This window comes from Schistocerca piceifrons, chromosome 11 (genome assembly GCF_021461385.2).
Source record: "Schistocerca piceifrons isolate TAMUIC-IGC-003096 chromosome 11, iqSchPice1.1, whole genome shotgun sequence".
Classification (NCBI taxonomy): Eukaryota; Metazoa; Arthropoda; class Insecta; order Orthoptera; family Acrididae; genus Schistocerca; species Schistocerca piceifrons.
Genome location: NC_060148.1, coordinates 24,555,097 through 24,627,185, shown reverse-complemented (window position 1 = coordinate 24,627,185; position 72,089 = coordinate 24,555,097).

Below are 72,089 nucleotides of genomic sequence, written 5' to 3'. Positions count from 1 at the left end.
GGGCTGGACAGCGATGCTAGAGGGTGGCAGCAGCTGCTGCACAATTGTAGTACGCAGCGTCGAATACAGAGGGCAGGGAGAGCTGCAGAGCAGACTGCATGCAGACTCCTGAGAGTACAAAAGTTATGAGAGTGCATTATATTTTGTTTCTATCCTTTCAAGTACACAAAATAAAAAAAAGAAAATGTTCACATTGAAGGCTAGTATCATCTGAATCAAAAGCATGGCTATATTGGAAAAAATTTCTCTGATACTAGTATATGCAGGCCCTACGTTGGTTAAATCTGGGATTGTATGAATGTATAGTGTGCTTTCTGACATGTCCCAAAGAGCAGAAACCTTGCTTACCAAAAAATGTTTTTGTTGGAGTGAAGACACTGAAGTGAGGGGTCAGTGATGCTGTTATTGCTTTTAATGATGGCAACACTGGTAGCGTGAGAGTGCTACAGCAGATGGGAATTAATCCTGGAGCAAACCGCATCAAAGAACTTAAACATAAGGTCAAGGTCCGCATTGATAAAGCAGAGTATGCAGTACAGTTGGCAACTAAGAAGTCCAGAAAGGAGAAAAGAAGAAAACACTTGGATAAAGATCAAGAGGATGATATACAGTATGGTGCAGGCTGCTACTGAGTGACTAAAAATAAAAAATTAAGCATATATTAAGTGAGTCCAGTCTTTTAAAACTCCAGAAGCTGAGCCTGAAAACTTCCATTTTCTGTTGCATTTTTCTCTAAATCTCAGAAACCACTTTGAGTAGAGTACTCAAATTTTCAGTGAGTAATATCATACATATCCTGAGTCTACTGAACTGAAAGGAGAACATAATGTTAAGTATAATTAAAATTATTTTTATCTACTAAACAGTACACAAAATTTTAATTGTGTAATTAAAAAATCGTATTTCCAAAAGCAGTGGCTGAAATGCAATTATTTTAGTTCAGTAGACTCAGAACATACAGTGTAATGTACTGTAAAACTTTCATGTCAATGTCTACAGTGCTTCCTGAAATAACAGGGAAGCCGAGTCTCTAAATTTAGCGTTGTTGGGATAGTGCGTTCCAACTCCCATTAACGTTCTAAGTATCAAATAAAGGAACAGAGTAAAAAAAATTGCAGTATTAACTTCTGTTTTGTTTCAAAGTGTAGCCACTCACCCAGGCTTACTAAATGGCTATATCGATGTCACCCTTTATTTGTTCAACTATTGTAATACTTGCAGAATTACAATTGGTCATACTCTCATAACAGCTACAGTTGCCACAATGCCTGTTGCTTTGGACATGCACGGATGTCCAGAGAAACCCTACATCATAATTTGGAATAACGTAGGCACTACAATATCGTGTTAATCCACCAACAACAGCAAGTTACATACAAGCCAAATGTCTCGCCTGTACGGGAATATATATAAAGGATGTACAAGTACATGTTGTAGACACACTGTTGACAGAACATATGAAAGTTTGGGTCAGGCTGTGATGAATGCTCTGATAGCCTAATGGTTAGGCGACCGCTCACGGTAGATGGGAAATCTGCGTTTGAGTCCCAGTCTGGCACAAATTTTAATAGTTGTCATTCCATTATACATTTGATTTTTGTCCACATTCACAGCTCTAAATTTATTTTATATATTGACTACCACCAAGTTATTAGTTAGGATGAATGATTATGGATGAAAGGTGCATATAGGCAACACAGAACATCATGTTGCAGAGTGTGTTCTACGACATGACAGTCGTGACCTAGGTGCCTGTTTCACCACACGTACCATTTGGAATCTTACCCCAAACACCAGTTTCTTGGAACCTCACAGGTAGGAACTGGCATAACAACATGGCCTTGACTCTTGTCACCCACCTGGCCTCAATTTACGTTAATTTCTTTGGCCTCAGGATTTTTTTCACAGTATCTATTACTTTCTTCACTCCCTTTTGGTTTCCAACATCTTTCATTTTCTGACCCGTATATTTTTTGAAATCCCCCTCCCACCTCTTCCACAAATGCACTTAGCATGTTTCCCTTATTAACTCATGCACAATGTTTTAGCAGTAATCTCTGTCTTGTATATTACCCTATCTTTCACCTTTAAACTCTCGGGTTTTAAAATCTCGCCTGCTACTGTCCCCAACAATCAATCTTTTGTTCTCACCAAGTCTGGCAAACCTGCCCTGACCCGGGGACCTGTGTGACTTTTCCAAATTCTACCCTTTCCCATAAACCTCACCAGTACTTTTCCCTCACCCTTCTTCCTTCACCTTCAACCCTTTTACGAGAAGAAGGAGCTACTGGCCCCAAAAGCTAGAAAATTGTAATACCTTTTATAAGTGTGTTCTCTGGCTGCATCCTGTTGAGTGGATTTTTTTTATCTATCCAGTTAGCTTTTATGAATAAAGTTATATGACAAGCATTCCATTTTATTGATGACAAATACTGAAAGAAAAAATTATTTTTCATTCTGCATTATAGTGCTTTTAAATCTTTTTATTTGTGTTTGTGTCATTCTCTTACTTGTTCAGTAATATGTTGACAGAACAGCATACAATATGCTTGTACAAAAAGCTTATATAATTGTTTACATTTCATTTGACACGGTCTACAGGCGGTGCTGCTCCAGGATGCTTCTTTCATTACCTTTATTGTTACAGAAAAGGAATGAGTGTGAGCTACACATTCAGCATCAGTGGGAGAATAACGTTAGTCACCCAGTCAGTGGCACCTATAAATTTGCATTTAGCTCTCTTGATATAATTAAATGCACTGTAACCACTGATCCAATGAAACAGATGCCACAAAGTTTCAATAGTTTTTTCATTCACATCTACTTTGAAGCTTGTGGATACTTCATTTCACGAGTTTAGAGAAAGTAACAGCATCGTTCAGTCATCCAGGAAATGTTAAATTCTTTATTCCAGTTATGGACCACAATATCTTACTTCAAATAATTAATTTATATTTTTTTGACCATCTACAAGACCCAGAAATGATAAGACAGGGGAATCTTGCTATACAAAGTGCACCAAACTTATAAAGTACTGCAATCAGCAATCAGATTGTGGATAAATAGCACATTCTCATATCAAAGTACAAACGAGTTCAGTCACATTGGGCCATTATACTTAGTTATGGTATAGCCTGTTGCAAGTAGTGTTTCTGAACACTGTAAGTGTCACATCTTGTGCCCATGTTGGCAATTTCTTAAATACCAATAATTGTAACCCAAGTGTTTGTAACTGGCTTGGATTTTTTGAAGTCTGGCAGCTGGGATGTCAGTCTGCCATTGTAGGTGTATCATATTGGTGAATAGACTGTCACAGTTTATGGTTGTGTTGGTTTTCATTTGTGTGCATTGACCAATTTAGAATAACAACAACAATAATAATAATAGTAATAATAATAATAATATACCCCGTGGAGACTCGGGAAAAGAATAGGCCTCCGGTATGTTCTGCCAGTCGTAAAAGGTGACGAAAAGAACAAACCACTAATAGGGCTAACACCCCTTTTAGTGTGATTAGTTGGTTCAGGACAGAACTAATGAAGCCTCGGACAAGCGCTGTCATGGTCGGGGACGACGCTTGAACCCTATGCCCGTCAACAATGGTAACGACACTGCTAGCCACACGGAAAATGATTTAAATCTAAATAGAGGTCTTTTGCAGGACACGCTTCCTGCAACCACTCTAGAAGGAAAACAAAGACAGAGGATGAGATGACCAGATGAAGTTAACCGACACCTCACGTTCTGTTATTACCAAGTAACAAACTTAGGAACCAACACAACTGGATACAGATCACAAGTATACACAACATTTATTACCAGACACCCAGAATTAAAATTTTTAACAGAACAACGACTAGCTGATCAGATTCGTGTAATAATCAAAAATAACAGGATGCCCCAGTCAGAATTAGAAAACATCAAACAACATGTACAAAAAATACTGGAACAAAATAATGTGCAATCAGAAGAAGAAGAAAATATAGTAATGGACTCAAACATCCCAGAGCAAACAAACAAAGAACAACACGCATCAATTAAACAATCAGAGGAAAATGAAATCTTAAGACAGCCACCAGAACAAGCACAAATAGAACATGAAGTGACACACATGTTAGATTTAGAAGAAAAATTTCAGTTGACATATATAGAATACAAAGACACAAATACAGACATTAGACCATTCTTGCATAGACCACCAAATAACCCACAAGTCGAAACAACAATAACAACCATCAACACAATCATACACAACAAAGTAAATGAAAATACAACTATGGAAGAGTTACAACTACTGGTTTATGTAGGAGCACTCACTACACTAAACATTCACACCAGGCAGAGATCAGAAACAAACCAACACACAGAAGAAACCCACAAAACCAGCATGGCAACACAGGCTACAGATCAGAATAGAAAAACTGAGAAAAGACATCGGACAGCTAACAACATTTATAAGAAATGAAATATCAGGGAAAAAAAATGAAAATGGTTAGGTAAAATCTCACAACAAGAAGCGATAGAGCAATTAGATGAAAAGAAGCAGAAATTACAAGCATTGACCAAACGACTTAGAAGATACAAAAAAAGTGAAAATAGAAAGAAACAAAACCAAACATTCAACACAAACCAAAATAAATTTTACCAGACAATAGATAACACACACATTAAAATAGACAATCCACCAAACATAACAGACATGGAACACTTCTGGAGCAACATATGGTCAAACCCGGTACAACATAACAGACACGCACGATGGATACAAGCAGAAACAGACTCATACAAGATGATACCACAAATGTCTGTAGTGATAATTTTGCAACATGAAGTCACCCGAGCAATTAATTATACACACAATTGGAAAGCCCCTGGAAATGATAAAATAGCAAATTTCTGGTTAAAGAAGTTCACCTCAACACATTCACATCTAACTAAATTATTTAACAATTACATTGCAGATCCATACACAGTCTCTGATACACTTACACAAGGAGTAACTTATCTGAAACCTAAAGATCAAGCAGACACAGCAAACCCAGCTAAATATCACCCCATAACAAGCCTACCAACAATATACAAAATATTAACTTCAGTCATTGCACAAAAATTAATGACACATACAACACAGAACAAAATTATAAATGAAAAACAAAAATGCTGCAGCAAAGGAGCATGAAGATGTAAAGAGCAACTGATAATAGATGCAGAGGTGACATATCAAGCTAAAACTAAACAAAGGTCGCTACACTACGCATACATTGATTACCAAAAACTTTTCATAGTGTACTCCACTCACAGTTACTACCGATATTGTAAATATACAAAGTAGATCCTAAATTAATACAGTTCCTAAACATAGTAATGAAAAATGGGAAAACCACACTTCATATCCAAACAAATTCAAATAATATCACATCACAGCCAATACAGATTAAGTGTGGAATATACCAAGGAGACTCATTAAGTCCTTTCTGGTTCTGCCTTGCTCTGAACCCACTATCCAACATGCTAAATAATACAAATTATGGATATAATATTACTGGAACATACCCACACAAAATAACACATTTGCTATACATAGATGATCTAAAACTACTGGCAGAAACAAATCAACAACTCAACCAATTACTAAAGATAACAGAAGTATTCAGCAATGATATAAATATGGCTTCTGGAACAGACAAATGTAAGAAAACTAGCATAGTCAAGGGAAAACACACTAAACAAGAAGATTACATATTGGATAACCACAGCGACTGCATAGAAGCGATGGAAAAAACAGATGCCTATAAATATCTAGGATACAGACAAAAAATAGGAATAGATAATACAAATATTAAAGAAGAAGTAAAAGAAAAATATAGACAAAGACTAACAAAAATACTGAGAACAGAATTGACAGCAAGAAACAAGACAAAAGCTATAAATACTTATGCTATACCAATATTGACCTACTCATTTGGAGTAGTGAAATGGAGTAACACAGACCTAGAAGCACTCAATACACTTACACGATCACAATGCCACAAATATAGAATACATCACATACATCCAGCTACAGAAAGATTCACATTAATCAGAAAGGAAGGAGAAGAGGATTTATTGACATAAAAAACCTACAATATGAACAGGTAGACAATTTAAGAAAATTCTTTCCAGAACGAGCAGAAACTAAAAAAAGTACACAAAGCAATCACTCATATAAATACATCGGCTACACCATTGCAATTTCATAACCACTTCTACAACCCTTTAGATAGCATAACATCAACAGATACGAAGAAAGTAAATTGGAAAAAGATAACATTACATGGCAAGCACCCATATCACTTAACACAGCCACACATCGATCAAGACGCATCCAACACATGGCTAAGAAAAGGCAATATATACAGTGAGACGGAAGGATTCATGATTGCAATACAGCATCAAACAATAAACACCAGATATTACAGCAAGCATATTATTAAAGATCCCAATACCACAACAGATAAATGCAGACTTTGCAAACAACAAATAGACACAGTAGATCACATCACAAGCAGATGTACAATACTACCAAATACAGAATACCCCAGAAGACATGACAATGTAGCAAAAAGAGTACATCAACAACTTGTCATACAACACAAACTAATGAAACAATATGTTCTCACATACAAGTACGCACCACAAAATGTACTGGAGAACGATGAATGCAAATTATACTCTAACTGAACCATTATAACACACAAAACAACACCACATAACAAACCTGACATCATACTCACCAATAAAAAGAAGAAATTAACCCAACTAATTCCAATATCTGTACCCAATACAACAAATATACAGAAGAAAACAGGAGAAAAAATTGAAAAATACATCCAACTGGCTGAGGACGTCAAAGACATGTGGCATCAGGATAAAGTTGACATTATGCCAATTGTAGTATCAACTACAGGAGTCATACCACACAATATCCACCAGTAGATCAACGCAATACAGCTACATGCAAATGTATATATACAACTACAGAAATCTGTAATTATTGATACATGTTCAATTACCCGAAAGTTCCTAAATGCAATGTTATATATACCGTTCAGTTAAAAGGAAGTCACGCATGATCAAGGTCCATGTCACTTTCCATTTTAACCAGACATAAAGTCTGAGGAAGGAAAGAAATAATAATAATAATAATAATAATATATAAAAACAAAGATGAGGTGACTTACCGAACAAAAGCGCTGGCAGGTCGATAGATACACAAACAAACACAAACACACACACAAAATTCAAGCTTTCGCAACAAACTGTTGCCTCATCAGGAAAGAGGGAAGGAGAGGGGAAGATGAAAGGAAGTGGGTTTTAAGGGAGAGGGTAAGGAGTCATTCCAATCCCAGGAGCGGAAAGACTTACCTTAGGGGGAAAAAGGACAGGTATACACTAGCACACACGCACATATCCATCCACACGTACAGACACAAGCAGACATATGGATATGTGCGTGTGTGCTAGTGTATACCTGTCCTTTTTCCCCCTAAGGTAAGTCTTTCCGCTCCTGGGATTGGAATGACTCCTTACCCTCTCCCTTAAAACCCACTTCCTTTCGTCTTCCCCTCTCCTTCCCTCTTTCCTGATGAGGCAACAGTTTGTTGCGAAAGCTTGAATTTTGTGTGTATGTTTGTGTTTGTTTGTGTATCTATCGACCTGCCAGCGCTTTTGTTCGGTAAGTCACCTCATCTTTGTTTTTATATATAATTTTTCCCACGTGGAATGTTTCCTTCCATTATATTAATAATAATAATACATCTACATATACATGATTACTCTGCTATTCACAATAAACTGCCTGGCAGAGTGTTCAATGAACCACCTTCAAGTTGTCTCTCTATCGTTCCACTCTCGAACAGTGTGCGGGAAAAACAAGCACTTAAATTTTTCTGTGCGAGCCCTGATTTCTGTTATTTTATCATGATGATCATATCTCCGTATGTAGGTGGGTGTCAGCAGAATGTTTTCGCAATTGGAGGAGAAAACTGGTGATTGAAATTTCATGAGATGATCCCATTGCAGAGAAAAACACCTTTGTTTTAATGACTGCCACTCCAGTTCACGTATCATGTCTGTGGCACTCTCTCCCCTACTTTGCAACAATACAAAACGAGCTGCCCTTCTTTGTACTTTTTCGATGTCATCCATCAGTCCCACTTATGTGGATCCCACACCACACAGCAGTACTCCAGAATAGGGTGGACAAGCATGGTGTAAGCAGTCTCTTTATAAGACCTGTTGCACCTTCTAAGTGTTCTGCCAATGAATCACAGTCTTTATGTATGTGATTGTTCCAACTTAGGGTATTTGTAATTGTAATCCCTAAGTATTTTGTTTAATTTGCAGCCTTCAGATTTGTGTGACTTATCGCATAATCTGATCTGACCTGGTTTGTGTACCAAGAGGGATCAGTACCATCACTTATTAATTTATGTGGTATATATCTCTCAATTGCTGTTGATACTATCTCTTTGAAATCATTCCTCAACTTTCGGAATCTTACATGATCAGATCGGAAGGAGTGCAGAATGTCTTTAATAGGCATGAAGATCATTTTTGTCAGGTTTTTTAAATAGACGGTTGTAGGAGTTACAGTATTCAGCCTAGCAAATACTGTCTTGTGGTCGCTAATCCGTGTATTCGTCACGATACTCGCTGTTTGTCCTGTGTTATTTGTTGCTAAGAGGTCAAGTATGCTTTTGCAACCATTTAAACTTCGAGTGGGCTCATGAACTAATTGTTTAAAATAATTTTCTGAGAAAGCATTCAGTACAATTTCAGATGATGTTATATGCCTGCTGCCGGCTTTAGACGTATAATTTTTCCAGCATATCGAGGGTAGATTAAAGTCACCAACAACTATAACTTTCTGAATGGGGTACCTGTTTGAAATGAGACTCAAATTTTCTTTGAACTGTCAAGCAACTACTTTCGAATCTCTGGAACAGTTCTGTAGCAAATGTCATGAAGTGGTTCCTTCATCTTTGGAATCAAATCAAAGTCACAAGGACTTAACTCTGGGGAGTACGGTGGATGGTACAGTACTTCCCAGTCCCATCGACCAAACAGAGCAGCCACAGCATGCGCAGTATGTGCCCGCGCATTGTCTTGGAAAATAATGGGTGGGTTGCACAGAAAGTGATGCTGCTTCTTGTGCAGAGCTGGTTGCAGGTGATGCTCCAAAAATGAATGGTAATACTGTGCGTGGAATGCGTTGAAGGTCTGCCATGGAGGAATGTAATGCATTAGGATACCACCATCACAGTCATACACAAGAATCTCCATAACTTTAGACCGCTCCATTCGCACCATCACTGAACAGGCTCAGCCAATGGTATACTACGCCTTCCACTTTGCAGGCAATGGGTTCTACACAACACTGGTGACTACTTTGAAGGACAGTAACAGGTGCAAACGTGAAACTCTTTTGTACCGGTTGTAAATAAATAATTACCACTATTTAAGTTCCAACCCTTGTCTTTGAGCTCCAGTGCTTTCCATTAGGGCTTACAGCTCTGGTTCTTTCCCAACACAGCTACGACAATTTACAACAAAAATAATGACCATTTCTACAAGTATATTTTATTCAACATCGAATGATTCATTGCAGGTTACAGTTTTTGATACAATCTCAGTAGCCGTCTTAGATTGTTTGCAGATGATTCATCTTGTAAAGTATTCAGATGACCAAAACGAATTGCAAAATGATTTAGATAAGCTATCTGTATGGTGCAAAAAGTGGCAATTGACCCTGAATAAAGAAACGTTTGAAGTTATTCACATGAGTACTAAAAGAAATCCGCTAAATTTCGATTATGCGATAAATCACACAAATCTGAAGGCTGCAAATTAAACAAAATACTTAGGGATTACAATTACAAGTACCCTAAGTTGGAACGATCACATAGATAAAGACTGTGATTCATTGGCAGAACACTTAGACACTGCTTACACCATGCTTGTCCACCCTATACTGGAGTACTGCTGTGTGGTGTGGGATCCACATAAGGTGGGACTGATGGATGACATCGAAAAAGTACAAAGAAGGGCAGCTTGTTTTGTATTATCGCAAAGTAGGGGAGAGAGTGCCACAGACATGATACATGAAATGGAGTGGCAGTCATTAAAACAAAGGTGTTTTTCTTTGCAACAGGATCATCTCATGAAATTTCAATCACCAGTTTTCTCCTCCAATTGCGAAAACATTCTGCTGACACCCACCTACATATGCCTACACCCTATATGATCATCATGATAAAATAACAGAAATCAGGGCTTGCACAGAAAAATTTAAGTGCTTGTTTTTCCCGCACACTGTTCAAGAGTGGAACGATAGAGAGACAGCTTGAAGGTGGTCCATTGAACACTCTGCCAGCCACTTTATTAAGAATAGCAGAGTAATCATGTATATGTAGATGTATTATTATTATTATTATTTCTTTCCTTCCTCAGACATTATGTCTGGTTAAAAATGGAAAGTGACATGGACCTTGATCATGCGTGACTTCCTTTTAACTGAACGGTATATGTTACATTGCATTTAGGAACTTTCGGGTAATTGAACATGTATCAATAATTACAGATTTCTGTAGTTGTATATATACATTTGCATGTAGCTGTATTGCGTTGATCTACTGGTGGATATTGTGTGGTATGACTCCTGTAGTTGATACTACAATTGGCATAATGTCAACTTTATCCTGATGCCACATGTCTTTGACGTCCTCAGCCAGTTGGATGTATTTTTCAATTTTTTCTCCTGTTTTCTTCTGTATATTTGTTGTATTGGGTACAGATATTGGAATTAGTTGGGTTAATTTCTTCTTTTTATTGGTGAGTATGATGTCAGGTTTGTTATGTGGTGTTGTTTTGTGTGTTATAATGGTTCAGTTAGAGTATAATTTGCATTCATCGTTCTCCAGTACATTTTGTGGTGCGTACTTGTATGTGAGAACATATTGTTTCATTAGTTTGTGTTGTATGACAAGTTGTTGATGTACTCTTTTTGCTACATTGTCATGTCTTCTGGGGTATTCTGTATTTGGTAGTATTGTACATCTGCTTGTGATGTGATCTACTGTGTCTATTTGTTGTTTGCAAAGTCTGCATTTATCTGTTGTGGTATTGGGATCTTTAATAATATGCTTGCTGTAATATCTGGTGTTTATTGTTTGATGCTGTATTGCAATCATGAATCCTTCCGTCTCACTGTATATATTGCCTTTTCTTAGCCATGTGTTGGATGCGTCTTGATCGATGTGTGGCTGTGTTAAGTGATATGGGTGCTTGCCATGTAATGTTATCTTTTTCCAATTTACTTTCTTCGTATCTGTTGATGTTATGCTATCTAAAGGGTTGTAGAAGTGGTTATGAAATTGCAATGGTGTAGCCGATGTATTTATATGAGTGATTGCTTTGTGTACTTTTTTTAGTTTCTGCTCGTTCTGGAAAGAATTTTCTTAAATTGTCTACCTGTTCATATTGTAGGTTTTTTATGTCAATAAATCCTCTTCTCCTTCCTTTCTGATTAATGTGAATCTTTCTGTAGCTGGATGTATGTGATGTATTCTATATTTGTGGCATTGTGATCGTGTAAGTGTATTGAGTGCTTCTAGGTCTGTGTTACTCCATTTCACTACTCCAAATGAGTAGGTCAATATTGGTATAGCATAAGTATTTATAGCTTTTGTCTTGTTTCTTGCTGTCAATTCTGTTCTCAGTATTTTTGTTAGTCTTTGTCTATATTTTTCTTTTACTTCTTCTTTAATATTTGTATTATCTATTCCTATTTTTTGTCTGTATCCTAGATATTTATAGGCATCTGTTTTTTCCATCGCTTCTATGCAGTCGCTGTGGTTATCCAATATGTAATCTTCTTGTTTAGTGTGTTTTCCCTTGACTATGCTATTTTTCTTACATTTGTCTGTTCCAGAAGCCATATTTATATCATTGCTGAATACTTCTGTTATCTTTAGTAATTGGTTGAGTTGTTGATTTGTTTCTGCCAGTAGTTTTAGATCATCTATGTATAGCAAATGTGTTATTTTGTGTGGGTATGTTCCAGTAATATTATATCCATAATTTGTATTATTTAGCATGTTGGATAGTGGGTTCAGAGCAAGGCAGAACCAGAAAGGACTTAATGAGTCTCCTTGGTATATTCCACACTTAATCTGTATTGGCTGTGATGTGATATTATTTGAATTTGTTTGGATATGAAGTGTGGTTTTCCCATTTTTCATTACTATGTTTAGGAACTGTATTAATTTAGGATCTACTTTGTATATTTACAATATCGGTAGTAACTGTGAGTGGAGTACACTATGAAAAGTTTTTGGTAATCAATGTATGCGTAGTGTAGCGACCTTTGTTTAGTTTTAGCTTGATATGTCACCTCTGCATCTATTATCAGTTGCTCTTTACATCTTCATGCTCCTTTGCTGCAGCATTTTTGTTTTTCATTTATAATTTTGTTCTGTGTTGTATGTGTCATTAATTTTTGTGCAATGACTGAAGTTAATATTTTGTATATTGTTGGTAGGCTTGTTATGGGGTGATATTTAGCTGGGTTTGCTGTGTCTGCTTGATCTTTAGGTTTCAGATAAGTTACTCCTTGTGTAAGTGTATCAGAGACTGTGTATGGATCTGCAATGTAATTGTTAAATAATTTAGTTAGATGTGAATGTGTTGAGGTGAACTTCTTTAACCAGAAATTTGCTATTTTATCATTTCCAGGGGCTTTCCAATTGTGTGTATAATTAATTGCTCGGGTGACTTCATGTTGCAAAATTATCACTACAGACATTTGTGGTATCATCTTGTATGAGTCTGTTTCTGCTTGTATCCATCGTGCGTGTCTGTTATGTTGTACCGGGTTTGACCATATGTTGCTCCAGAAGTGTTCCATGTCTGTTATGTTTGGTGGATTGTCTATTTTAATGTGTGTGTTATCTATTGTCTGGTAAAATTTATTTTGGTTTGTGTTGAATGTTTGGTTTTGTTTCTTTCTATTTTCACTTTTTTTGTATCTTCTAAGTCGTTTGGTCAATGCTTGTAATTTCTGCTTCTTTTCATCTAATTGCTCTATCGCTTCTTGTTGTGAGATTTTACCTAACCATTTTCATTTTTTTTCCCTGATATTTCATTTCTTATAAATGTTGTTAGCTGTCCGATGTCTTTTCTCAGTTTTTCTATTCTGATCTGTAGCCTGTGTTGCCATGCTGGTTTTGTGGGTTTCTTCTGTGTGTTGGTTTGTTTCTGATCTCTGCCTGGTGTGAATGTTTAGTGTAGTGAGTGCTCCTACATAAACCAGTAGTTGTAACTCTTCCATAGTTGTATTTTCATTTACTTTGTTGTGTATGATTGTGTTGATGGTTGTTATTGTTGTTTCGACTTGTGGGTTATTTGGTGGTCTATGCAAGAATGGTCTAATGTCTGTATTTGTGTCTTTGTATTCTATATATGTCAACTGAAATTTTTCTTCTAAATCTAACATGTGTGTCACTTCATGTTCTATTTGTGCTTGTTCTGGTGGCTGTCTTAAGATTTCATTTTCCTCTGATTGTTTAATTGATGCGTGTTGTTCTTTGTTTGTTTGCTCTGGGATGTTTGAGTCCATTACTATATTTTCTTCTTCTTCTGATTGCACATTATTTTGTTCCAGTATTTTTTGTACATGTTGTTTGATGTTTTCTAATTCTGACTGGGGCATCCTGTTATTTTTGATTATTACACGAATCTGATCAGCTAGTCGTTGTTCTGTTAAAAATTTTAATTCTGGGTGTCTGGTAATAAATGTTGTGTATACTTGTGATCTGTATCCAGTTGTGTTGGTTCCTAAGTTTGTTACTTGGTAATAACAGAACGTGAGGTGTCGGTTAACTTCATCTGGTCATCTCATCCTCTGTCTTTGTTTTCCTTCTAGAGTGGTTGCAGGAAGCGTGTCCTGCAAAAGACCTCTATTTAGATTTAAATCATTTTCCGTGTGGCTAGCAGTGTCGTTACCATTGTTGACGGGCATAGGGTTCAAGCGTCGTCCCCGACCATGACAGCGCTTGTCCGAGGCTTCATTAGTTCTGTCCTGAACCAACTAATCACACTAAAAGGGGTGTTAGCCCTATTAGTGGTTTGTTCTTTTCGTCACCTTTTACGACTGGCAGAACATACCGGAGGCCTATTCTTTTCCCGAGTCTCCACGGGGTATATTATTATTATTATTACTATTATTATTATTGTTGTTGTTATTCTAAATTGGTCAATGCACACAAATGAAAACCAACACAACCATAAACTGTGACAGTCTATTCACCAATATGATACACCTACAATGGCAGACTGACATCCCAGCTGCCAGACTTCAAAAAATCCAAGCCAGTTACAAACACTTGGGTTACAATTATTGGTATTTAAGAAATTGCCAACATGGGCACAAGATGTGACACTTACAGTGTTCAGAAACACTACTTGCAACAGGCTATACCATAACTAAGTATAATGGCCCAATGTGACTGAACTCGTTTGTACTTTGATATGAGAATGTGCTATTTATCCACAATCTGATTGCTGATTGCAGTACTTTATAAGTTTGGTGCACTTTGTATAGCAAGATTCCCCTGTCTTATCATTTCTGGGTCTTGTAGATGGTCAAAAAAATATAAATTAATTATTTGAAGTAAGATATTGTGGTCCATAACTGGAATAAAGAATTTAACATTTCCTGGATGACTGAACGATGCTGTTACTTTCTCTAAACTCGTGAAATGAAGTATCCACAAGCTTCAAAGTAGATGTGAATGAAAAAACTATTGAAACTTTGTGGCATCTGTTTCATTGGATCAGTGGTTACAGTGCATTTAATTATATCAAGAGAGCTAAATGCAAATTTATAGGTGCCACTGACTGGGTGACTAACGTTATTCTCCCACTGATGCTGAATGTGTAGCTCACACTCATTCCTTTTCTGTAACAATAAAGGTAATGAAAGAAGCATCCTGGAGCAGCACCGCCTGTAGACCGTGTCAAATGAAATGTAAACAATTATATAAGCTTTTTGTACAAGCATATTGTATGCTGTTCTGTCAACATATTACTGAACAAGTAAGAGAATGACACAAACACAAATAAAAAGATTTAAAAGCACTATAATGCAGAATGAAAAATAATTTTTTCTTTCAGTATTTGTCATCAATAAAATGGAATGCTTGTCATATAACTTTATTCATAAAAGCTAACTGGATAGATAAAAAAAATCCACTCAACAGGATGCAGCCAGAGAACACACTTATAAAAGGTATTACAATTTTCTAGCTTTTGGGGCCAGTAGCTCCTTCTTCTCGTAAAAGGGTTGAAGGTGAAGGAAGAAGGGTGAGGGAAAAGTACTGGTGAGGTTTATGGGAAAGGGTAGAATTTGGAAAAGTCACACAGGTCCCCGGGTCAGGGCAGGTTTGCCAGACTTGGTGAGAACAAAAGATTGATTGTTGGGGACAGTAGCAGGCGAGATTTTAAAACCCGAGAGTTTAAAGGTGAAAGATAGGGTAATATACAAGACAGAGATTACTGCTAAAACATTGTGCATGAGTTAATAAGGGAAACATGCTAAGTGCATTTGTGGAAGAGGTGGGAGGGGGATTTCAAAAAATATACGGGTCAGAAAATGAAAGATGTTGGAAACCAAAAGGGAGTGAAGAAAGTAATAGATACTGTGAAAAAAATCCTGAGGCCAAAGAAATTAACGTAAATTGAGGCCAGGTGGGTGACAAGAGTCAAGGCCATGTTGTTATGCCAGTTCCTACCTGTGAGGTTCCAAGAAACTGGTGTTTGGGGTAAGATTCCAAATGGTACGTGTGGTGAAACAGGCACCTAGGTCACGACTGTCATGTCGTAGAACACACTCTGCAACATGATGTTCTGTGTTGCCTATATGCACCTTTCATCCATAATCATTCATCCTAACTAATAACTTGGTGGTAGTCAATATATAAAATAAATTTAGAGCTGTGAATGTGGACAAAAATCAAATGTATAATGGAATGACAACTATTAAAATTTGTGCCAGACTGGGACTCAAACGCAGATTTCCCATCTACCGTGAGCGGTCGCCTAACCATTAGGCTATCAGAGCATTCATCACAGCCTGACCCAAACTTTCATATGTTCTGTCAACAGTGTGTCTACAACATGTACTTGTACATCCTTTATATATATTCCCGTACAGGCGAGACATTTGGCTTGTATGTAACTTGCTGTTGTTGGTGGATAAACACGATATTGTAGTGCCTGCGTTATTCCAAATTATGATGTAGGGTTTCTCTGGACATCCGTGCATGTCCAAAGCAACAGGCACTGTGGCAACTGTAGCTGTTATGAGAGTATGACCAATTGTAATTGTGCAAGTATTACAATAGCTGAACAAATAATGGGTGACATCGATATAGCCATTTAGTAAGCCTGGGTGAGTGGCTACACTTTGAAACAAAACAGAAGTTAATACTGCAATTTTTTTTACTCTGTTCCTTTATTTGATACTTAGAACGTTAATGGGAGATGGAACGCACTATCCCAACAACGCTAAATTTAGAGACTCAGCTTCCCTGTTATTTCAGGAAGCACTGTAGACATTGACATGAAAGTTTTACAGTACATTACACTGTATGTTCTGAGTCTACTGAACTAAAATAATTGCATTTCAGCCACTGCTTTTGGAAATACAATTTTTTTATTACACAATTAAAATTTTGTGTACTGTTTAGTAGATAAAAATAAATTTAATTATACTTAACATTATGTTCTCCTTTCAGTTCAGTAGACTCAGGATATGTATGATATTACTCACTGAAAATTTGAGTACTCTACTCAAAGTGGTTTCTGAGATTTAGAGAAAAATGCAACAGAAAATGGAAGTTTTCAGGCTCAGCTTCTGAAGTTTTAAAAGACTGGACTCACTTAATATATGCTTAATTTTTTATTTTTAGTCACTCAGTAGCAGCCTGCACCATACTGTATATCATCCTCTTGATCTTTATCCAAGTGTTTTCTTCTTTTCTCCTTTCTGGACTTCTTAGTGGCCAACTGTACTGCATACTCTGCTTTATCAATGCGAACCTTGACCTTCTGTTTAAGTTCTTTGATGCAGTTTGCTCCAGGATTAATTCCCATCTGCTGTAGCACTCTCACGCTACCAGTGTTGCCATCATTAAAAGCAATAACAGCATCACTGACCCCTCACTTCAGTGTCTTCACTCCAACAAAAATATTTTTTTTATTTTGTGTACTTGAAAGGATAGAAACAAAATATAATGCACTCTTATAACTTTCGTACTCCCAGGAGTCTGCATGCAGTCTGCTCTGTAGCTCTCCCTGCCCTCTGTATTCGACGCTGCGTACTACAATTGTGCAGCAGCTGCTGCCACTCTCTAGCATCGCTGTCCAGCCCTATGTTTCTCCTGTTTATCAAATATGAAGAATGTTTTGGATATTTCACTCTGGCTTTATCGCTGGTGCAATATGATCACAAATGAGAGTGCTAAATTTTCTCAAGATTGATGCCAGATAGGCCTTCACCCAAGTCTAATGAAAAATTCAGTATCTTCGATAAATTTCATATGCAGTAACATATAATGTAATATGTCCCAAACACAAAATTATGTCAACCCCTGTTTGTCATTGCAAACTATTTGGAATTTTGTGCCATGTCTTACTTCCGTGTAAATATCACAATAACTATGACCATTAAAGAAATGGTGTGCACATCATCATGAGCCTGACTAAGTAATGCAGAAATCAATTTTTTTTTACGAAATAGTTTCTGTAAAATCGTCTTAAGAAATACTGCAGCACGTACGTCTTGATGGTATCATCGCCCGCCAGCCAGAAGGTGAAAAACTGGTCACTGCACATTGGACACTTTATCCTGCACAGACTCTACCTCAGTTACTAATATAATGGACTTCATCATTCTCCACAAGGAGATTTTGCCAATTCATGGAGATATGAAATACCATGAAAAATTAAGTCTGAAACTAGGCATAAGTTTCAATATACAACAAGACTAAAGAAATTCACAAGCAACAAATTGATAAATATCATAGAAGCTATAATGAGTTTTTATATTTATGGACATTGAAGTCAATATTTGGGTGGTCAGGGAAGTAAATAAACAGAAGAGTAAAAATAGCCTAGGCTGCTTTTCTGTAAACTCAGTAGGGTTTGTAACATTGAACTTCCTAACTGTCCAAATGGGGAAGTTTGGAAATATGAGGTTTACCAGCTTTGACTTTTAGTAACGAGGTTTCCCGTGAACTTCATTTCAGAATGAAAACTATTCAAAAGCTGAGGTATGTTCCGACAGCAATGCTGAAAATGTGTGTTGGAAGTTTCTGTGGGTATACAGGAAAATACACATAGGATTAGGGTGCAAACTGGAGTTGCAGATACAATTGCGGCTATAGTTGGAATTTATTGTATTCAGGCATGACACAAAGCCAAGGAGATCGTATGGTCATTCGACGAGAGGAAAATCCTCACTGCCACTATTCGGAAATGTAGTAAGAGCATTTAAAAATGAATCCACAGAGAGTACAAAAAATTTAAAATAAATACACAGAGATAGCACACTTAGTCTCTTGGTATTTGTTAGTGATATACATGAACAGTTAGATTCAGCTACCAATTAAATATTTATTGGGGGTGGGCAAGATTGTGTATCAATTATAAATCACAGTGATTGAGAAGTTAGACATGTCACAATAACAACTTTATACAATCTGGCTGCAATTTGAGCCACAACTAGGAGTTGCAAGTAGCCTTTAACATTCAAGCTATGTGCCATCTTGCTGAATTTTGTACTTCTTCCTGTGAACCTCTTCTTTTTTTTCATGTTCTTCTTCTTCTACTTCTTCATCTTCTGCTTCTTCTTCTTCTTGTTCTTCTTCAAAGGGCTCTTAGTAGCTTAGTGCACCACTCTTCAGGCTACAGAAGTTTTTAAAACATAGTAAGAAGATAATAAACAATAAAAGAAGTCATTAAAAATGGTGACTCTTAAATTGTAAAATGGCAGGAAATTGTGAAATTTAAAATATAAAACAAGAGTTGGCAATGCAAAGTAAAACATTCAGTAAACAGACAGGTGCAATAGTAGACAGACAATTAAGAAATACGGCAACAGTATGGTCTCTGTTCACAACAGATAAAAACTTAGACCTAGCAACGGTATGGTTTCTGTTCACTACACTTCAGAAAAGACACAGAACACTTTAACACTCACTTAAAACACTGCACTAAAAAGTTGGCATGGAGATGACACACCACAGCCTAGGACAGAATGGTGAAGGTGAGGGGGGTGGGGGGACATGAACAGATGATGGGAAAAAAGGGAGGAGTTGAGGAATAAACTAACGTGTGGGGGGGGGGGGGGGGAGCCGATGTAGGGTGAGGACTCATAAGGGAGGGCAGGGTGGACATGAGAGGGAGTGGGTAAAGGCAGAGGAGGGGGATGCAAAAGTACTCAGGGGAGAAAGGAGTCAAAGACAGAGTATGCAGGAAGAAGGAAAACATGAAGAGGGTGGGGCCAGAGGAAGCCTAGGAAAAAGACAGACGTAGGAAGGGGGAGGTGAGGATCAAAGTTGATAGGAGGAATAAATGGAGGGGGAAATGGCATCTTCAGAGAGGGGGAGTTGACAGAAGGCTCCTTGGGAAAGGAGATAAAGGGTGTTGAGGTAGAGGGTGGGAGTGTGGGGGGGGGGGGGGCACAATGGTGAAGGTGCAGCAGGGGCGGGGGTTGAGAGGAGAGGAGCAACCAGGGGATGGGGGCATCAAGTCTGCAGATGGTGTATAGGACTCTGATATATTCAAGGAAAAGGAGCAGATGGGGAAAAAGAATCAGGTCATAGAATTTCCACATGGGGGATGGGAGGCGTATACAGAAGGGAGGGTGAAGTGCAAGGTGCTAGAGGATCTGGAGGGATTTATAGAATTTGGTGGCGGCGGAGATCCAGGCGAGACTGGCATAGCAGAGGATGGGATGGGTCAAGGATATATAGGTGTGGAGGATGGTAGAGAGGTTCAACCCTTATGTCCGGCCAGAGAGGAGTTTTAGGAGACGGAGGTGGTTGTGGGCTTTGGGTTTGATAGGGCGGAGATGAGGGGTCCAGGTAAGGTGACAGTCAATGTTAAGTCTAAGGCAGGTGAGGATGGGGGAGAGGCAGACAGGATGGGCACAGATGCTAAGGGAAAAATCAAGGTGTCGGAAGGAGGGTGTGGTACGACTTACGATGGTTGCCTGGGTCGTGGAAGGATTGAATTTGAGGAGCCACTGGTTACACCATGTGGCAAACAGGTCAAGGTGATTCTGGAGAAGGCATTAGTTCCGTCGAAGGGTAGGAGCGAGGGCAAGGGAGGCGTTGTTATCAGCATACTGCAGGAAGTGGACTGGAGGGAGGGGTTTGGGGCATATCTGCTGTGTACAGGAGGCAGAGGAGAGGGTAGGGGACAGAGTCCGGGGCAAACCCACAGAGCGCTAGAAGATGCAGGAATCGGTGTAACGAACGGTGACATAGGAGGGGTGGTGGAGAGGAAGGAGGCAATCAGACGGACATAGGTGATAGGAAGGGCGTAAATCTGGAGTTTCAACAGGAGACTGGGATGCCATATGCGGTCGTACGCCTTTTCCATGTCAAGGGAGACAAAAATGGTGGAGCGGTTGGAGTTAAGTTGGAGGGAGAGGAGATGGGTGAGGTATAGGAGTTGATTGTTGGCAGAGAAGGAAGGTCGAAAGCCACATTGGGTGTTGGGGAGGTGGTGGTGTCAGTGGAGGTGGTGATGGATGTGCCAGGTAAGGATGTATTCGAAGAGCTTGCTGAACACTGGAGTGAGACATATAGGGCAATAGGAAGAGGGATCAGACAGAGGCTTGTTAGGTTTGGGGAACATCGGGATATGGCAGGTTTTCCACAGGACAAAGTAGAAGCTGGTGGCAAGGATTACATTGGCAAAGACTACGTTATAGAGGGTGGTAAGGGCTGCAAGAAAGGAGGGAGGGCAGTGTTTGAGGTGGCGGTAGGTAATGTGGTCACGGGTGGGAGCAGTGTTGCGTTTAGTGCAGAGTGTGAGGCTGATGTCCTGTGTACTGATGGGAGTCTTAAGTTCTCATGGTGGTGTGTGGCCCAAGTACTGGAAGTTAGGAGCAAGGGGAGGAGCGGTGGTATCCAGACATTTGACAACGTCGGGGAAGAGGGAATAATGAAATTGTGGATCATCTGGAATGGAAAAGACTTTGGATAGGTTGGCCTTACTGAAGTTGTCTGGGAAGGGATGGTCATCGAGCAGGAGAGGGTTTCCAGGGTAGGATGGTTTCCAGAAAAGGCTTTGGAAAGCAGACCAATAACTTGGAAGAGTTTATTGGGAGCGTGGCGTTGAGTTGTGTGCGTGTCTATCACCAGGCAAAGCATTCCTTCACAGTAACCATGTCCTGTGAACCTCTTCTCTAGTTGCGATTCCAGAGACAAGTAGCAAGCATAAGTCGCAAGTAGCGAGATAAACGGTGCAGTTAACTGAGCCGTGTGTGGCTCGTGGTCCTGCCATCATGTATTTTTCACCCTGTTTTTAATGTACTTCCACCTCACTACATTAATTTAAATTACTACTGTCACTAAGTTGCTGCTTTGCCTGACCGTGACTGGCACTAGCAGCACATTTTGATATATCCCATCTCGTAGTATCTTTGCTCGACTGCTATTAGTTCCCGGGCGTTGTCTGTCGTAAGTGAGTTCCGGTCGTGAGTTCAGGCCGCCAGTCAGTTGGACCGTGTCTGGAGCGCAGTCCGGACCTGCCAGTCGAGAAATGCGATGCGGCACTGGTGCAGTAGGGTACAGTAGGGTGAGGTCGGCGTCGACACGGCTCGCCCGACCATTGCTGCCTCGCATCACTTGAGCCGGGCCACGGTCTCGATGGAGCGTCGGTCAGTTGTCCTAACAGACTACGCGTTTTGGCTCGCCGATTGTTCCCGGGTCAGCTGTGTGTGTGTGTGCATCGACTCCCGATTTGTCACTGTGTGTGCTTACATACTGTTGGGTATCATTCAGGTCTCCGTGCAAGTGTTTGTCAGGTTGTGTGTGTAGTTGGCGTTATTTCCACTGAAGACTATTTTAGATGTTGTTGGCATTCTGAGAGGAGTCGGTCGGTTGCTGAGGACAAGGGAAGTTATCTCCGAGCGGTGCAATCGGTTGGATCTGCTGCGCATCCCTGAGCAGTGTCGAAGCATGTGTGGAGCTGTCCCATCGCTACAAGCTTCGTGGTTCCCTGACCGAGGGTGTTAAAGTTGAGTAGGGGTTTCAACTATCCAAGCCACATCCATTCATGTTGTGTGGTTCATTTTGGTGGTTCGCTGTTGGGGAGGTTTCCCTGTGAGCAACACCGAGTGTTTCTATTGGTGAAATTTAGTCACCATGTGGTCCAATTAACTATATTGGTTGACTACAATTCCAGATTACCATCGGAATTTTCTGCCTTGTGGCCGTTAGTATTCTGGTTACTTGCCCTGTCCACTGACGTAAATTCACACAGTGTTCCTTTTGGGTGAAGTTAACTACATTACTGTATTTCAAATTCAAGTGTACCAGCAGAATTTTCTGCCTTGTGGCCGTTAGTGGTCCGGTTACCTGTCCTGGCCAGTAACATAATTTCAGGCAGCGTCCTTTCCTCATCTGTTGTTGCTGTCCAACATGGTGTGTAGTTTTGACAGCTAATACATATTTCATTGTGGATAATCACGTTCATAACCTTTTGTGTTTGAGTTCTCATGTACTGATTGGTGGCAAGGGATTCTTTGTGTCGGTCAGTCCGAGGCTGTTCCCTGGTTGAGTTCCGTCGGATCAAGTGTAGTTGGGCTCACCACCTGTCTCACCTAAGTGAACAAGGGCAGACCGACCTCCCTGGAGGCTTCTCAGTGCCGTTTTCTTCATTGTCCTTCTCACCGGTGTTTAATTGTCCATTTACAATCTTTCATAGCCAATTATTTAAAAATTCTTGTTTTTACTGGACTTTATGTATTTTTGAATTTTGAAAACCAATTGTGGGATTTAAGCCATTTAAAACCTTATTCTTGAGACTACCCTTTAAGCAAAAACATTGTGGCCTTTTCTGCCTTAAAGGATTATGGTAATATATTTGAAAAATTTCAAATTTAATTGTGGCTCTTACCCACTTGTATTGCACCTTGCATATGTTTGTTCTGTCTGCTTTTGCCTTGAGGCTTTCCAGCTTAACTGTGATACCATATATATTTTAATTATTTAATTTGCTATTTTAAATGCATTTTCAATTTATTGACTTGTAAGATTTCTTGTTTGGAGGCCCTCAGCCATAAAATAATTGCCCTTTTGAAACTCATAGTTCTAAAGATTCGGCTATGTGCTGTTTTGGTTTAATGGTGCTATTAAATTACAATAAATTACAATATTTAGTGAACCCTACGGACACCTTATTTGGCCCTCTCCACAATCCTAATCACCTGTTCTGCCCTGCAGGTGTAGTGGGCGTCTCATTAACATTCAGCGCCGTGTGGCATCTGTTGGCCGACTCTCGTACATCTTCGTCTCAAACTCTCTCTCTCTCTCTCTCTCTCTCTCTCTCTATCTCTCTCTCTGTCTTTTTTTTCCTTTATTGAGTTTCAATTCCACATGAAGTAGGCAGGCTGACAGTAGTTTAGTATTCCGCTGTTCAGCCTACAGAATTTTTAAAAGATAATAATAAGATAATAAGTAATAAAAGCAGGTGATAAGAATAATGACTTCTAAAGTGTAAAATGGTGGAAATTTGTGGAAGTTAAAATATGAAACAAGAGTTGGTGATGCTAAGTATAACACACCTAAGCAGACAGGTACAATAGTAGACAGACAATTAAGAAACACGGCGACAGTCTGGTTTCTGTTCGCAAGAGATAAAAAAATCACACACAGCGACAGTATGGTTTCTGTAAAACGTTGGCATGGAGATGACACACCACAGCATAAAACAAATGTGTGTGTGGGGGGGAGGGGGGAGGGACCCAGATATATAATGGGAATAAAGAGTGTGGGAGAGGAAAAACCAAAGGGAGGGAAAGAACCAACGGAGCGAGAGGAGCCATAACAGAGGCCAGGGCAGACGCGAGACTGAGTGGGTAAAAGCAGAGAAGGGGAATGCAAAAGTATTCTGCGGAGGGAAGGGTGTCAAAGAGAGGGTAGGTGGGGAAGTGGGAAAAACAGGATGGGAGGAGGGGCAAGAGGGAGCCTGGGGAAAGAACAAAAGTAGGGACGGGGAGGTGAGGATCGTAGTTGATAAGAGGGATAAATGGAGGGAGAGAGGGCATTATCTGGGAGAGGGAGCTGTTGAAAGCCACCTTGTGAAAGGAGATGAATGGTGTGGAGGTGGGACAGAATGGTGAAGGCACGGCAGTGGGTGCGGGTTGGAGAGGAGAGGTGCAACCAGGGAATGGGGGGAGGTGTAGAGGACATGGATATGTTTGAGGAAAAGGAACAGATGAAGGAATAGAATCAGGTCATAGAGGATCTGTGTGTGGCATTGGAGGTCTATGTGGAAGGTGAGGTGGAGTGTGTGGCTCTCAAGGAATTTCGGGTGGGGGGGATGGTGGAAATCCAGGCGTGACTAGTGAAGCAGATGATGGAAAGGATCAGGGGTTTGTAGTTGTGGAGGATGGTCGGAGACGAGTTTAAGAAGACGGAGGCAGTTGTGGACTTCGGACTGGATGGAACAGAGATGAATGGTCCAGGTAAGGTGACGGAAAATGGTGAGTCCGAGGTAGGTGAGCGTGGGGGAAGAGATGAACAGGACGGGAGCAGATGGTAAGGGAAAAATCATGGAGATGGAAGGAGTGGATGGTACAAGCTACGATGATTGCCTTGTCCTTGGAAGGATTGCTTTTCAGGAGCCACTGGTTGCACCATGTGGCAAAAAGATCAAGGTGATTCTCGAGAAGGCATTTGGATCGTTGAACAGTAGGAGCGAGGGATGCCATACGTGGTTGTAGGCCTTTTCCATGTCTAGGGAGCCATAAATGGTAGAGCGGCAGGAGTTAATCTGGAGGGAGAGGAGATGGGTGAGGCGTAGGAGATGGTTGTTGGCAGAGAAGGAAGGTCGAAAGCCACACAAGGACTGCAAGAAAGGAGGGAGGGCAGTGTTTGAGGTGACAGTAGGTAATTCAGTCATGGCTAGGAACAGTGTTGCGTTTAGTGCAGAGTGTGAGGATGATGTCCTGTGCACTGAGGGGAGTGTTGAGCTCCAATGGCGGTCTGTGGCCTAAGTACTGGAAGCCAGGAGCAAGGGGAGGAGTATCCATACATTTGATGACGTTAGGGAGGAGGGAATAAGCAAATTGGGGATCATCTGGAAGTCTTTGGATAGGTGGGAGGCAAAGTTGTTGGCCTTACTGAGGTTACCAGGAAAGCGACGGTCTTCATGGAGGAGAGGGTATTGTGGGGTAGGATAGTTTCCAGTAAGGCAGTGGAAAGCAGACCAGTGCTTTGAAGAGATTATTGGGAGAGTAGCATGTCTGTCTCCAGGCTCTGCATTCCTTTGGACTAAGCTCTTTCCGGATGTGTCATTGTGGTGCCGGTGGTGAGTGAGTGTGTCTCAGTGATGGGTGTGGAGGACGGATTGGTATAGTTGACAGGATTCACAAATGAGAAGGACGGTATGCGGGCGAGGGCTGGGTGGTGATGGTGTACGGCTTTTGTATTGATATGGGCAGCTACGGCATTCGTCAAGGTCTGGTGGAGGAAGGTAGCAGTTTGGGAGATGTTGTTCGGATATTGGAGGGTAGGGTTGTGGCATTTGGCCTGGGTGTATATCGAGTCTCGTTAGGCATTCCGGTTGGCGTGGGAGTAATCGTGGACAAGTTTAGGAGGAACATCAGGATGAAGGGGCGGGGGTAGCGACCGTCAACGATGCTGAGAAGGATGGGGGTGTGGTCGCTAGCAATGATGTCAAGGCTTTCGGCGGTGATTGTCCGAGGAGGTTGGGAGACGCCAAAATCGTGTGAGGAGTGGTATTTGATTCAGGTCAGGTGTGTTGTGTGGGGGAAACCTGGTCTCCCTGGAGGCTGGTGATAAACCAATGCCACCACTGGAGGTCAGCAGGAGGACAGCTGTGGATACTGACGTCTGCAGAAATCTCATATGTGAAGAAGGTGCGTTAGATGTGGGCCAGGAAATCGTACGGGAAGGGGGTGCAAGGGCAGATGTAGGTGGTGGCACATGTGATGGTAAGGGTAGGGAGAAGAGGCTGAGGGTGAGATTCTCAGAGAGATTGTTGAGAAGAGGTTGAGCCAAAGAGGGAGGTGTTTAAGGTGGCAACCCTACTACACATTAGTCTGTGGAGATGGAAAGACGAGGCTGGAGGAAGGTTCTATTGAGTGTGAAGGCATCCACACGGTGTTGATTTAGGGTGTGCAGGAGTATTCTGGTAAATGATACTGTAATGTTGTTGTGCCATTGTGGGGGAGATTTAGAAGAGGGTGGTGAGGGAGGTGAAGGAGAAGTGGGCCTGCTTGTGGGAGTAGGTGGCATAGGTGGTGAGGTGAAAGATAGAACAGGCAGCGAGGGCAGCTTGGGAAATGGTGTGGGGGCATTGGAAAGGGTGGATTTTTTGTAGGACTATGGTGATAAAGTGGATGATGTCCTCTGCAGTAGGAGGACGGCAGAGGGAGTTGTTGGGATGGATGTGATCATCTAGTGGATGGACGGGGATGGTGAGCTCTGGGGTGATGGGAGGATGCTCTGCTTTACATTTATATGAGTAGGTAGAATGTGATTTGTTACAGGTACTCGTATTACAGAAGGGGGAAGCGGCAAGGTGGGGGCAGTTCTTGAGGAAGTGTGAATCTTTGCAATGGGGACAGGTTGGAGGCTCTTACAATCGGCAATGACATGCAAATTATATTTAAGACATCATTGGCAGTGGTAAGATTAAAGGGGGAAACGGGAGGGGTCAACTTTAAGGCATCTATTAAAGATGAGGGCTCCCTCTGTAAGGAGACGGTCAATGGAAAAGAAGGATTCAGTGAAGATTATTATAAGGCATGTCGCCTCGGCATCATTAAAGGTGTGACAGGCCAAGCATATTTCAAAGTCAGTGTGGGAATTGAGTTCCACCAACACCTCAGCCTCCATGACCACGGGGCTAAGCTTCATGATCACAGAGGTGAAGGTCGGCAGATATCGGGGAGGCTGAAGATGTTGGGGAGAGGAGAGGGTGTGGTAGCGGGTAAGGGTGGCTCGTGGGCCAAAGTGGACGCATAGGATTTTTGAGAGGAGATCAATGTGGAAGGATGCATGGGGGCGGAGTCCTTGCGAGGAATGGGAAGGGAGATAGGGGCATTGGGGAGGTATTAACAGATGACAAGGGTGAGGCTGCAGGTGTCAGGGAGTTGAGGGTCAGGATTTGAGAGGATGAAGGAGTGGGGCGAAGGAGGTGTAGGAGTGAGGGATGGAGTTGTGTCCATGGGGATGGGTGGGTCACGAGGATCAGTGGTTTTCTTTGTGGATAGGGTGGGGGCAAGGTCAACATTAGGGCATTTGGTAGGTTTCTTGGATAGGACAGGTTGAGAAGTATGCTGTGGGGTGGGTTCGAGGGTTAGGTGTCGGTGGAAAGTTCCTCCCTAAGCGTCAGGTGATGGAGGGGGTGGGGACGTGGGTGTGGCAGAGATTGTGGCACGGCATACTGAGATTTGTGCTGGCTGGGAGCCTGATGTAGGTGGCGCAGAGAGTGGTGGGAAGTCCGGAGATGACGATGGGGTGGCAGCTACAAGTGCGGGAGAGTCGGGGAAGTGATGGGTGTAAACAGCACAGGAGTAGGATGAACAGGGAGGGAAGGGATAATGGTGATGGGATCTGCTGAATAACTCCATGTGATGGTGGTCAGAGCAGTGGAAGAGGAGGTGAAAATGATGGAGGTGGTAGGGTGGGCCATGGTGGTGGTGAGCAAATGGGGGATGAAGACGGTGACAGTGGTAGCGGCGACAGCAGTGGTCACAGCAGAAGCGACGAGAAACGGTGGCGTCGGCGAAAAACTCGGCAATAGTGGCATCAGCAGCAGTGACGAGATAGCCCTCGACGACGTGGGGGGCAGCAGCAACTCCACCAGGGTGGGGCAGCAGCCCTCTGCTGGCAGTGCCGTTGGTCCAATGACTTACTCTGGGCAGCAGTTGAATGATGAGGGCAACAAGGACAGCGGCGAGGGCAGGAACTGGTGTGGGGCAGAGCCGCACCAGGGCGGTGGTGGTGAGCACCGGGCAGCAACGGCGAGCAGTGGGCGGCAGTGGCTGTGGCGTAATCCTGGGGTGTGGAAATGAGGGAGTCCGACCCTCAAGATTTCTCTCAACCTCTTGTCTAGTTGCGATTTCAGTGACAAGTTGCAAGTAGAAGTCGCAAATAGCAACTAAAAATCACCAGTTAACATTAGATGCTGTATGCGATCTGTTATCCTCTATCCGTACTTTGTTTGTTATTGTGTCTCACAATATGGGTGGATTACGTGCTTATGGTCGAAAAAATGAAAGAAGAAGCTGATTTTCTCTGAGAAAAATTTTATACTCAGTTGAGAATTGGGGCAGCTGAGTAATGTGAAGGTCGAATAAAGGTTGTGGTAGCCTTCCGTATACACGTCCCACACCCCATGCGGATCCTATATGACCTGATTCCTTTCCATCTGCTCTTCTTCCTCGAACATATCTGCATTCTGTTCACCTCCCACAGACTTGATCCCCCCATTCCCTGGATGGTCCTCTCCTTTTGAACCAACACCCACAGCCGTGCCTTCATCATTGTGCCCCACCTACCCTGCACCTCTACACCCTTCATCTGCTTTCCCAAGGTGGCTTCCATCAACCCTCACTCCCAGATGATGCCCTCTCTCCCTCCATTTATCCCTCCTTTCAACTTTGATCCTCACCTCCCCTCCCTACTGCTGCCTATTTCCCAGGCTCCCCTTCCCTCTCCCAGACCATCCTGTTTTTCCCTATTCCTCGGCTACACTCTTTTCAGTCCCTTCTCTACCCTGAGTACTTTTGCTTTTCGACTTATGCCTTTTCCCACACCCTCTCTTGTCCACCCTCCCCCCCATCCTTATGAGTGCTCTTCATCCATTGGCTCCTCTCCCTTACTTTGCTTTTTCCTCGCCTCCCCTCTTCCCCCCCTCGGACCAAGGCTGTGGTGTGTCATTTCCATGCCAACCTTTTAGCGCAGTGTTTGAAATGAGTGTTAAGTGTTGTGCGTCTTTTCCGAAGTGTACAGAAACCAGACTGTCACCGTGTTTCTTAATTGTCTGTCTACTGTTGTACTTGTCTGCTTCCAGTGTACTTAATTAGCATCACCAACTCTTTGTTTTATATTTTAACTTCCACAACTTTCCTCCATTTTACAGTTTAAAAGCCATCATTTTTTATGCCTGCTTTTATTACTTATGCCTTTCCCCACACCCTCTCTTGTCCACCCTCCCCCCCACCCTTATGAGTCCTCTTCATCCATTGGCCTCTCCCTTACTTTGCTTTTTCCTCGCCTCCCCTCTTCACCCCCCCCCCCCACCACCCTCCTCTGACCTATGCTGTGGTGTGTCATTTCCATGACAACTTTTTAGCGCAGTGTTTGAAATGAGTGTTAAGTGTTGTGCGTCTTTTCCGAAGTGTTGTGAGTAGAAACTATACTGTCACTGAGTGATTTTTTTATCTCTTGCGTACAGAAACCAGACTGTCACCGTGTTTCTTAATTGTCTGTCTACTGTTGTACTTGTCTGCTTCCCGTGTACTTAATTAGCATCACCAACTCTTTGTTTTATATTTTAACTTCCACAACTTTCCTCCATTTTACAATTTAAAAGCCACCATTTTTTATGCCTGCTTTTATTACTTATTATTATGTTTTAAAAATTCTGTAGGCTGAAGAGCAGCATACTGCTCACGCCATGTAAGTAAAGTCCTCTGCCACATTTTTGACGTGTCACTTAAGCAAGGAATAGTTCCTATGAGGCTTAAGTATGCAGTTGTATGGCCGCTGTATAAGAAGGGGGATAAGATGGATACTGCTAACTGTAGGCCAGTATCACTACTGACAAGCTTTTCAAAGGTTTTAGAGAAACTAATACATGCCACGATAGCTAAGCATCTCAGTGAACACAATAGCTTCAGCAAACAGTTTGGATTTCAGAAAGGTTTGTCACTGGTAGATGCAATATTTGCATTTACTGGCAGACTCTGGTAATCTATCAACAAAAAACAAAGTGATTGGCATAGTTTGTGACCTAACAAAAGCATTTGACTGTGTAAATCACCAAATTCTTTTACAAAAAGCTGCACATCTCGGTATAAGTGGTGCAGCAGGGAAATGGCTCAACTCATATCTGTCAAACAGGAAACAAAAAGTTGTAGTAGATAGTCAAGATGGTGTCCCAAATGATCTTCCTCTCTTTACGGAATATTGTAGATTCACCATTTTCGCAGATGACACTAACTACTTATTGATAATTCAGTAGATAAACTTGAGGTAACGGCAAATAAGGTTTTAAATGAAACAGTGAACTGGATCACATTAATGGTCTTATTTTAAATTACTGTAAAACAAACTACATTCAGTTCCACAAAACATCCAAAGATGAGGAAATATTTGTAAAGATAGGTGAGCAGACAATAACCAGGGTAGATTCCTCAAAATACCTAGGCTTGCATATTGATAGCAAACTGAATTGGTCAAACCACATGGTGGATCTGTGCAAAAGACTAAGTTCAGTAACATACGCATTGTTTCTTCTTATAGAAATATGGAAACCATGAAGTCAGCGTATTATGGTTACTTTCATGCAATTACGGCATATGGAATTAAATTTTGGGGAAATCAGCCACTGGCTAAAAAAGTACTTTGTGTACAAAAAAGAGCCATTAGCATGATGTGTGGAGTCCATCCTAGAGCCACATGCAGGAATCTTTTTAAGAAGCTTGAAATACTTACATCCACTGCGCAATATATATTCTCGTTGATGTGCTTCATAAGGAAAGAAAAATCCATCTTTAAGCTGAATAGTGCATATCACAGTCACAATACTAGAAGGAAACATGATATCCACTATGAACAGCCAAATCTAAGTATGGTACAGAAAGGAGTCCATTTCAGTGGCTGTAAGATTTTTAATGCCCTCCCTTCAAGAATTAAGTGTTTGGTAGATGATGATCTCCTATTTAAAAAAACCTGAAGGCAGTTCCTATTGCAAGCATCATTTTATACATTAGAAGAGTTCCTTAACTACAGTGTTTAACATTTCTTGTATTGTAAATTGCAAATGTATGCCCAAATTTGTATTTGTAAAATGGAATATTTTTACTGTAAACATATAATTTGCACTGTTTATTTCTCTGTAACACTTATTATTTTGTGATCTTTATCTTTCTCTAAAATGTAAATTTTTTATTGGGACCTAAGTTACTGTTTACTGCTTTTTGTTTTGTAATCTCTATCTATCTCTAAAATGTATTTTTTTTTTTTTTTTTTTTTTTTTTTTGTAGTGGGACCTAAGTTACTTTTTACTGTTTTTTGTTTTATTTTATGTATTACCATACATTCTGGCCAAAAGCTTGTTAAATTGACACGTTCCATATCCTGTGATAGTGTCACAACATCGATCACCAGAACAAGAAATAAATAAATAAAAATACTAAGTTGCTGCCAGCCCAACCCCTTCCAGAGGGAATCGAAACTCAATAAAAAGGAAAAAGATGTTAAAATTGCACGGTGATTTTAAAACCAGATAATGTCTAGGTCTCTGATGAATATTTTGATGCATATCACACACATATATTGTACATAAACTACAAAAAATTCAATCTGGTGTCTACTAGGTAACTTTTACCAAACATTAAACAGCTGTATTCACAAGACTGATATTGTTTCCAACAGTACAATACACAGCTATACCTTTGTCTGTATTTTAAAATATTGCATTACTAATATTCCCAATTTCAACTTGTATCTGTAAGATCAGTGCTTTCCAATGTTTGACGTGCACATCATCAATCTTAAAACACGCAACCTTCTGTCCTAACCTAGAGATTGGGCTACGCTACAGGTCAGTCCATCATCACAATCAAAATTCAAGGATAAACGGATCAGTGTCACACTCTAGCAAGTCGTTATCATTAAATACGTGGCAGAAAATGTGGGGGAATGGAATGTGAATGCAATTGTCGTTATTCAGTCTCAGTATGGTTCACATCTATTTATCATTCCTTTCTAATCACATAATAGCTTCAGTTACGCACTGTACCAATACTCATTTTGCACACTTTATTATCAACCATGGCTCCTTTACGGTGCGAATTCGTCAAGAGTCATTTTGAATCTTCATGACTATCTCTTCTAAATGTTGATGGGTACATAGAGCATCCAGTAATCGCGTCTGACAAAATCACGAGGATTATTAAAATTTTATATTGCTACTAATTACTAGCAATATAATTCACATTATACAACTGCTAATACTTCTGGTAATGAAAGCACTTGAGTGGGGGGAGGTTTCACACTTTGCACAAACGATGCCCCCAGATTCATTTACAAACATAGAAACTAACCTTACTTCTGACAAAGACGATGTGGTAACTTTTCCAGTTTTGCTGTCACTGATATTTTGAATTATCGATAAATCAAGTGATTTACAATGAATGTAGATCAGATACTTGTGAAGGCGCAACAACGTGGTTAGAACCCTTATTCAAAATATGAGCTCCAATGGTACTGTGTGGTAATTTGCGATATGATTCTCAATATCGCACTATCAATACTTTCACAGTTGTTCCATTACTTTAAACTAAAGCCAAATGAAGAACATAGGTAAACAAAACTTAATGCTGATTGCGTCGTTCAAACGAAATTTAGTCTGTGAGCTAGCATATGTTACGTAACAACTGAGCATCAAGTGTTGAAAATATTAACATAACAATTATAACGATATTTATATAGAATGTATTACGTTCACTTAACTTGGGGGCATGATCAATAACAACCACGCCTTTCAAAAATAGATTTATAATAAGCTTGCCTAAGGTTCGCGACTGATTTTTTTTTTTTTTCTTTCTTTATTGTAATTTTAAGCACCTCATACAAGGCGGGCTGGCAGCAGCATAATACGCTGCTCTTCAGCCTTAAGGGGTACAATAATACGATATATAGGTGACACAGACAATACAAAAAATGGCGGGCAGAGAATGTAGATACAAAAACAATAAACATGAAGCCGTTCACGCTGGACGAAAAAACACTAACACTTGTTGACATGGTGCACAGAAGACGGACGACGGCGATGGCACACGTGAACAGATGAGGCGTGACGACGAAAGAAGTCTAAACGCAGACTAAGGCACACACACGAGACACTGATGGCGATGATCTCCGGCGCGCGAATGTTCACTCAGCGTGTGCGAGTCCGGGGACCTGCCAAGGGAGGAGGAGGAGGAAGGGGAGTGGGAGAGAGAGAGGGAGAGGGGAGAGCAGAGATGCCAGGGGCACGGGAGATAGGAGGAGGGGGGGAAGGGGGAGGGGAAGCCTGGGGGAAGAGGGGTGGAGGGAGGGGTCAGAGGAAAAGGAAAGAGAAGGGAGGGAGGGTGCCTAAAGGAAAGGACATCGGAAGTGGGGGGGTAGGGTCAAAGTTGATAGGAGGGGTAGATGGAGGGGAGGAGGACATCATCAGGGAGGGGGAGCTGGCGGAAGCCACCTTGGGAGAGGGTAAGGAGGGTGGAGAGATGGAGACCGGGTGGGACGTGGGAATACAGGCGCGGCAGCGGGCGGGGATGGGAGAGGATCGGGGAGACGAGCGGGTGAGGAGGATCGAGTTTACGGGAGGTGTACAGGATCCGTATCCTTTCAAGGAGAAGGAGGAGGTGGGGGAAGGGGATGTGATCATACAGGATCCGTGTAGGGGAGGGGAGACGGATGCGATAGGCGAGGCGGAGAGCATGGCGTTCAAGGATTTGGAGGGATTTATAAAAGGTAGGGGAGGCGGAGATCCAAGCCAGATGGGCATAACAAAGGGTAGGGCGGATGAGGGATTTATAGGTGTGGAGGATGGTGGAGGGGTCCAGACCCCACGTATGGCCTGAGAGGAGCTTGAGGAGACTGAGTCGGGAGCGTGCCTTGGCTTGGATTGTCCGGAGGTGGGGAGTCCAGGAGAGACGACGGTCGAGGGTGACGCCAAGGTACTTAAGGGTGGGAGTGAGGGCGATAGGACGGCCATAGAAGGTGATGTAGAAATCAAGAAGGCGGAAGGAAGGAGTGGTTTTGCCTACAATGATCGCCTGGGTTTTGGAGGGATTGACCTTGAGCAACCACTGGTTGCACCAAGCGGTGAACCGGTCAAGATGGGATTGGAGAAGGTGTTGGGAGCGCTGCAGGGTGGGGGCAAGGGCAAGGAAGGCGATGTCATCAGCAAACTGGAGGAGGTGGACGGGGGGTGACGGCAGCGGCATGTCCGCCTTGTACAAAAGGTACAGAAGGGGGGAGAGGACAGAGGGGCCTTGGGGCACATTGGCAGAGGGGAAAATGGTGTAGGAATCGGTGTTATGGATGGTGACATAGGAAGGACGGCGGGAGAGATAGGAGCCGATCAGACGGACGTAGTTAATGGGAAGGGCGAAGGTTTGGAGCTTGAAGAGGAGACCGGAATGCCATACGTGGTCATATGCACGTTCGAGGTCCAGGGAGAGGAAGATTGCGGAGCGACAGGAATTAAGCTGTTCAGAAAGGAGATGAGTGAGGTGAAGGAGAAGGTCGTCGGAAGAGAATGACGGCCGAAAGCCACACTGGGTAACAGGAAGGAGGCGGTGCTGGCGGAGATGCTGGTGGATGCGTCGGGTGAGGATAGATTCCAGGACCTTGTTGAAGACCAAGGTAAGGCTGATGGGACGGTAGGAGGAGACGGCGGACGGCGGTTTGCCAGGTTTAAGGAACATGAGGATACGGGAGGTTTTCCACAGGTCGGAGTAGTAACCGGTGGACAGGACTACATTGTAGAGCCTGGCCAGGGTGGAGAGGAAAGAGACAGGAGCTTCACGAAGGTGACGGCAGGTGACACGATCGTGACCAGGAGCGATGTTGCGTTTTGTGCGGAGTGTAGCAATGAGATCCTGTGTATTGATAGGGGCATTGAGTTCCGTGTGTGGAATGTTGTCCAAGGACTGGAAACCAGGAGCGAGGGGAGGGACAGAGGTGTCAGTTCGATCGCGGATATCCGGGAAGAGGGAGTAATCGAACCGGGGATCATCGGGGATGGAAAATACATCAGAGAGGTAGGAGGCAAAGTGATTGGCCTTACTAAGGGTGTCAGGGAAAGGGTGATCATCATGGAGAAGAGGATAATAGGGGGAGGGTTTAGTTCCAGTAAGGTGATGGAAGGCCGACCAGTACTTGGACGAGTTGATTGGTAGGGTAGCATTTAAACGGGTGCATGTCTGTCACCAGTCCCGGCGTTTCTTAGCCGCAAGCAAATTACGAATGTGTCGCTGGAGTTGCCGGTGGCGTCGTAGTGTGTCCGGGTCACGCGTGCGGAGGAAAGCACGGTAGAGACGACGGGATTCATGGAGGAGGAGGATGGCCTATGGGGGTAAGGTAGGACGGTGGGGGTGGATGGCGACAGTAGGGACGTGGGACTCCACGGCCTCAGACAAGGTCTGCTGGAGAAAGGAGGCGGCATGGGTGACATCTTCAGGGTGGTGGTAGGTGAAGGGGTGGCATTCCAGTTGGCATTCCAGGTGGCATTCCAGTTGGCATGGGAATAGTCATGGACGTACTTAGGGGGAGGGTCATTACGAGGGTCGGGGCGGGGGTGACGACCGTCTGAAATGGTGAGGAGGACAGGTGGATGGTCGCTACCAATAGGCTCCAGGACATCCACCGTTATGCGGCCAAGGAGGTTGGTGGAGGAGAGGATAACATCAGGAGTGGAGTTGGATTCGGGACGGGTGTTCTGGGGGATGGGGACGAGGTCGCCTGGAAGGGAGGAGAGGAACCGAAGCCACCGCCGTAACTGGGCGGCGGAACGACTATGGATGTTGAGGTCGGCGGCGATCACGTAGGAGGAGAAGGTACGGTCAATGTGGGAGAGGAAGTCAAAGGGAATAGGGGCGTTAGGGCGGACATAGATGGTGGCGCAGGTAACGGTAAGGCCGGGGAAGAAGAGACTAAGGATCAGGTGTTTGATGGGGTCGGGAAGGAGAGGTTGGAGCCGAATGGGGATCTGGCGATGGTGCCCAATGGCAACTCCGCCACGCGCAATTGGGAGGGGATTATCGGAGCGGTGGAGGAGGTAGGGCAAAGATTGGACGGTGTGGTGGGGTTGGAGGAAGGTTTCATTAAGGAGGAAGGCGTCCACGCGGTGGGTGGCAAGGGTGTGTAGGAAGAAGTTCTTGTTGGCGGGAAGGGAGTGGATGTTGTTGAAAAGGATACGGTGCTGCCGTGCCATGACAGGGATTTAAACGAGGGTGTCAAGACGGGAGAAGGTGAAATGGGCCTGGTTGTTCGAGTAGGTGGCGTACATTTTGAGGTGGAAAACGGAACGGGCGGCGAGGGAGATCTGTTGGAGGGTGTGTGGGCGCTGAAAAGGATGAACATTCTGCAGGACAATGGTGAGGAATCTGACGATGTCCTCAGTGGTAGGGGGTGGGCAAAGGGAGTTGCTGGGAGGGGTGGGGGCGTCCAGAGGGCAGACAGGAACGGTGAGTTCAGGAGTGGTAGGAGGGGGTCGGGCCTTACACTTCTGGGAGTAGGTGGGATGAGGGAGGTTACAGGTATTACAGGAGGGGGGGGGGACTGGAGATTGGGGCACTGCTGTAAAAAGTGGGCTTGCCTACAGTGCGGGCAGGTGGGGGCCTCGCGGCACTCAGATGTTGGGTGCGCATTACATCGCAAGCACCTTTGGCAGCGGAGGGATTGAGGAGGGGAACAGGAGGGGTCAACTTTATAACGCTGGTTACAAAGGAGGGCACCCTCCTTCAGGAGTGGGTCTATGGAGGGGACGTGCTCAGAAAAAACCCACATAAGGCGGGTGGGGCCGGCAGCGTTATGGATGCGGCGAACCGCACGCACCTCCAGATGGGGATGGGCCTGAAGCTCCGCCAACACCTCCTCCTCCGTGATCACTTGACTGAGCCAAGTGATCACGCCGGTGAGGGTCGGCGGGCGATGCGGGGGTTGGGGTTGGCGGGAGGGAGGTGGTGAAGGAGCAGGGGTGAGAGAGGCATGAGGGCCAAAGTGGGTGACAGGGATGCGGGAAAGGAGGTCTGTGTGGAGGGTAGGGCTGGGGGAGGAGATGAGTACCGAATCATGGCGAGGAGTGAGGAGGGAGATGGGGGCACCAGGACAATTCTGGCGAAGGAAGAGGGTAAGGTTCCGGGCTTCAAGGAGGGAGGGATCCGGACGGGAGAGGAGGTAGTGGTAGGAGGAGGGGGTAGAGGAGAAGGAGTAGGGGGCAGGGACGGGCGGGGAGACATCCATGGCATCAGGGGTGGGGGAAGGGGGACGAGGCGGAGCCTTTTTGGGAACAGAGGATTCAGGGGTGCCACTGGGGCGCTTGACGGCGGTGGAGGAGGTGTGGGGGATGGGAACAATTGGAATGTGGCGGGGAGTGGCAGGTCCCGGGGCTGGAGTCGGCGCCAGAGACGGTGAGGGCGATGGTGAAGCCGCCGACGAAGATGATGAAGGTGAAGGGGAGAGTGGAGCGTGGGCAGTAGCCCAACGGGCAACCACCCTGGCGGGGGCCGCAGAAACGGAAGGAGCAGAGGGAGGGAGTGGAGGGAGGGGATCAGAGGAGGCGCGGGAGGGAGGAGCCAGGGACGGGGCAACAAATAGGGAGGGAGATGAGAGAGTGTGGAGAGGGGGATAGACTGAGGGGGGAGTGAAGCGGCACACCACGTGATAGTGGTGGCAGCAGCAGAGGGGGAGGTGTAGATAATGGCAGTGGTGGTGGCTGTAGAAGAGGTGGTGGAGGTGGACATGATGATAAGGGGGAATAAACACAGTACTAGACAAAGGAGCAAACGAGAGACACAGAGGAGAGAGGGACGGAGAATGACGAAGGAGAAGGAGATTGGGGCCGAAGCCCCACTCTGCTGCCGTTGGGGGTGGGGCGACCCGGCCGGCTGGCTGGTGGGGACGCCTCTGCTGCTGCTGCTACTGCTGCTGCTGGGGGCAGCTAGGACCACCGATGGCCGCTGGCTGCAACCGCTGGTGGCGGGACCGCTGCTGGCCGCTGGATGCTGGATGCTGGGTGGTGGCCGCGGGCTGGTGGCCGCTGGCTGCTGGCTGGGGCCGGCGTAGAATGTGTTGAGCTGCCGGCGCCCCCCTGCGGCCAGGTGGGCTGCACCCGGCACCTGCCTCCCTCGTGGCGCTGCGGCCTCTGGTTCCACTGCGTCCAGCACGAAAATCGCGGTTAACACTGCGGGTGCCTGCTAAGTGCGCGATGATGGCTGTACTTTCACAATTCACGAAAATCACTCCACGTAGTACTATTTATCACAGGATTTTCAGTTGGGCTGGATACTAAATTCACACAGACACTCCTTCACTTTGCTCACTCAGGTTTTATTTGAACGATTGGGAGATCGTCTATTGATTACGAATCACAACAATTTCGGCGTACTGTGTGCTTCTAGTGAAGCTACTATGGCACATGTTTTCCAGGACTCACAGTACTGGCACAAATTTATCCTTCCACAGTACTGTTCCTGTAAATACGCCTTTAAGTAATGTTCTTCCTTGCTCAAGAGTGGCACATGGAACATTAACTTTTAACATCTGCCATAGTACCCTTACAAACCTCTAGCTTAACAAATCACCATCTTGCCTCACAAACCCAATAATGCTAATCTCATATAACTCTGTCATTCGACATTTTGCGTTCACTTCAAGCCACATTTCACACAACAAGTCATCTGTTACTTTATTACTATACCTGTTTGAACCACTCTGTGTAATCGAACCACTAATAAGCTCAACAAACCCATTTACACTTTCACGCACACACCACTTCAGTCATTGGCTCCTCTCTTTTGATTTTATAAGTATCTGAATGTCTCTTGTCATGGTACTTGAATTACAAATCATGTAAAAGTACATCTTTGACACACACATAGAAAATTTCTTTCTTTCAGACATAATATGATATATACTAATATCATACATTAATAAAATCGACAAACTGCAAAGACAGATCCTCGAAGGAAAACGGAGAAAAAACGTCCTACGAACATGTGTCCAGAAATGCACCATCGCCACGGTAGATGACACTGACGAACGGGAATTCCTCCGACAACGTGCTGCGTTTTCCTTGTATATAACAGGCTGTGTGATTGACGCAGCCTATTGTATACACAAAGCATTTCCCAACAATTTTAGTAAGTAGTCTCAGTGCATTAGAATAGGTAGACAGAGGCTACCACTCACAAATAAGCACACAGTTATAAATGAAGGAGACGTTAGGAAAGAGAAGTACTGGCTGTACGATATGAGATTTAATGACATTTAATATTGTCATACCAGGTAGAGTCCATTTTTATTGCTGGGCTTAATGCAGTGTAGTGTGGAGACAATTATTTGCGAAAAATACTGAAGGAGGTTACAGCTAGGATTCTGAAAAGGGAGACTGTTCATTGTTTCTCCTGGCCAGATTCCTCTCGGCTGCCGAACACAGCTCTAGACCTGCAGGGATGTTGGTTGGGTTCCACCAAAGAAGTATCCTGTTCTTCAGTAGGGGGAGCGTCGTTCCATTGCAAACGAAACAGACGAAGAGCACTGGTCCTTGCACCATCGTAACTAGATGCATATAGTACACTAACTGCGCTATTCCCTGAGCCTGGTGGAACCCAACTCTAATAATAATTCCTGTTCCACTTAATATAATGGCCTTAACTGACATAAAAAGACATTCCTTCTTTGAGGCAAATTTCTTGTTATCAACAATTTCGAGTTGCCGCATGGAGCACCGATTACGTAGGTACATGTATCCAAGCAGTCCGAGACAAACCAAATTGAATGTCACAGACACTGAAATCCCTGCAAGGACTACTATACGACTGTAGATCAGGTAATATTTACTCGTCTTTTCCAAAGCAACAGCTGCCACACATACTATACTCCACGGTATAAGCACACACAGCACCTCACGACGGAATAACTGGCTTACTTCAGCAGGTAGTAGCTGGTCAGGAAGCCTGAGATGGCGAACACAAGCGTACATCTGGTAGCAGAATGAGTTCAGCCAGAAACAGCTGAGAAGTGTGAGGGCGCTGTCTATCAGCACTGCTGTAGGTAAGTCAGGGACGCCTGCCATACGATACACGACCTCCGAACACAGGATCTGGACTATGCACGTGATCTGAAAGGACAAGAGTATTTTTCCAGGCAAGTTGCGCAACTGGGGAAGGTACATGTATACTCCGGCAGTCGAAAAACGGAAAATGATATTTATCAGTACAAATGATATTTCTAAAGGCTTCAAGCTTTGATTTTGAAATCCTTGTATTTCAAGGTGGCGTTGGTTAAACTGTTTTTGTAGTTCAGTGTTTGTTCTGTTAGCTTTTGATCCAGTATACTACTCCTACTATAGACCCATAGAGATCCCAACGTAGTGAACGTACAATTATGGGAAGTCTTAATGGAGGAAAAGTCGCGACACTTTAGCAACAGAATAGCTCTGGAAACAGAGCAGATTGCTTCTGTAGCGTTCGACTGCAGACATGATTGATCGTCGGGACTATCGAAATAGCAGCGAGCATCGTGCACGGACTGTATCAGACTAAACGGGACGTCCTGACAAATGCCGTACGAGTTGACAGCCATCCAGGCCAGCAGACAGAGGTTGATGTTCGCCCTCTGCGTGTAGGCCAGGTAGCTGGTGACGGGTATGTGGGGCGACCTCTGCACCACGTCGTCCCACAGCTGCTCGCGGCACTGCTCGCGCTGCTTCACGGCTTCCAGTGGCAGGTCTTCCAGCGGACACGTGGGGTGGTCCAGGGCGTTCACCAACAGCTGCACGCAGTCAGTGCCCACGGAGAGCGTAGCGTGGCTTCTGTCCTCCAGCTGCCACTCCTCGTCTGCAAGAAAACGACAGCAAGTAGGTGGTGCCCGTACACTGCAGGCAGCTGAATCCAAAGCCTTCTCTGGATGACGAGCCTGGGTGTTGTTTACCCAGGTTCAGTTACCCAGAACTATGTAAGGCGGCATGACAACACAAAGTAAGAGTATTAACAAAGACAGGTATCATTGTTACTATGCACGTCTATTTCATCATGTCCAAGAAGTCCCTGCATCGCTCTTGACATAGTAAAAATAAGGAAGTAAATAGGTTTTATTGATAGTCCTGCACTGAAGATGTTAAAAAAACAATGTTATCAGAATTATATTTTTGTTTCAGCACTGCAGTCTTTGAGTTCCGAATCCATGGACCAACAGTTATCTTGTAAAGGAGGGATTAGTGGAGGATTCGTGGGTTCATGAACGTCTGCAGATAGGAAAAACTATGTAACGCATGATGAGACCATTTGCCTCAGTCCCCCTCGTAAAGTAGCCATGCCTGATTGAGATAAATGTCCTGCATTTTCAGGCTGTCTCAGAGACAGACCACATATTGGAAGAAATAAAAAGTGACAGGAAACGTGTGTCACCCACTCTTAATCAGATGAGCAGTCTCCAATGAAAACCATTTGCAAAAGAGCAGTTGGACTTCAAGCATCTTCTTCAACAATGCACGACCACACTGAAAAAATATGAATACGAAAGGATTTAGGCCCATGTTTGTTACTGAATTATCTGACAATGGTGTGGAGCAACGATTTGTAACCTACCGTACTTTGTTGTGGGACTTCTGCCATGTCTCGCTCAAGAGTGTTGTTTACCTATAAATGTGCCATATACCACTGTTTGCTCAGGAAAAATATTGTTTTCTTGTCTAAGGAAAGTACCCATTATCAGCAAGAGTTGGAAAGGAACCTACCTCACATTATGTGGGCCATTGTGTGATCAAAATACCTGTTAGGACCACATTCTTTTGAAGCTTACATGAATGGGAACTTCCATTTCTCAGTACAACAGAAGTTTTCAGTATCTCAGCTCCATGACAAGGCAATCACGGATCTTGTGTGGTTGTAGAAGCAAGGAGGTTGAGTCTCGTTTTGTTGTTCAGATGTGTGGGTTTCTTAATGAACAACTTATTCTCGGATTCTATTTGGTTCTGCAGCATTTAAAGCCACATGAAAATGGTTACCACGAAATCCCAACATTACCACCGCAACAACCTTTTGAAATCGTCATGACAAACTTTTGATCTTACCACGCAAGTAACTGAATATGAAGAATAATAAAGCCGCATGTGGCTCAACGTTGAAAGATTAATGGAAAATTGACACAAGTGTTGAGGAAATCTTTCTAAGCAGAATTACTAGAACGATCCGCAATAAAGCAAGGGGGACAGCGAGACACATAGATATCTGAGGAAGGTGTGATCGTCCATACACTGATCCGTTGGACACGTATTTTTTTTATATCTAACTACGTCCATGTAGAATATACCCTTTTGACGTAGCTCCATAGGCGTCCTGTACAAAGAAATAGGATGCAGGCTGAATTCTCGACTTTGTGATATTTCACTTTCCTCCGTGAACTTAGTGACCCCATCACGCAGCGTAAAAAAAAGTGATGGAGCATATTTGTCACCAGTTTGTTTGGTTAGCACGAGATTGTCGAGAAAAAGCACAACAAAATACAGTAACTGACGATTTTGGAAGTACCTTTACCACAATGAACGATTTACTGTTAATACTCTGTTTGCATACATTCAAAAACACGCAGAAAAATGTAATTACTTCGCCTCACTCGTACCTAGTGTAATGATAATAATGCAGCAATAAATGCAATTGGGACATATATGCCTCAGCTGCTGAGTGGATGAATGTGGGATTACAACTCCAGAGATTTGGGATTCAGCCATTGCTCCCGAGATTCCTTCTGTCACTTATGTCTTCTTTCACCTCTGACACTGATTTATGGAAATCGAAAATGTTGGAACTGTAGAATTGTTCGGAGACCCAATAATTAACTGTGTCCCACAATTATTAACTGGGTAAGTTAGTTCAGAAGTAGGAAGACGGCGAGTGACGACAACCTGCAGTAGGACAATGGCTCGCGAAGCACTGTGGTGACCAAACCAGGCTTCAGCTTCATGACGGATTTACCTACGGCATTCTGAGAAGTCCTGATGGTCGTTTTCCTCGAGCACTATTCCTGTTCAGAGTACAAATCAAAGGAGAATGATACTGATATGCTACACATCATCCAATGTATATAGGGTGAGTCATCTAACGTTACCGCTGGATATACACTCCGGGAAATGGAAAAAAGAACACATTGACACCGGTGTGTCAGACCCACCATACTTGCTCCGGACACTGCGAGAGGGCTGTACAAGCAATGATCACACGCACGGCACAGCGGACACACCAGGAACCGCGGTGTTGGCCGTCGAATGGCGCTAGCTGCGCAGCATTTGTGCACCGCCGCCGTCAGTGTCAGCCAGTTTGCCGTGGCATACGGAGCTCCATCGCAGTCTTTAACACTGGTAGCATGCCGCGACAGCGTGGACGTGAACCGTATGTGCAGTTGACGGACTTTGAGCGAGGGCGTATAGTGGGCATGCGGGAGGCCGGGTGGACGTACCGCCGAATTGCTCAACACGTGGGGCGTGAGGTCTCCACAGTACATCGATGTTGTCGCCAGTGGTCGGCGGAAGGTGCACGTGCCCGTCGACCTGGGACCGGACCGCAGCGACGCACGGATGCACGCCAAGACCGTAGGATCCTACGCAGTGCCGTAGGGGACCGCACCGCCACTTCCCAGCAAATTAGGGACACTGTTGCTCCTGGGGTATCGGCGAGGACCATTCGCAACCGTCTCCATGAAGCTGGGCTACGGTCCCGCACACCGTTAGGCCGTCTTCCGCTCACGCCCCAACATCGTGCAGCCCGCCTCCAGTGGTGTCGCGACAGGCGTGAATGGAGGGACGAATGGAGACGTGTCGTCTTCAGCGATGAGAGTCGCTTCTGCCTTGGTGCCAATGATGGTCGTATGCGTGTTTGGCGCCGTGCAGGTGAGCGCCACAATCAGGACTGCATACGACCGAGGCACACAGGGCCAACACCCGGCATCATGGTGTGGGGAGCGATCTCCTGCACTGGCCGTACACCACTGGTGATCGTCGAGGGGACACTGAATAGTGCACGGTACATCCAAACCGTCATCGAACCCATCGTTCTACCATTCCTAGACCGGCAAGGGAACTTGCTGTTCCAACAGGACAATGCACGTCCGCATGTATCCTGTGCCACCCAACGTGCTCTAGAAGGTGTAAGTCAACTACCCTGGCCAGCAAGATCTCCGGATCTGTCCCCCATTGAGCATGTTTGGGACTGGATGAAGCGTCGTCTCACGCGGTCTGCACGTCCAGCACGAACGCTGGTCCAACTGAGGCGCCAGGTGGAAATGGCATGGCAAGCCGTTCCACAGGACTACATCCAGCATCTCTACGATCGTCTCCATGGGAGAATAGCAGCCTGCATTGCTGCGAAACGTGGATATACACTGTACTAGTGCCGACATTGTGCATACTCTGTTGCCTGTGTCTATGTGCCTGTGGTTCTGTCAGTGTGATCATGTGATGTATCTGACCCCAGGAATGTGTCAATAAAGTTTCCCCTTCCTGGGACAATGAATTCACGGTGTTCTTATTTCAATTTCCAGGAGTGTATTTCGTAAACCACATCAAATACTGACGAACCGATTCCACAGACCGAACGTGAGGAGAGGGGCTAGTGTAACTGTTTAACACAAACCATACAAAAATGCACGGAAGTATGTTTTTTTACACAAACCTACGTTTTTTTAAATGGAGCCACGTTAGTTTTGTTAGCACATCTGAACATATAAACAAATACGTAATCAGTGCCGTTTGTTGCATTGCAAAATGTTAATTACATCCGGAGATATTGTAACCTAAAGTTGACGCTTGAAACCTCCGACATTCGGTTGCGTCTTGTAACAAACACGGGCCACGGTCGGCGAGCAGCATCTGCAGGGACATGTTTACGATGACGACCGTGTTTACGAGTGTGGCTGTAGTGCACTGTTGTGGTTTGGTCTAGCTGTCGCAATGTCCGCATGTAGCGCTTGCTGCTATTGTTATTCTGCATTCGTCTCCGCACGCAGACCAACTGTAGTACACCGTTTTACCAGACGTCTGTGATAGTGTAGTGTTGTAGGAACTGTGACCATGGTGTATTCGAACTCTGAAAAGGCGGAGATGATACTCATCTATGGCGAGTGTCGACGAAATGCAGCTGAAGCTTGCAGGGTGTACGCAGAACGGTACCCGGACAGAGAGCATCCAACGTGCCGCACATTGCAAAACATCTACCGCCAACTGTATGCAACAGGTATGGTCGTAACACGCAAACGGGTCCGTAACAGGCCCATCACAGGAGAAGCGGGTACAGTTGGTGTGTTAGCTGCTGTTGCCATGAACCCACACATGAGTACACGGGACATTGCGAGAGCCGGTGGACTGAGTCAAAGTAGTGTCATGCGCATACTGCATCGTCACCGCTTTCACCCGTTTCATGTGTCGCTGCATCAGCAATTACATGGTGATGACTTTAATCATCGAGTGCAATTCTGTCAATGGGCATTAACAGAGAATGCGTTGCAGTTCTACCTGTTTACCGATGAAGCGGGTTTCACAAACCACGGGGCAGTGAATCTACGGAACATGCATTACTGGTCCGTGGACAATCCTCGCTGGCTCAGACAGGTAGAGCTACAGCGACCGTGGACTGTAAATGTATGGTGCGGAATCATTGGCGACCACCTCATTAGTCCTCACCTCACTGCAGGGGCCCATACAGCTGCAACATACATCGCGTTTCTGCAGAATGATCTGCCAACGTTGCTCGAAAATGTCCCACTGGAAACGTGTCGACGTATGTGGTATCAGCATGATGGTGCACCTGCACATACCGCAATTAACACTAGGCTGACCCTTGACAGGATGTTCTACGGGCGTTTCATAGGACGTGGAGGACGCATAAATTGGCCAGCCCGTTCTCCTGATCTTACACCTCTGGACTTCTTTCTGTGGGGTACGTTAAAAGAGAATGTGTACCGTGATGTGCTTGCAACCCCAGAGGATATGAAACAACGTATTGTGGCAGCCTGCGGCGGCATTACACCAGATGTGTACGACATTCATTACACCAGAGATTGCAATTGTGTGCAGCAAATGATGGCCACCACATTGAACATCTATTGGCCTGACATGTCGCGACACACTCTATTCGTAATTGAAAACGGAAACCACGTGTGTACGTGTACCTCACCGCTCATGGTAATGTACATGTGCGTCAGTGAAAAAGACCAATAAAAAGGTGTTGGCATGTGGACGTAATGTGCTGTTCCAGTCTCTTCTGTACCTAAGGTCCATCACCGTTCCCTTTGGATCCCTACGTAATTCGGTGCTCTCCGATACACACGATCGAACAGCGGAGGAGTGGTACTCAAGCGTCAACTTTAGGTTACAATATCTCCGGATGTAATTAACATTTTACAATGCAATAAACGGCACTGATTACGTATTTGTCTATATGTTCAGATGTGCTAACAAAACTAACGGGATTCCATTTAAAAAAAACGTAGGTTTGTGTTAAAAAACATACTTCCGTGCATTTTGTTATGGTTTGTATTAACCAGTTACACTAGCCCCTCTCCTCACGTTCGGTCTGTGGAATCGATTCTTCAGTATTTGATGTGGTTAGCGATATATATCGAGCGGTAACGTTAGGTGACTTACCCTGTATAGTTCATTGGCGTGTTGAGCGCAAATGTATACCCAGTAAGACGAATAAGTTCTGAAAGATTCTTATACACCGGCACGTTCTGTGAAAGGCCGAATGCACGACTTTGTCGTAAACACTCCATTTTCTTTGTTATTCATTCCACTCCCACCACATTATCGTGTGGTGCGCAAGCTTCGGACACTTTGCTGCTCTTCAGCCTATCGAAGTTAGGCCAGTATAGCTTTTATGGGAGAATGAATAAAATGATAAGTTTCAAAAAAATAAAAGCCATAGCGTCTCTACATAAACACATGTACATTGAAGTTGATGATGGTGCTATGGGGAAGATAAGGCTCTTGCTTCTGGCAAGTCACTGGCAGTCAGTTCCCAATAACTACTACGAGGGTAATACAGTATGATGCAGGTGCCGGCCAGAAAGGGTGTATGTATTCAAGGTGTTGGAGTGGGCTGGGAAGTATGATTGACAAGTTGATGTGGGTAGAGAGAGGTGTGAGGGAGGGATGACAGTGGTCAGGAGGCTGGAAGCGGGATCATCTACATATTGAAGAGGCGTAGACGCTAGGATTATAGCTGGTTGGAGGAGTAAGTGTCTTCATACTATTCTGGAACAGGAAGAACTAGCCAGCTGAAGTTCCGCTCGAATAGGATACAGAAGGGTGGCAAGTGGAGGGTGGATATGACATGTTGGTATAGGCGCACCAGAAGCCTAGGTATCCAGAGGATAGGCGAGAAAAATTACTTTTGTTCCCCACGTTTATGTAACGTTTACAATTTGTGACAAAGTCTGAGGAACTTGAGAAGAGAGGGCAATGTAATCAGCTGGTAGAGGTTGCGTCTGAGACGGCAAATATGATACAGAGTGCAAGGTGTTCTAAGACTGTAAGGAATGGTAAATTTTTGAGAGTGCTGAGATCCAAGCTATATTGGCGAAAGTAACACTGGGGCCACTAAGGCTTTTGGAAAGACGAAGGAGGAAACAAGATCGGGGGTTAACGTCCTGTTGGTGAAACAGCTATTAGAGCGTAACCCAGAATTGGGAAGAACGGGGAAGCAGGACAGCTGCGTCCATCCATAGGAACCGTCGTGTCATTCACCCTACGCTGAGTAGGGACATCGCAGAGAAACTAAATTTGGTCGAAAATCAAGTTTGTAGCCACCAGCTTACCACAGCATCGCCTCGTTCAGTGGTTTTTTTCCAAGTACAGAGGATGGCTGGATGATGGAATTCCCACATTGTCGAGTTTGCTGTTTTCTTAATTTGAGTTTGTTGTAGACTGGTGTTCCGTGATTATTCCGAGATATGAGAAAGTGAGAGTCCTCTGGCCATGTCAGCAGAGAGAAATGGAGCAGCAGGTCCACCGCCTTACTGCAAGCGCTTATCTTCCTCCACGTAATTGGGCACTGTCCTTGCATTGTGAGAGAACTGTGACTCGAAGTTATCTGTTGAGTGTACATGACTGTAATGGATGCGTTAAGAGCTTAACATCCACATCTGACACACATGTTGTTGTGTCATGGTTTTAATAAATTTACGATAAATGAGTCAATGATCAGAACGCCTTATTGTTTGGAAAGCAATACACTTATCTTTAGCTCCTCTGTACGTGCATGCTTGGCCTAGGCTTGACTGAGTGACGTTACGCCGACACTGCACTCTGAAGGCAGAAATTCGTCGCTTCTCTGCAGTCGTCAGGGAACTGTTGATACCCTCGTAGACAGAACAGAAGTCAGGCTGGACTCTGGCAGAGCTCGTACCAGGCAGTGGCAGAGCTGGAAATACTTGTCGTGTGTGGCGCCTCGAAGCTACAGGAGGAGTGGCTTACTGCTTCTTTCTCATAGGCGGTGGCGATGCTGCTTACGTGTACAGCATCTCTGCGGTGGTCGATTGACGATTTTCTGCAGGCGAGTATCGTCGACACCACATGTGTCACCTTCAACAGTGTCACAAGCATCAGTGTATCATGATACACTGAGGAGAGGTAATGTAATGTAGAACACTGACACGAGGTCTGGTGATGAGAAACTTTATGCTTCAATTCCCCCTCCCATTACTGGGGAAATACCAGCAATGCAAATTTCTTCCATTACCTGGATTCGAACCAGCTTACCTTTGAAGAGAGTACCACCACACAGTCATGTTTATGTGTGCCATGGTGGAAGTTAGGGAGAGAGAAATGATTGGTGGTATTTCTTGTAATAATTACTTGAGTTTTTAACATAAGTGATTTTGATGTAGCAGAGGCTACACTAAGAGGTGAAGTTATCGAGGCAGATGGAGATATGCTGTTGAGTAAGATTTACAGTGACAAAAGAAGCATGGTGTGCCAGACAAGGAGCTATACAGTAAACATAATTCATTGGGACACCTGGCACTTGCCAGTGATCTGAATGTGCGACTATTGCGGAATATTTCGCCAGTGGAGGAGTCATCATACCACTTTTCAATTATAGGCCACATGTCCTGTGGACAGACACCAGTGGTTCCCATTACCTTCTGCATTCTCATGCCTTTGAGCACTGCTGACTCTTTAGGGTTTTAGGAGCAGTGGAAAAAAGTGCCTTGAAGCTCTATCCGCCCATCCATCATTACTGATGATTTTTATTCTAAACTTAAGCAGTAGCGAGGTTTGATCCTGGGTCCCATGACGTTTTGATTAGTATACAAAGACACTACCCTTAAATCATAGGTGAGCCGTGGGATATAAACTTGCATACAGTATGATATCACACAACTTGACTAGAGCTAGTTGGAAATAAGAGTTTTTTTTTTTTTTTTTTTTTTTAAGAAGATCGAAAGTAATGGAGTCATGAGCAGCCTCTAATAAGAATTTCCTGGAATTGTAAGACGTCGTGGTCGCCTTCATTGCTTACATATTCCGCCCTCACAATCATATTCTGCACATCAAGACGCTTCATTCGAGCCCAAACTCGATAAGATAAAGTCAGTATTGTATGAATTCATGTAAACGATACGCAGATAACTAATAAATCGCAAGTGCGCACTGTGGTTGAAATACTCGAGGCTGGCGTACACACATACGTTCCAGACTCGACGGTCACAGGAGCTTCTAGCTCGAGAGAGGCAACTGCACCCCAGGAGGCCGGTCCCAAGCTATCTACGTCGGCCAGTGACCGCCTGTAGAGCAGACAGCGTTAGCCCGAGTGAAAGGACGACCCCGTGTTCGGCTTAAAAGCAAATTCCGCTACATTGTGTGGGAGCGGTTAGCCTACGCATTCTTTACACATAGCACGCAGTTTCAGAGATTTTCACAGGGAGACAGCAAACGCCAAACACCGATACTACAGATTTCCGGATTGGTCACCTTAAACAAAACGTCATTCTCCCGTTTTAGAAGAGCAATGCTGATTGGCAGACGATATTTCTGACGCCTTGAGGTGAAGGAGTAATGGAAGAGATCGAAAGATATACCCCTTCATGTCTGGCGTGCAGAGGGGCCGTTCCGTTGTCGCTCTTGGAGCGAGAACACGTAACGAGAGCGTGCGCGCTCGTACATGTACTCAAAGAGCGAGGAGCAAGTCTCTCCTCAGTACTTCACTGGGAGAGCACCTCTGTCGAGAGCGAATCGAAGTGCAACAGTATATTGAGTCCTTGCGATTAAGCATTGTTCACTGTGTTGGCCGCCACACTTATTGTGCGGTGTGAACGGACTGAGTAATAGTTAAACACCTGCGAGCGAATTTTTGAGTGGCATCGTGGTGGACTGGTTATCTGACTGGTGTACCACGCCAATAGACTAGGGGCGAATAGGAGTCCTTGACTTCATCAAGGCGTAGGGAGAGTTTGATTGGCGAAGGTCAATCCAGATAGAACGAGAGTTATCTTATTTGTCGGCAGCGAGCGGCGCAGGCAGCAGTCATCCCAGCTACAGCTCTTCTGACCCCCACATTTGCTCCACAACAGTACCCTTCACTGCATATCACACGTGACAACCTCGACTGTACCTAGCAACATTCTAACCGATAATTATTCAAGTTGAGTAGGTGCGGCTCTCAGCCATTCTGCCAAGCCAATAACAATCTTAAACTTTGTATAGAAAATTCATTAGCGAATCCTATCCTTAAGAGGTAACTTCACATTCTGAAAAGAACCCGCAAATAACGTGTTCATTTCATAACTAAAAGTGCTATTGTGATTTCTCAGAATTTTTGCAAAATAAATAATAATTTTCGTTACTTTCATGTTTATCTTACGCTAACTAGCACTACTCCAGTACCCAAGTATCCCACTAGTTACGTAAGACATTTTGTGAATTTTTGTGTCATTTCCTTACAGTGGACGACTCCAGAAGGTATTTATTGCTGAAAGTTTTTCAGGCATTTCTCTTTAGAACTTTAGGAGTGTCCGTCTGACTTCTGTAGTAGTGTGGGGGTGGAAATTGCATCTTGCAGGGGCCAAAGGGTAAAGGGTTCATCTCAGATTAATCTGTTGCGCAGAATGACAGAATAGCACCAACCCACACGCTCACAAAATGTGTGGCTTTATAGTCTTGTGTTGTAAATGCTATACTTAATTCGTTTTGTGGCGTTATATACAGGTATTTTAAACTGGGCCCAAGAGATATGGTGGTCGTATTTGTGTGACACTGTATGTACCGAATTGTCGAGCAGTCATTAGATACAGTGAGCATATCTTTAAGATATGAAGCACTGAGTCTGGCTTGTTGAGGTTGTTTGGTAACGTGTGGTTGTTAGGGATGAGAGGAGAATGAATCCTTTTTCAATAGATTGTTCAGTTTATGGAAAATGTGGCAGTGTTTTTGTTCATGTGTATCGCCAATCCCAGGGTTTCTGATCTGCAGAATGAGGTGCTGGTATCAGGATATCTCACAAGCACCCATTGGCAGTACCATCTGATTCTATGTTGTAGCAATTATCTGTGCTTTGTAGAGTGTAGAGTGACTGGGACCGTGTAACAATTTTCATTAAAGTATAGTTGTAGCATTGAGATAACATGTGAGTGATGAAGATCTCGTTGGAGCTGAGGGAACAGACATATGGATGGAACGCTATGCTGCTGCTTTGTCTTGATGTTTTATGTGGCGAAACAAGGTTAGGTATAGGTTTTAAGCTGATGTTTTGGTGTGGCTGAAGATAAAGTTGGATTGCTTTTTGGAATAGGTGACTTGGATGTTAAAATGGAAGGTGGATGTGGCTGTTATCGTCATCTGTTGGACGATATGTGGACGTTGAAAGAGAGTGAATGTTGTCGAAAACAGTGGTTCTAAACCGGATGTCTTTCATGTTAGGGATGCGACACAAGAAACTGTTGGGATGATGATGGTGAGCTCGACTGACGGTGTAGAAAACTGTGGATCTGAGCTCAATATATTTGATGGTGAGGATGCAATGCATGTAGTTGTTGGGATGCGGAATGTAAGTTTAGTGTCGTGAATAATGCGTTTACATTATATTTATTAGATCATTCGAGTTGAGGCTGTGTAGATGATGCAGTTGTGCAAGGATTGCACATTTGGGCACAGTTAACATGGGTGGTTTTACGAACTTCCAGTATGCTGCAGTAGTTTGGGTCAGTAACTCCTGGTAATCAGTGAACGAAAAAACGTTCCAAGTTTTTGTTCATTCGATGAGTTATCTGTATGCGCTGTAAATATTCATTGCACGTTATTGACATCTTCGGAAATGCCGTTTTCGACTATGTTATGGTGATTTGAAAATGGGTCTCGGTCCGAAACAAGTCATCGAATGAATAAAAAATAAAAATTTGCAACTTGGACGGGTTTTTCGTCCTACTGATGGGTGGTGTTGTTTGTAACTGGGATAGGTCAGGTGGTTCTGCGATACTGGGTCAGATAGTCGTCACACAGGAAGTATTTGTGACATCTGTAGGCTTGGATTTGCGATTTAGGTGATTTTACACAATGGCAGCGACAACAGATCAGGGGTCAGTTCTTGATACGTTGGTCTGTTGTGGGCAAGCATCTAGTTCTGCTGGACAGTGATGCGTAAGGAAGCCGGCAGAGAAGCGCCACGGTTTTAATAGTGGCGATGGCAACTCTTTCAGACAGGGGCGTTGTAGCAGCCTGCTGGATGTTGCAAAACATTTCGAACATTGCCACGTGCACAGAAGAGATTCGCACCCGTTTCTTCTTTCCCTCCTCCTCCCCCCCCCCCCCCCCCATCTCGACCGAACTGCCACGACCTCTCCGATCTCTACGGATTATCACGACAACTTTCCCCTGAAGATAAAATGGCTCTGAGCACGATGGGTCATCAGTCCCCTAGAAGTTTTTTTTATTTAATTAATTTATTTTTTTATTCTTCCGTGGGACCAAATTAAGGAGAAGTCTCCATAGTCATGGAACGAGTCAATACACGAAATTATAACACGATATTAGAAACAGGTAAAATGAAATATAAAAAAAAAAAATATTCAGGTGATAAGTCGTAAACTTAAATAAAGAAAATCAACAATGTAACACTGGAATTTGCTTAATTTTTTAGCTCTTCCAGGAGCTCCTCGACAGAATAGAAGGAGGAGTGAGCCACGAGGAAACTCTTCAGTTTAGACTTAAAAGTGTTTAGGGTACTGCTAAGATTTTTGAGTTCTTGTGGTAGCTTATTGAAAATGGATGCAGCAGAATACTGCACTCCTTTCTGCACAAGAGTCAAGGAAGTGCATTCCATATGCAGATTGGATTTCTGCCTAGTATTAACTGAGTGAAAGCTGCTAACTCTTGGGAATAGGCTAATATTGGTAACAACAAACGACATTAAAGAAACTATATACTGTGAGGGCAATGTCAGAATTCCCAGACCATTGAATAGGGGTCGACAAGAGGTTCTCGAACTTACACCACATATAGCTCGAACAGCCAAAAATACCCTTTTTGAATCAGAAGAATTATCCCAAAAAATAATACCATACGACACAAGCGTATGGAAATATGCGAAGTAGACTACTTTTCGTGTTGAAGTGTCACTTATTTCAGATACTGTTCTAATGGTAAATAAAGCAGCATTTAGTTTCTGAACAAGATCCTGAACATGGGCTTTCCACAACAGCTTACTATCTATCCGAACTCCTAGGAACTTGAACTGTTCCGTCTCACTTATAATATGCCCATTCTGTCTGATCAAAATATCGGTTCTTGTTGAATTGTGTGTCAGAAACTGAAAAAACTGAGTCTTACCGTGATTTAGCATCAAATTATTTTCCACAAGCCACTAACTTATTTCATGAACTACGTTATTTGATACTGTTTCAATATTACACACAAGATCCTTAACTATCAACCTGGTGTCATCAGCAAACAGAAATATTTTTGAATCACCTGTAATACTAGAAGACATATCATTTATATAAATAAGAAACAGCAGTGGCCCCAGCACCGACCCTTGGGGAACGCCCCACTTAACAGTGCCCCATTGGGACTGAACATCACTACCACTCTCAATATTGCGGGGAATTACCTTCTGCTTTCTGTTCTTAAGGTAAGAGGCGAACCTTACTCCATAATGGTCCAACTTCTGCAGTAATATTTTGTGGTCAACACAGTCAAAAGCCTTCGTTAAATCAAAGAAAACACCTAGCGTTCGCAACCTTTTATTTAATCCGTCCAAAACCTCACAGAGAAAAGAGAATATAGCATTTTCAGTTGTTAAACCATTTCTAAAACCAAACTGAACATTTGACAGCAAATTATGTGAATTTAAATGCTCCAGTAACCTTGCATATACAACCTTCTCGATAACTTTAGCAAACACCGATGGCATAGAAATAGGTCTATAATTGTCAACATTATCCCTGTCTCCCTTTTTATAAAGTGGCTTCACTACCGAGTACTTCAATAGGTCAGGAAACCGACCACTCCTAAAGGAAAAGTTACAGATATGGCTAAGTACTGGGCTAACATACATAGAACAATACTTCAGTATTCTGCTAGATACCCCGTCATATCCATGAGAGTTCTTGGTCTTTAGTGATTTAATTATTAACTCAATCTCCCTCTTGTCAGTATCATGGAGGAGCATTTCTGGTAACAGTCTCGGAACACTTTTTTCTAAGAGCGCTATATGATTCCTTGTTGGGACTAGGTTTCTATTTAGTTCACCTGCTATATTCAAAAAGTGATTATTAAATACTGTACATATATGCGACTTATCAGTAACACGGACATTCCCACTACGCACTGATTCTATATCCACGACCTGTCTCTGCAGACCAGCCACTTCCTTTACGACTGACTACATGGTTTTAATTTTATCCTGAGACTTAGCTATTCTATCTGCATACCACATACTTTTTGCCTTCCTAATAACATTTTTAAGCACCTTACAATACTGTTTGTAATGGGCTGCTGCATTTAGATTTTGATGGTTTCTAACGTTTTGATATAATTGCCACCTTGTTCTACAAGATATTCTTATCCCTTTAGTCAGCCACCTGGGCTCCCTGTTTGTGCTAGTACCTTGTTTTGAACGTTCTAACGGAAAGCAACTTTCAAACAGCACGAGAAAAGTCTTGAGGAAAGCATTATATTTATCGTCTACTGTATCAACACTATAAACATCTTGCCACTCTTGTTCCTTGATGAGGTTTACAAAGGTCTCTACAGCAACTGGATCAGCTTTCCTAAAAAGTTAATAGCTATATTTAACATGTGTTGCAGCGTAAAAATCTTTTAGAGTTAAAATTTGTGCATCATGATCTGAAAGGCTATTCACCTTTTTGCTAACAGAATGCCCTTCTAGTAATGAGGAAGGAAGAAAAATATTGTCTATGGTTGTTCTACTGTTCCCTTGCACTCTCGTTGGAAAGAACACGGTTTGCATAAGATTATATGAATTAAGAAGGTCTACCAGCATCCTTTTCCTTGCAGAATCACTTATACAATTAATATTGAAGTCACCACATATAACTAACCTTTTGTATTTCCTATAAAGTGAACCAAGAACCTCCTCTAGCTTTAGCAAAAATGTTGTGAAATCGGAGTGTGGGGATCAATAAATAACAACAGTATGAAGTTTAGCTCTACTAAATTTAACCACACCTGCACAACATTCAAACACCTTTTCAGTGCAGTACTTTGAAACATCAATTGAGTCAAATGGGATACCGTTTTTCACATACATGGCTACTCCCCCACACCGCAAAGAGCTCCTAGAAAAGCTGCCAGCCAACCTGTATCCTGGTAAAGGAAGCCTCTGAATTGTCTCCTTAGTTAAGAAGTGTTCAGATATACCAATAATTTCAGAGTCAACATCTATAAGCAGTTCACTAACTTTATCTCTAATACTTTGTATGTTTTTATGAAATATACTAATTCCCTCATTAATCGGATACCTAAGCTTTGTCGAAAGTGGTTTCTTTGTTAGAGAGACTTCCCTTAAGCAGGAATACCTATCAGCTGATTTCAGTCTAAAAAAGGTGCAGCTCTAACACCCACTACTGCAGGAATTTTCCCATGAGTGATCCCACCAACTCCATCTATGCTGTCACCTATAAGCTTTGCTAACCTCCCCTTCCCAAACATGTTGAGGTGCAGGCCATGTCTAGTGAAACCCGTCCTGCTGATAGACTCCACCGACACCACTGAAATGTGACCAATGCTTTCTGTCATCAGCGCACCCCCAAGTCTCATGTTATTACGCCTCACGGCTGTATTAAGATGAGGCCGATCGTGACACTGAAACAGTTCCACGAAATGCACATTCGTGTTGCCAGTCTGAGTGACTATCTTTTCCAGGTCACCATCTATGTCATACTCCCCATCCCTGTCAATACTATTACCAGCCCCACCCACAATCACTACCTGATCCTCTTTAGTAAAATCCCTACATAACCCCCTTATGTTAACAGTCACCTGAGCCAATCCTGCATTAGGCTTCACAATGCTGGTGACCTGGTACTCACTCCCCAACACTTCCTGCAACTGCTGGCCTACACCTCTACCATGAGAACTACCTAACAGCAGAACCTTCTTCTTTCTCTTAGACTTTGCAACTGTCCTAGCCACCGTAACTGCTGAGGTCTGCTGCATACTTCCTACATCTACAGCTACTAGAGATTCCTCTCCACTAGACTCTGACAGCATGAAGGGAAACCACTCACAACGCACCACAGGGGTGTAGGTCAAGGTTACCGTCCGATGTTTGTGGTCTATCGAGCTGGAAAACAGCACATCAGGTGGACCTGAAAAAGCGACCTAAGTTAAGGTCGTGTCACACCTTCGTGGCGTACCTCGAGCTACGTCTACACTCGCCGTACGTGGCACGTACCCTGATTCGAGATACACGTACCCCTAAAACCGAAAGCCACCTATTGTGATCTACGTTTTCTGTCTTGTCTTCGTATTCGCTCATGTGTTAATACGACGTGCTAACTAGAGTGCAGTTTACGGATGCTTCTGGAAATGGCGTTCAGTGTGCCGTGGTGTGAGCCAGGCGTAAGCTCTAGTGTGCCACGGAGGACTGTAGTTCAGGCAGCGACAGCGACGATGAACTGCTGTTGCTATAGTCGGTAACTGCTGTTGTTATACTCGGCAACTGCTGTTGTCATACTCGACATCAAATAGAATTCTGTTCATCCGGTAAACGTTAGAACAACAGTGTATGGGGAATGCCACAACCTAGTGCAAGATTTACACCTTGACGATGGAAGATTGAAAACTTATTTTAGAATTAATGGAAAACAGTTCAGTGGAGTTTTATCACTCACAGGCAGTGGTATTAAAGAGCAGGACACACATTACAGAAAATCACTACCTCCTGGAGAACGGCTAGCTATTTGTCTAAGGTAAGAACTCCTTGCCCGCAATGTCAAAATTGAAATATAGCCTTTTTGTGAATAAAGTTGTAGGTAAGAATTCCTTGTCTGTAATGTCAAAATTGAAATACAGTCTTTTTGTGAATAATGTTGTAGGTAAGAATTCCTTGTCCGTAATGTCAAAATTGAAATATAGCCTTTTTGTGAATAATGTTGTAGGAAATGGAGTAAAAGTGTATGTTAACTACAATTGAGTTACATGAGTGTATTTATCCCCTATTGTGATAAGACAAAATATAAAAAAAATTATGTAGTATGTTAACAAGTTGCAACAATAGATATTTTCAGTTTGAGTTTAAAGTTCGACATTTGTATTTAGAATATTTAAAGTTTTTGTGTTTTTCTCAATAGTTTTGCACTAACAAATCAACATCTGTGTCTTATCATTTTCACGGTGAAGGATCTTTGCAATAGTTATTACGTGACCCTGATGAGTTGCCAGAGGAGGTACTTGGAGACAACAAGGGAGAGCGAGTCTGACACAGCATCAGTGTTATGAAAGTCACGAATGAGTCAGTTTCACGTTCAGCTCGGTTTACTGCTTCTAAAACTTCTTTCTTTACTCCGTTTTGTAACCTTAGAGACAATATTTCCCACCCACATTAACGTGCTGCCAAAAAACCAATCTATTTCCTCAGGTACAGAACAAATAGCTTTATTTTCCTGCTTATTTTTCAAAAATTTCAGAATTTTGTCGACTCCTTTGGGTTTGTTCCGGACTGTGTTGACATCGTGGTCAGAGCTGACAAATTTGTCATCAGCAGCAGCGAAAGCTTCAGCATTAACAGTATCGTCATCGTTTGCTTCTCAGCAAGTTGTGAGTCACCCATGACGTCACGAATATTCCTGTAATGCCTGGAAAGAAATAATGTTAACAATCAAATAAATAATCACGTTCGCCGGGCGACATCCCTTCTGTTATTTACTTCCAAAGGTCCCACCAAGGCAGTAATTGTTCCACACTGTACTTTAATGCAAGACTTCCATACTAATATCAGTTCCATGACGTTAATACTTCCGAGTTGTGATCTGGCAATGCGAACAGTAAAAACTCCATTTCTTTCTCTTGCTCCCAGGTTTTCAATTTGTTGCAGTTTGATCACTGTTTGTCTCTCTCTTTACTATGGGCATCTCACAGTTACTTCTATTCTGTTTTTATAACAGGTATCTCTCTACTGGAGTCTTGCACGCTGCCATAAGCTTCCGCTACAGGGTCGGCATTAGAGTACTGTACCGTCGATTGTAAACGAAGTGTGCGACATTTGTGGCGTGCAATGGAACCGTTGTACATGCTTACATCTCCCATCCGGGGCGCAGGTCGCCCAATGTGGCGTCGAACGTAGTAAGACCTGCACCGAGGCGGCCGGGCCTGCCCCGTAAGGGGCCTCCCGGCCAATGACGCCAAACGCTCATTTCATTTGATAACTCGGTATTCCAGCTTTGCGTGGTCGCAGAGCACTAGATACTTTCGCTCTTGGTCAATTAATGGAGACATACTGCACAGTGCAGCACGCAGTAGCAGAACTGATTCAAACACGGAGCACGTGGCTTGTGGGGGTGCAGTGTGGTGCGCATGCGCGAGCCCAGACACGCACCTGCGCAGGCGTGGCTGGAGACTGGCGTGTCACGTGTCACGGTCGGACGCGGCACCAGTCTGATTACTCTGCGAGGTCTTCCGGAGACGTAGCTCCAGATACGTTGCGCCGCTGTGAAATCATCTGCACGGTGCATGCGCGACACGCGAAATTTTGGATAAAATAGTGCACGAATATTAAAACCCCCTTGTTCTTGCACTCACAAAATATAAAACTGACGTTGGTGGAATTTTCACCTGAAAGGATTTGTGAATTGTAATATAAATTCTGGAATTACATAGTATTTTTTGTCCGGCCTTTTTTTACTAAGCAACTACTGTCTTTGCAAGGGTTAACTTCGAGTTGTACATGGAATTTGTTTTTGCATAGTATTTACAAAAGTATTCTTTCATTTATATTCCTCTAACGACAAAGTTTAAACTGACCATGTTAACGAATCAGTCAACTAAGCTGGTGGCGCAAGAGAGCGAGGGGGCTGTGAAACTGCAGCGCAGTGCGCATGCGCTGTAGCTCGGACGGCTCCTTTTGTGTGCTAATCTGAGGCCGTTTGCCGGCTGCGCAGACCGCAGGTGCCCATATCAGGCTGCCCGCCCCGAATTTCGCTGCAACACTGATGTACGTTACGAACGGCTGTCCTTTGCACCCTGTACGTGTGTCGTGTTAGGCGAGAGAGTGGCTAGTAAAAGAAAGGATGCAGTAGTCACTGAGTGTATGAACACACAACTTCAAACCAAGTTACTATTTCCTACAATGATATTGTACGAGACAGTGACACTTGTAACTACATATATTCTGCTGTTATTGCTTGTGTAACTGAAGATGGGTACGTGGTCCGAAACTGGTTCTGCGCATAAATCTGAAGATACGCCTGCCTCTCTACAGTCCCATCAGTGAAACACGTACCAGTGATGTGGTTTTCGTAGAGTCTCCACAGCGGGTTGGCACTTGAAAGCAGTCTTGTAACGACTTTTTGTTTCTGCGAGGGTTTTCGTCTGACGAGTCGTGTATATTGCGAAGAGTGATTACCCTACGGTCTGCAAACGATGTTTCACCCTCAAGCAAAATCTTGCATAAAAACCTCGCACCACTCCTGTACAGCATTAGGAGTGTAAACGATTCTGAAAGTCGTTGCCACGAAGCTGTAGACGGAGCTGAATGTGCGAAGGATGAAATTCGTTGGAAGGCGGTGATTGCAAAACACTCCTTCACCTGACGCCTCGCTTATTCAGCCTGCCTTTTCGTGAGGTGAGGGTTTGTGTGCTCCCACTGCTGAGTTGTCGGCAGAGTTTCTTCTGAGCTTCTTTGTTAGCGTTTTTTGTTCTTCACGCTTAAAGGTTCTCGAATTTTATAACCACCTGAATACGCAGTGTTGTCCGCGTGTGTATTTATTCCAGTCTTCTGTTAGTCCCCCCCCCCCTTCCCTCTGACTGTGCATTTTCTCCTGTCTTCTGTCTGTCCTCCTCCTCTCTCTCTCTCTTTGCCCATCTCTTGCTTCTCCCTCGCTCTCTGTACATCTCACGCGCTCCCCTTCTCCCTCCACGTCATCACGCGCACGCCAGTAGGAGGCTGGTGGTTCTGAACCCCATAGCATTCCTTTCCAGGTTGTAACTGTTTGTACCACATTTGGTTGAAATCGGTCCAGGGGTTTGGGATGAATATTTACCTGTGGCTTGCCCACCTATGCGCATGTCGAATATATTTCACACATATTTCGCACGTATTGGTACACGCATTTCATCCGAATCTCTAGCGAATTTAATCCTGCATTTTGATTTACACGCAGCTCAGTGATGAATCCAGCACCAGCCTTTCCAGCGTTGTTATATCTCACATATTTTTGTAGAGTTTGATATATAAAACATATATGTTCGAGGAAATTTAAGACATGTTATTTGGTCCTTAGTGTGCCAAACTGCAGTGCCACGTTTCTTCCCACAACATTTTTCTATCGCACGTCGCTGTATTTCGCTCAGTGGAATTTACACGTGTACATTTTGTAGTGGAAGCTATCAAACCTAGACACATCAAAAAAAGTTTTTCATCACCCCAGTTCCCAGCACTCCTGGAGATAGACGTTGACTGTAGATATTGTATCACAGACACAGTCCCTTTGACTGTTCAGAGATGTCACTAAGCGCGCCCAAAGATGTGAAACAACCATGGCTCGTTTTGTCTACAGTTCAAGCATGCCTTAGACGGTCAATACCGCTGTTCGATCGCGTCCGCATTGTTACTTTGTGCCAGGAAGGGCTGTCAACAAAGGAAGTGTCCAGGCGTCTCGGAGTGAACCAAAGCGATGTTGTTCGGACATGGAGGAGATACAGAGAGACAGGAACTGTCGATTACATGCCTCGCTCAGGCCGCCCAAGGATGACCGCTACCTACGGATTATGGCTCGGAGGAACCCTGACAGCAACGCTACCATGTTGAATGATGTTTTTCGTGCAGCCACAGGACGTCGTGTTACGACTCAAACCGTGCGCAGTGGGCTGCATGATGCGCAACTTCACTCGCGACGTCTACGGTGAGGTCCATCTTTGCAACAACGACACCGTGCAGTGCGGTACAGATGTGCCCAACGACATGCCGAGTGGACAGCTCTTCACCGATGTGTCGCATACGCCTTCAACCAGACAATCGTCGGAGACGGGTTTGGAGGCAATGGGGTCAGACCGAGCGCCTTAGACGCGCTTTCCAGCGAGTGTAGCAAGGTGGAGGAAGATTCCCTACTGTTTTGAGATGGCATTTGTCGGGTCGACGTACGACGCTGGTGGTCATGAAAGGCGCCGTAACGGCTATACGATGACGTGAATGCCATCCTCCGACCGATAGTGCAGCGATATTTGCAGCGTATTGGCGAGGCGTTCGTCTTGATGGCCAACAACTGGCGCCCCCATCAGGCACATCTTGCGAATCCTTCAGGAGAACGACATCGCTCGACTAGAGTGGCCAGCACGTTCTACACACATGAACCCTGGGATAGACTGAAAAGGGCTGTTTATGGACTGCGTGACCCACCAACCACTCTCACGGATCTACGCCGCATCCCGTTGAGGACTGGGATAATCTGGACCAACAGTGCCTTGTGGATAGTATACCACGACGAGTACAGGCATGCATCAATGCAAGAGGACGTGCTACTGGGTATTAGAGGTACCAGTCTGTACAGCAATCTGCACCACCAGTTCTGAACATTTCGCTGTATGGTGGTACAACATGCAATGAGTGGTTTTCATGAGCAATAAAAAGGGTGGAAACGATGTTTATGTTAATCTCTATTTCAATTTTCTGTACAGGTTCCGGAACTTTCGGAACCGAGGTGGTGAAAAACTTTTTTTGATGTGTGTACATTCAGGTCAGTGGAAATCAAAATGTCCTGTGGTGCCTTTCCTGCTCCCAGTCGGCCTCTTTGACATCCAAGCCCCCTTCAAATAAACACTCACAAATAATACTGGGTGGGATTATTTGTGACGGGAAGAATAAGAACTCTTCAGAAAATTTGCACTCTTCATTGCCTGTTAGCTAATAACTTTCTCTTTTGTGTGACATAAAATTGAACACAAGTAACACAAAACCAGTAAAGACTAGAGACAAGCAATACAGTACACATTTCTTCAATCCTTAGGTTCCAGCATTTTCTTCTTCTGTGCTTTCCTTAATGCAAAAGAACCTATTACCTCATCAAAGTCCGCCTCATAGGCAATTTAACTGTCGGTGGCTAGGACTGGGAGGCCAGATAGACGTCCCTCACTCACTGCTGAACGCAGACAGCTTTTAATTGTTTTCAGTTCGCTGCAGCTTCGTTCGCAGCTTGCTGATGTCAGAAGTGACGTGCAGTGCAGTGCATGCTTAAAGCTGAACAGATGTAAGGAAAAACTTCTTGCAGGAAAAATTTCTCGCAAGTCATGCTTGCACAGATGTTGTAACAGACGAACGCAATTGATTTTTCATTAATTTTAGTCACTAACTTCTTGAGTAGGGTGGGTTCCTGCCAAACATCAGCTGCAATCAAGTCTTTCGAATATTTTCGTATTGGATCGACTCACTTTTTTGCAGACCCTCAATCTGCCACTGCGTGTCCACTGAGGAAGGCCAAATTTTGCTGTAGGCCCTTTGCGTTGACGACCTTTGTTTCAGTTTACGTTCAAAATTTGTCAAACATTACTTTGATATCTCTGAGAAATGGGTTAGTTGGGTCTAGTGTTCATGATTCGTACTCGCAGCTTTCGTCATGTTGCCTCCCCTTTCTCGAAGCGCGCCTGCTTTCTGCATCTATGTATTCATGGATAATCTGCAGATCAAGCTAGGTGCCTGGCAGAGGGTTCATCGAACCACCTTCACAGTAATTCTCTATTATTCCAGTATCAAACAGAGCACGGAGAAAAACGAACACCCATATCTTTCTGTGCGAGCTCTGATTTCCCTTATCTCTGGAAGAATACCAGCCCAAATTGTGAAGTTGAGGATAAATAAAAAATCCATGTAGTAGATGACCAGCTTCATACTTTAATTCTGCGGCAAGAGAAGATTCTTCAGTTTCTTCCAGAGCTTTGACGCCACGTGAATTAATTATTAGAGCTGTAACAGCTAGGCGTCAGCCGACCATCTTGTCTGACTGCTTCCTTTTAAGTTGGTTTTTGTACACTTTTGCATTAATTTCCACCGCATGTTGGATCCATCAAAAAAGCAATCAAGCTTCTGTACAACCCAAAATATGATTATAATGATGATGTTGGGTTTGTCAAGCTCTCAACTGCGTGGTCATCAACGCCAGTACAGAGTCCCAAACTTTACACAGTCCAGTTCAGCTACTTGCACGAATGATGATGATGATGATGATGATGATGATGAAATGATGAGGATAGCACAAACACCCAATCCTCGGGCAGAGAATATCCCCAACGCGGCCGGGAATCGAGCCTTCCTTTATTTCATATCCAGCTTCTGTTACTTTTATATAACGTTTCACTTTACTCATTTGTTGTGCGTGAGATACATTTGGAGTGGGGTCAAATATGGTGGTGAAATAGTTGGTCTCCTTGATCTCATTGATAATGGCATTTCGAACTTTGTTTGTCATTATATGGATGATTTCATTTTGCATTGACTTCGACAAATAGGACACCTGTTGCCTTTTTACGTGATCTAACTGATACTTGAGTGTAGGATTGAATTTGCCGAACAGGATTATAAAATTAAGAAAAGTTGCTTGACTAGTTTGAGGAAAATTTTCAGTGAGATGACTGCGTGTTTCTTCAGAACCTCTAAAGGCAAGACAGTTTGTGGCAAGATACATGACAGCGTTCGTTATTACGCGCAGAATATGTCTCCGTTTTCCTTTCCCAGAGTGAATTATTTTCGCGATCTCGCGGTCGATGCCCCGACACGATTTCATTTACTGCAAACGGGTCTTCCATTTTATAAAATGCGTTTGTGATGCTTCGTGCTCAGACAATCTCTCTGAAGCTTTTTTCCAATTCACGAGACCCTCCCTACACTGGGCTGATGTAGAAGAGCTGCCGTACGGCTTGCGATCAGTACAGTAAGCTCTGCATTTTCTGCTTTCGAACAAACAAGCCAGGATCTTTCAATATTTTCCTGATTTGCCATTGTTCCGAACAACATGTGATATGTCAAGTGGCTACCGTTGCTTTCTGTGGAGCTAACCTTTGTTTTCTGGTTGTTTATCATTTAGTAATACAGCTCGTTTGCTGAAGAATGACCTCTCTTGATCTGCAATTTTTTCGTGGTCTGGCCATGTGCCTGGGTCCATTAGATCTATAATTTTGTCCTTGCTACCTATCTGCAATAAGTCAACAAATGCTAGCTCAGCGGCATGTTGCTCCTGAGATAGTACCGACGATGAAGTCTGTTTACTATCATCTGAGAGACTAAACTTCGACTGCTCAGTCGAATTATCTTGCTGTCCAAATTACAAGAATTGTTCGAAGTATCTGAAATCATAATAACAGAAGTATCACTGGAGCTTAATGATACGTGTGCTTCTTCTCATCTTAGAAGCCGATTTATTTATTTCTTCCATTTTATCCTTTTTCTGTTTTAATCCCAGAAAGCTTGCTTCTTGTTGCACTCATCGTCTGCTCTTTACTACGTAAAAATATAAATTTATTTTAACACTGACACGTCATTCTAACATACAAAATTATGATCACGTTCGTGAGTTTTTATTAATTAAAACACCCATTTGTAAACCAAAATTATAAAGACTCAACAGAAATCAAATACTGTATGCCATTACGCCTATACTCCGGCCTCGCTACCGAGCAACCGTCTCTAGCCGCTCGCAGACCCGACTTCAACTCACGGACTCTGACACTCCACTGCCGCTCACCCACTCGCACACTGTTGACTGCACCGCAGTCTTTGCTTCAGTTTATGATCGCTGCACAGAGCGTATGATCGATACTATGTAAGGGTACACCTGTGTACCCTCACAAGACGTTGATAAGCATCCTGTCTTATCACCTGCATCCGTTTATGTCGATTGTGCATTCCGACGGACTTGGGCAATTCCAGCAGGACAATGCGACACCACACACGTCCAGAATAGCTACAGAGTGGCTCCAGGAACACCGCCCTGAGTTTAAACACTTCAGCTGGCCACCAAACTCTACAGATATGAAAAATTGTTAAGCATACCTGGAATGCTTTGCAACGCACTATTCAGAAGTGGTCTCCACCCGTTTATACTCTTAGGGACTTACGGAGAGCCATTCAGTTCCCTGCAGCACTGGCAGTCCCCTCCAGCACTACTTCAGGCAGTAGTGCAGTCCACGCCACGTCGTGCTGCGACACTTCTGCGTGCTCGCGGGGGGCCTACAAGACATTCGGCAGGTGTACCAGTTTCATTAATAAATTGATAATCGGGGAAGAATAACTGGTTATAGGTACCTGAAACTGTTGAAAGACAAGGCAACAAAGAAAGAGGAGAGTGTGCAAAAGTTTGCAAAAATAGATGTGGTGAGCAATTTTGAGTTCCTAAGTAATTTTTCTGGACGAGACAACAATGAACAATAGAAATGTGGTACCAAACTGCGTATGCATTGCAACGGCCAATTTGTAGAATTGAGTGATGAGGTTATTCATTTTAAAGGGAACGTGAAGAGCAACGAAATTAAAACCTGCTCCCCAAGTCCTCTCTACAGAGTATTGCGAGAACACCCGGAGCACTCTTTCTCACTGCTCGAAAGACTCGGCAGTTACTTGCGGTCGTCCACGTCGCAGGGTCGAGTCAACAGTGTTGCCATCCTCTGGGTGAACCCCAGCGTAACACAGCAACCAGAATGTGAAGACGTGATCGGCCAATTTGCTATAAACAAGGGACAAAATAAACAACTTTGCCTGACTTGAATGTGAAGAGTTCAGGAAGTACGTATTTATTATATTGTTATTATTGCTAGCGGCAGCAGCAGTCGTAGCATTAAGTCACATACAGATCTACGTTACCAGGTGGTGAATTTATGTCGAAATGAAGGGTGAAAATATTATCCTCTGCCTAGGGGCAGAAACTAGGAAAATTCACCATTGCCATAGAGTGGCCGGCAGTTGGTGTTTTCATTTTAGCGACGCGCTCCAGCACAGCTATTGATTTTTATGTTTTACTTGTACACACGGTACATGATCAACGAAACCTCCATTTATCCAATGGAATTACGATTTTGTGTGTCAGAATATGAAAGTATGCCCATAACAGAGGATTTCATATGTTTCGTATCGTTTGAGAGTAATGTTTCACAAGTACAAGAAAAATATTGCGGCATAAAAAACAAGGGTGTACCCTAAACAAACTCGTCAGATAGAGTAATGTTTTCTTATTCTTTGACAAATAGTGCCTTACCTTTTGGGGATAGTTTGACATTACGAATTGTGTGTATTGTTGTTCGGATGTACTCCCATTAAGAGCAGTTCGTGCTGTGGCGAGCCCCGCCGCTCCCCCGCGGCCCCCTCGCCCTTAAAACATGGCGACACGTCCGTAAACGCCTCCCTGCTGTCCGGCCGCCGTGTGCACGTGAGCAGCCAACACTGAGCGGCAGACTGTCTCGGCAGGTGGGAGTAGGGCGTTAATTGACTCCCCTGTTCAGTTAAGACAGGGATAACCTATACAGTCCACACGTCACCGTGCAGACGTGACGTGGTTTTGACGTCACAGGCAGCTATCGAAGACCGCAGGAGCTGCTATTAGACTTGTCAGCGTCCGGTGGGGGGTGCTTCTAGACACCGTAGTGGACTTCGCATCCCAAATTGCGTACTATAAAAGTGTACCGTTTCAAGGTAACGGTACACTGAAGATTTGTAAAAACACGTCACTTTCTTTCAGATTTGTTATAATTGAACGTCATATAAGGACTACCGGCTGTTAAAGCCTTCATTAAAGTTTTGCTAAGAAGACTGAACTTGCAGCAGCACTTTCAGAGACCGTGAATAGTTACAATAGAAAGAAAACAGCCCTCGCTCACTATTTTTAACCTCAGTCCGTTTTGCAACCTGCACCACGCTAGTAACGAGCAGCCCATAGTGGCTCGCCATCACAGTTGTCTTTACCTTAAATTTCTTTGTGACTAAAGCCCTTTTGGCATGTTTATTATTTTATAAATGACATATAAGCACTGCCAGTCTTTCACAATGATTCCGTACTTATATTCTGTACCATCGTGTTTAGTCATAATTCTGTGACCATCTTATAGACCATTCTTTGATTTAAATTCTGAGGAAGACGCTCCTAGCAATGTTGAAACCTGGTTTATTCGTTAAAAATAGTGACCGAGGGCTGTTTTCTTTCTATTGTTCCAGCAGTTCATTGTCAGGCAGCGGTTATGAGCGCTGAGGTACTGAGCACGGGCTAACTATGGGGATGAGTCGCGTCCTGCCACATCCAAAAATCGTTCTTCTCGCCTTCACGTTTGTCAAAAGTTCCTGGGACTTCTCTGTTAAGCTAATAGAAGTATGTTCTGTAATATTTGATGTTGTGTACATATAGCAGCTCTCTCTCTCTCTCTCTCTCTCTCTCTCTCAGCTGTGAGTTGTCATTGTCAGTAATTTACAAATTAAACGTGAAACTTGCAAATGCAAATGTACATTCACACACACATTGATCATCTCGCAAACCAAATCATTATTGAAAATATAAATTATAGAACCAACTCACTAATTTGCAACACAATTAAAAGATAACGTAATCTGTAATATATGAAATGCAACTACATATAAAGTGTATACATGACAATTTACGAGCTAGTTCTTCTAGGCAGCTTCTTCCACAAACAAACGTCTCCAATTAAAGTGCATTTTTAATCACGAATATTAAGTTTTTCATCATTTTATTACAACAAATTTTTACTAATAGCGACTCGTTTTCTAGAGATCTTGATTGTGTTGGTGTTTTGAAACAGCATTTGCTCGTGGGACATCAGGTGAGTGAGCTGCTGCCTTACCTCGCCTGTTGGAGTGGCTGCCCGCCATTCCTGACTGCAAACAAACTCCTGACACTAGTTCTTAGAGTTTCTATAAACAAGTTTATCTTGTTGAGACACTGTAATGGACACAGTCGAGTACACACGTTATTGGATTCATTGCTGGTTGGCTGCACCCTTCTTTTTTTTTTAAATCTATAAGTCTTCTCACTTTCGCTGTTGATGAAGGCGTTTTAGCAAAAACAGTTGGCACAATTTTCTCAGTATGGTTCGGAGCTAATTCTTGCCAACATTTTAATCTCTCCTTTATCGACAGCCGCGTCCACATCAGTGCAGAACTTGACACATTTCTGAAGGATGTAACTTTAGGTTGACGTACCCTGCAATCAAGAGAAACCGTAACTTCCAGTCAGCCTCCACTGGAGATGACTGTTGTTGTTGTGAACGTCACGTTCGCCTCGCGTGCTGTGACCGAGTGATCGCGAAAGTCGACAGACAACTCGTTTCGTCTTCCATACAGCGTGTGTCGTCAAAATGACATTCATTCATTCTTTATTTTTATTTTATGCTGTCAGATTGCGTGCTAATACCAGTCAGGGCCAACCAGTTACGAGACTTGGTAACCGGTCACACAGCTGCTAAAATTATTGCATTTATTCATTAATATTTTTAATTAAGACCCCATGCAGTATTACAACTATGAACAACTTGAATTTGAAAGAACACATAGAAAATATTGTGGGGAAGGCTAACCAAAGGCTGCGTTTTATTGGCAGGACACTTAGAAAATGTAACAGACCTACTAAGGAGACAGCCTACACTACGCTTGTCCGCCCTCTTTTAGAATACTGCTGCACGGTGTGGGATCCTTACCAGATAGGACTGACGGCGTACATCATAAAGTTCAAAGGAAGGCAGCACGTTTTGTGTTATTGCAAAATATGGGAGAGAGAGTCACAGAAATGATACAGAATTTGGGATGGAAATCATTAAAAGAAAGGCGTTTTTCGTTGCGACGGAATCTTCTCACCAAATTCCTATCACCAATTTTCTCCTCCGGATGCGAAAATATTTTGTTGACATCGACCTACATAGGGTGGAACGTTGACCAAGATGAAATAACGGAAATCAGAGCTTGTACGGAAAGATATAGGTGTTTATTCTTTGCGCACGCTATACGAGATTGGAATAATAGAGAATTGCGAAGGTGGTTCGATGACCGTAGCGGTCGCGCGGTTCCAGACTGTAGAACCGCTCGGCCATCCCGGCCGCGGCCGCCTGCAGAGTATCCATGTAGCTGCGGATGTAGGTGAGTTGCCAGCGGAAAACAAACACGAATACTACCAACATGTCTCTCCGGTACGGAAGCCTCGATGGTGCAGCTCCGTAGCTGGCAGCTCCTGGAGGCGAAGGCGACGTGGGCGTCGTAGCAGTGGCTACAGAGTGAGATCCCGACTGCGGGAACGCGTTCGCTGCCGGCGTCTGGCCCAGGAAACTAACTCAGAGTGCCCCAGCCTGGGCACTGAGCTGAACACTGGTCAGGCACCAGGACGCTGCAGGCGCTGCTTTCGGCCGCAGAGAAGGCGTGCGGGGCCGGCGAGCACTGGCCGGCTGCAGCCCGGCCGCCCCTCGCCTGCTGTCTGCGGAGCCGAGCTGTCCCCTGCGAGGCGCACGCCCGCACGACACAACTGTGCTGCCGGTTGCCGGTTGAGTAGGCGCTAGGCTTGAGACGGCTGCTACATTTCCACGGGCAAACGTGGACTGTATCCCCAATGTAATGTTTGCGAAATGAAACTGATTTACGCCTTTTTTTAATTTTTCAGTTTCCGTGCTGTTGCAAACCATATTAGAAAATACTTAAAAGCTTTAGGGTGCTGTCGCAATTAAGTTTTCTTTCCATTCACTGCATTTATGATCCTATTCCATTTCTACATCTACATCCACATCCATACTCCGCAAGCCACCTGACGGTGTGTGGTGGAGGGTACCTTGAGTACCTCTATCGGTTCTGCCTTCTATTCCATTGTTCGTGGAAAGAAAGACTGTCGCTATGCCTCTGTGTGGGCTCTAGTTTCTCTGATTTTATCCTCATGGTCTCTTCGCGAGATATACGTAGAGGGGAGCAATATACTACATGACTCCTAGGTGAACGTATGTTCTCGAAACTTCAACAAAAGCCTGCACCAAGCCACTGAGCGTCTCTCTTGCAGAGTCTTCCACTGGACGTTATCTGTCACCTCTGTAACGCTTTCGCGGTTACTAAACGCTTCTGTAACGAAGCGCGCTGCTCTCCGTTGGATCTTCTCTATCTCTTCTATCAACCCTATCTGGAACGGGTCCCACACCGGTGAGCAGTATTAAAGCAGTGGGCGAACAAGTGTACTGTAACCTACTTCCTTTGTTTTCGGACTGCATTTCCTTAGGATTTTTTCAATGAATCTCAGTCTGGCATCTGGCATCTGGTCATTGCATTTTAAATCGTTCCTAATGCGTACTCCCAGATAGTTTATGGAATTAACTGCTTCCAGTTGCTGACCTGCTATATTGTACTTTAATGATAAAGAAACCTTCTTTCTATCTATTCGCAGTACATTACACTTGTCTACATTGAGATTCAGTGGTCATTCCGTACACAATGCGTCAACTCGTTGCAGTTCCTCCTGCATTTCAGTACAATTTTCCATTGTTGCAACCTCTTGATATACTACAGCGTCATCCGCAAAAAGCCTCATGTTATCCGCAAGATGATTTATATATATTGTGAATAGCAAAGGTCCTACGACACTCTCCTACGGCACACCTGAAATCACTCTTACTTCGGAAAACTTCTCTCCATTGAGAATGACATGCTGCGTCCTGTTATCTAGGAACTCTTCAATCCAATCACACAATTGGTCTTATAGTCCATATGCTCTTACTTTGTTCATTAAACAGCTGTGGCGAACTGTATCTTGCGGAAGTCAAGAAACACGGCATCTACCTAGGAACCCGTGTCTATGGCCCTCTGAGTCTCGCGAACGAATAGTGCGAGCTGTGTTTCACACGATCGTCTTTTTCGAAACCCATGCTGATTTCTACAGAGTAGATTTCTAGTCTCCAGAAAAGTCATTACACTCGAACATAATACGTGTTCCAAATTTCTACAACATTTGTTGTTCTGCTTGCATTTTGTTTTTCAAACTTACTACTGAGCTACTGCCTCTGTCCACTTGTTCTACCTCTGCTCGAACCTGACCACACACCATATCTTCTGGTTCAACACGGTGTTGTTCTAGGGAGCGCGGCTTTAAATACCAACATTA